Source organism: Hibiscus syriacus, unplaced genomic scaffold (genome assembly GCF_006381635.1).
Source record: "Hibiscus syriacus cultivar Baekdansim isolate YM2019G1 unplaced genomic scaffold, ASM638163v2 tig00116944_pilon, whole genome shotgun sequence".
NCBI classification, from domain to species: Eukaryota; Viridiplantae; Streptophyta; class Magnoliopsida; order Malvales; family Malvaceae; genus Hibiscus; species Hibiscus syriacus.
In genome coordinates, this window is record NW_024063479.1 from 982,960 (window position 1) to 1,035,024 (window position 52,065).

The window sequence follows — 52,065 nt, forward strand, 5'->3', positions numbered from 1 at the left end:
TCAATTTCACGACGAATGATATCCAATTTGAAGCTCAACTTCACAACAAAAGAGCCATCCATAATTTCAACTTCACGACGAAGGATATCATGCCCACAAGCAGCAATACAACTTAAGATTGGATTTCAGCTTCACAACGAAGGATATCCAACCCGACCTGATTTCCTCATCATGTAGGAGCCGTGTTAACTCTAGATAATCAGCCGCCCTCATCACGTAGGAACTGTGTTATCACCCTTAGATGGCCTGACATCCTCATCGCGTAGAAACCGCATCATCACCTGACCTGATTTCCTCATCACGTAGGAACCGTGTCACCCCAGATAACCAACTGTCCTCATCGCTTAGGAACTGTGTTATCACCCTTAGATGGCCTAACGTCCTCATCGCGTAAGAACCGTGTCATCACCCGACCTGATTTCCTCATCACGTAGGAACCGTGTCACCGCAGATAACCAACTGTCCTTATCGCGTAGGAATCGTGTTATCACCTTTAGATGACTTGACTTTCTCATCGCGTAAGAACCGTGTCATCACTAGACTTGATCTCCTCATCAGTAGAAGCAGTGCCAACCCCAGATAACCAGCCGTCCTCATTGCGTAGGAACCGAGTTATCACCCTTCCTAAAGATGGCCAAGAACTCTTCATCACGTATGAACAGTGTCATCCCCTGATCAGATCTCCTCATCACATAGGAGCCGTGTCAACCCTTATACGACCATAACTCTTCATCTTGTATGAGCCGTGTCGTCCCCACAACACAAACATATCAAGTCTCTAAAACAAAAAAAGGGACAAAAACTGGTTGTCTTTTTCGTCTTTGCCCTATTCTTGTTAACACAAGAATGTGTAAAAAGGGGCAGTTGTAAACACCCATTTTTATCCAGTTTTTTTTAAAAATATTATCATTATTATTATTATTATTATTATTTAATATTAATTAAAACCACTACCACCCTAACTCACTAAACATTAAACAAATCCTCCACTATCCACCACTACCCACTATCATAACATTAAAATAACCTATCACTAACCCATTATCTATCACTACCCATTAAATAAATCCTCCCCTACTACACTAATAATCCAACTTATTCCACTATACCCACCATATCTCATCATTATCCACCCAAAATAAACCAATAAAATGACATGAAATAATCAAAGGAGGGGGAGGAGGAGGCATACGTGAGAGAAGAGAATTGAGTGAAAAAATAGAGAAAAAGTATTTAAAGAAAAAAAGTGTTCTTTGATTCTGTCATATTTTCGCCGGCGATCGAGATCTCCTATCAATGATCCGAATGGTGAAAAGTTGTGCAAGGTCAACACGAACAACATACTAAAAATCAAGACAATCTGATGGTGAACGGCGGCAGATCGAAGAAAATAAATCCGAACGGTTTTTGGCCTTTTTACTAAGATCGAGATCTCTGATCAATGATCCGAATAGTCAAAAGTTGCGCAAGGACAACGTAAACAATATACTAAAAAATTAGGACGATTGAACGGTGGACGACGGTGGATCAGAGAAAATTAAGTCAAATGGTTTTTACCATTTTTACGACGAATGGAGCCGATTTATGCAAAACCGACTCTAGATCCAATATGAGGAAGTCAAGACGGATTTCTCGGTGAAATTTAGTAACCATCGGCCACCGGTGGTGGTGGCGGCACGACAGTGCGGCGGCGGTGGCCGGCGACTCATTTATGATGCATGTTATGTATTTTTGGTATAATTTCTATTTAGCCCCTGAAGTTTTATGCGTGTTTTTCAATCCAACACCTAAATCTCTGTGTTTTTCTGATTTTGACACTTTAGTTTATGTTATTTTATTTTAGTCACTTAAGTTTCTATTTTTGCTATTTATTTCCATTAAATTTCTGTTTTAGCTGTTTTAGTCTTTTAAGTTTATGTTCTTACCATTTTTAATCCTTTAAGTTCATGTTTTTGCTAGATCTCTTATTCGAGTAAAATGATTTTTTTCATTAATTAATTTGAATCAAGTTAATCAATATTTAATAAATGGATCATATTTTAACTAGATATTTGATTCAGGATTTCCACCATTACGACAACGTGTAAGCGAAACAATACCAATTTTGGGCGCTGTGGGGGTGCTAATCCTTCCCCACATGTAACCGACTCTCGAACCCGTTTTAATCGAATCTTTGGTAAACACATACCAACTTTTGTCTTAAAAAATGATTTTTCTTAAAATTATTTTTAAAATACGTTTTTAGGTATTCAACCTACATAACCCAAAGGTTGATGGAAACTGTATCCAATTTTATCCAATTTAATTCAAAATTACTCATTTTCCAAAATTAAAAGTCGTAACTGTTTTTAAAACAATATTTAATTATTCCACCTAAAAAATGGTTATAACTTTAGCACCTAAACTTTTAATTTTTTCAAAACTTAACGTTAAGTTTTAACAGGGTACTAAAATGAAATAAAAACTAAATGTTAAGTATGGTTTAAAAAAAATAAAAATTTAAGAGAAAACGAACAAACTTTGTGAGACAAAAGATCAGCACTTAGGTGAGAATTTATACTTGGAGAAATTCTAATGTTTTTAAAATGGGACTAAAATGAACAAAATATAATTTATTCAAAGATCTCTATCAATCTTTCTTTTATCAACGATGTCATTTTAATACTTGAACCTAAAATCTTAAAGAGCCAATATTTATTTTACCATTCAAGTTGGGTCTTTTAACAACTTCAAAATATTCATTTTAGAAAAGCCAAAAAAAAAAAAGGTGAGCGCCGAGCGCGAGCCTTGCGAAAAAGAGCTGTAATTTTTTATTTTTAAATATCAGTTAAGAATATATGTCAGATTTTGAATCGGACTCTACATTAATATATAAAATTTATTACTACTAGGCGGAAGAAATAATTTTTCAAAATTTTATTATTATTCAAATTATAAATTAACATTAAAAACTAATTAAAAAGTTGTTTTTTCATTGTATAATTAGTTTAAGCTCCTATGGAATTCATAAAAAGTCGCGAAATGGCAGCGGAATATTTTAAATTCCTTACTTTTCTATTTTTTAACATTAATTAAGAATATTTCTTAGATTTTGAACCCTACTTAATAATAACTTATAATCTTATTACCACGTGACGAAAATTTATATTTTCAATGAACTACGCTTTTCAAAAATACAAAATATGTTTTTAAATATCAGTTATTTTTTATTTAAAAAAGTTATTATTTTTTATTAATATAGAGTAAGTATAAAATAATATATGTTTAAAGATAATTTTAAATTATTTGACAATGAATACTCGTACATTTATTGTTCATATTTATGATACTCGAACTTAAAATCTCAATAAATTAAAATAAAAATATTAATCAAATAATTGTTTTTTTCATTGGGTTGCTATTATATCATCAAATTAAATATTCTTAGATAATTGATTTAAGTTGCCTGTGGAATTCATAAAAAGTCGCGAAATGGCATGCCTTATATTTCTTTTAGCATTATTTAAGAATATTTCTTAAATTTTGAGCCAGTAACATAAAAATTTATTACCACGTGACAAAAATTTATACTTTCAAAAATTATGCTTTTAAATTACAGTTTAACATAAAGTATAGTATTTAGTTAAGTGCTTGTTTTGTTATTTCATAAATTTAAAAGGGTTGAAATGTTCATTTAATCCTAAAATTATATTTGGTTATCACTTTCGGTATTTAAAGAAATTTATTTATCATTTGATACCTGAAATTATCAATGTATATCATTTTAGTCCATTGATTTTCTCCATCAATAAACAATCAGGTTGGTCCTTGGTTGTACAGTAAAGTGTTATGTGACATAATTATAAATATTTCATATATTCAAGAATCACGTGACAGTGCATATACGGAAGAAGGTATTGTGCTCCATGTGACATCATTAGAGGAATAGTATGGTGTTTACAGTGAAATATAATATAGAATATAATAAAATTACTAAAGATCAATAAGGGCACACCATGCTTTATTAAGTTAATGAATATCTTTAGAACCATTTAAGTGATTTCAATGACTAAAGAGAATGTTGATTTCTCTGGAGGTCATATATTCAAGCAATTGAGTTTTCAATTTTCGTGCATATCGTAAATTCCAAACATATATTGTCTTATATTATCTCAGTTTATTTTAAAAAAAATTATTCATATCTTTAGATATAAGAGTAAGAAATATTTAAAGTATCAAAGTGATTATTGAATAGTATATAAATTTATAGCCACTTGACACAAAATAATATATATTTTTTTAAAATTATGTTTTTAAAGTATAAATGAAATAAAAGTGAATAATTAATGGAATATTTCTTTTTTAAAAAAACTTAAAAGACCAAACCCTTGAGTTGTCTTTTATAAAAAACATTCTATGCTTTTAAAAGAATTTATTTTCAAACAAATAAAAATCTAATAATGTAATTTATATATTTAAAATTAGTACGAAGTAAAACTAAGGGAAAAGCATTCAAGCCTTAAAGTTCGATAAAATAATCAGGTAAATAAAATGAAAAGAAACACATATAAAGGAAAAAATGACCATTTTTTAGAATTAGAGATCAGATGAAGCAATATACATAAAATGAAACACCCACATACCAACTAAACACCAAGTAGCAGCAGCACTGCAGCAGGCAGCAGCTATTAACAAAAACCCGAATGTGAAAATGAAGACGAAATCAAAGGACGAAGCCGAAATCATTTTAAGTAATCAACGCTTTCCTCCTCCGATACATTCTTTCAATAATCATGTGCCTGGATAATATTACAACTACTGCAGAATGTATCACTCCCTTCGATTACAAGAAATAAGGGACTCCGGTCCTCGGTCCTCTCATCTGATTATTCTCTTCTGTTTCAGTGAAGTACTTCACTTTTCTCTCCTGAAACAGATGCAAACAACAGTAAGCATCATGTATTTTTACTGGTTACACCAGTTCTAAGCCGGTTCAACATCTCTATCGATTAAATATACAGGACCAAATAGCCTACCAGATTCCGGTTAAACTAATCCGATCAGCCAGTTAGATATGATACTAAAGAAGACTACACATCCACAAATATATATAAGTAAAGAGAAAGCGAAAAAGCGAGAAAAAGAAATAGATTCTTACCATACTCTCATCGAAACTCAATATAGAAGCTACATTCCCACAACGGTAACAATAATTTGGTGCAGACCACACCTGCAAGATTCAATAATCAAGAAACTCCATTATCTTCTTAATACCATTAAGCTAAAAAGATCTAAGCTGAAAGTTTGGTATCTCACAGTTACTAGGCCTTTATCTTCAAACATATACTTGAGACCTTCTTGCACAAGTTGGTGAGCTCGACAAACAAGTTCGATATTATTTATGTGGTTGAACTGCAACAAATTAAGAGGTTAAAATTATAATTTCAGCATGAGTGTAGACTGAGATGAGATCGGTTACCTCCGATGTGACTCTGGACCCAAATAGCCATCCTGCTCCACGTGGACTGACTGCCCATGTTTCAATATCTTCAGGATCACTCCACATGAGATCACAGAATGGGCCTTCGTGAGGAATTTCAGAGTTCCGCTCAATTACCCTCATCTATAATAAAAGCAGAGAAAAGAAAAATGCATCAATCACCATATAATAAAATAAAGAGAAAGTATAGCATGGAGCTTAACTTGGTTGGTTCAAGTAATTATCCTTAAGAACTGACATCTAGCAGATATGGAGTTCTGAGTCCGAGCTACTACAACCCTTTCCCTATCCCCAGGCTAAAATTGAATATATAAAGAGAAACTAGTACTTGTTATATAAAATACCACCAAAGTGAAACGGATGGTTATCGACCAAAGAGTCAGTTACTTATTCAGCAGAAAGAAACCAAATAAAATACAATGCATGACCGAACTTAGTGTTTACATAATATGATGGTTGCAAAAACATATAAAAGGTCAAAAGCTAGAAAGCTTGCCTGATCAACATATGATGCCAAAGCTAAAACCCATCCAAACCTAAGAACGATAACCTTCCCATTATTTCTTACCCTTCCGTTGACTATAATTTTGCCTTCCCTAGTTCCCTCAAAGAGAAAATAGGAAATAACGCACCATACATGCCGTGTTTATATTTGATTCCTCAGGAAGTATAAGACCAGTTTATTACAAAATTATTCCTGCCTTGCTACAAGAAAACCATCCTAAACTTCATATACACAACTTGCGATCAAAAGAAACATTTAGGCTACAGGAAAATGCTCTACAAATGCAATCCATGACAAGCACAAGCAAACATAAGTAAATTCTAGTATTACTGCAAATAAAAAACCGGTCAACCAAAAACTAAGAAAATACCTGATCGACTGAACGTATATCAGGAGAAAGGCCACCATGTACACATAGTACCTGCAAAATAGAAAATAGTAGACCTATTAAAGATGTCCAAGTAAGGTCCTTAGCTATAGATGGTTTACAGAGAGAATACTTACTGTCCCATTTATAATTGCAGAAAGTGTAAGATAGTCAAAAACATCAGTGCAATACCGCCATGCATTAGCATTTCCATACTTCCTCTGGCACTCATCATAGAAACCATAAACCTAGTAAAGTTAAGTACACACAGTAAAAATGTCAGTCCATGGATTCACTATGCTAATCTCAAAATCCAACCTTAGGTTTTCATTAATGTGTCCTTAGAAAGGCATCCAAACCCTTTTTACCTAAAAAAGGGATAAAATGAAAAAGAAGAAGATCCCTCAAAGAACCAAAAAAAAAAGAAAAGAAAAGGAAAAGAAAAGAAATATCAGTGCGACACACTTAAAATCACACAAAAGCATTTGCATACATTCTATAAGGTCTTTGCAATCATATTCCTTTGCAGTATAATCCAAAAACATACTTGAGTTAACTGTCTGCTCTCATGATTCCCCCGCAAGAGAGTGATATTAGCTGGATACCTAGGATTCAGAAAACATTAAAAAAATAATGTTATCCCTAATTTCAAATATGGTTTCCTTGTCAAATTCATTGAAAAAAAATAGAAGAACCAATTAATAAATATTGAATTATGTATTCTGAATCTTCTAAACATAAATAAGATATTGTAGACAACATATCCTGCTATCTTGCTGCCAAATCACCATGGTAGTTTCATAAGGAAACTTTTGGTAACAAGTAGGAAAATACTAGTAATTTCAAAGCAAATAGGAATGAGCATGGACAATAATGCTTAGATACACCTCAACCTGGGTTTCCATTAAACGTAAGGGGTCTGAGAATTTAGCCAGTGAATACACAGAGAACCGAGAATAAATCAGAATCAGAGAAATAATGAACCCAATTGCATGATTGAAAACCAGTAGATAACCCCAAGAAAGATTATAGAAATGCTCAAGTGTGTATCCAGGGGGCATACCTTGCCTTAAGCAGCAGAAGAATAGTGAAAACTTCAAGACTATTATAACCTCGATCAACAAAATCTCCCTGTCCAAAGGAATAGGAAGGTTTAACACCCATTAGGCGTACATTCGACGTCACAAAGAATTTCCACAATAATTTCCATCACATGAAATGAGATAAACAATATACCATAAAAATGTAATTTGTATCCGGTACGTAACCTCCTGTCTGAAAAAGTTTAATCAGGTCATGAAACTGGCCATGGATATCACCACAGACGGTTACTGGACTATTGACAGGCTGCACATTCGACTCCTCAATGAGGATTTCTTTTACCTGTAATGTTTTGTATATTAAAGCAGTGTTCGATAAATCACACAAATAATAAAACTTCATAACAAGCAAAAGTTGCAAGTTGATGATATAGCAATGATCAAATTACATTACTACAATGAATAACATACTGACTAACTGTCAACTCATACAAATCTTCAATCAATTAAAATCCCAGATTCCCTGAGGATGCCAGTTATTCAGGTCCTAGAAGCTTTGTTTTCATAAAAGAAAACAATAACAGCAAAAATAGTTAATAATAATAAATTAATAATAACTCAGTTATCCGAAAATTCTTTAAAAGCAATGCGAACAGGTGATACTAAGGAAATTAAACAATTTAAGATTTTAAATTAAAAAATGCATAGATGCCATGAGTTTCAAGAACAAACATGAACTTGGCACTTTCTGGCAATTCTTGGCTCATTTCAAAATCCTCAACTTAATACCAACACATTAAACATCCATTTTTCAAAATTCTAATTTCTCCTAATTTCCGAATCACCAAAAGAAACCGCACAAACTCTAATCTTCCCCCCCGTAAATAAAAACCCTAAAGAGAGAGACAGAGAGAAAGGAATTACGTATTCGCAAAGAAGTTGAAGCTCGTCTTCCGAAAGGTGCTGCCCTTCTTTAACCTTTGCTATCCACTGATCCAAATCCATTGCTTTTTTTCTTCTTTCTCAGGAATTCGAATTCCTTTATCTTTTGTTTGTGTATTATAAATATGAAATTTTCTCGCTCTTTTTGTCTACAGGAATTTGAATTCCTTTAGCCAAAGGAGAAACTGCGAAAATATGAAAGATTTCAATGGCCTCTCTCTCTCTCTCTCTCTCTCTCTCTCTTAACTATCAAACAAACAGATCTGGCGTTATTCGTTTATTGTTTTTATTTTTGTTTTTCATATATATCATGAAAAGGGTTGTGGAAACGACAGCGTATTTCATATGATAATTTTCTTGCTTTTTTGGTCTGGTCTGGTAGCAAATTATAAGGCTGAGATTGGTAGAGATTGGTAGCAAATTATATGGCTATCAAGCACGTAAGGAAGATGATGCCGCAGAAATGAGAATGTTACGATGGGTGTGTGGTAGGACTCTATGGGACATGACACCAAACTCTGCTATTAGGATGTCCTTGGGAGTGGTGCTTGTATCCGAAAAATTGAGGGAGGAAAGACTACGGTGGTTTGGCCATATCCAAAGACGACAACCATCGGATGCGGTTAGGAGGGTAGAGTCGATTACAGTCGACGGTACCAGAAGGAGAGGTCGACCAAGACGGAAATAGGAAGACTGCTTGAGATCTGATTTAAAGGATTTAGCCCTTACTGAGGATATGACCTCTAATAGGAAATTATGGCGACTTAAGACCAAGGTAGCCGAGTAGGGAGAGTCACATCCATTGGGTGTATCATCTTTGTCTTCTTTTAATGCCTTTGTAGTAATTTCATTACTTATACTTTTTATACGTTTCTGTCATTGGAATTAATGAAGGCCTAGAACTAAAGTAGCGGAGTAGTGTTGTCTTAGTTTAGGTTTTAACCCATTTGACTTTATCCATTCTCGAAGCCTGCTATCGTTGAATTCCTAGTATACTGTTCTTCATGTTTCCTCTTTATAATTTTGGACGGGTCTTACTTTTCTGTATATATACAGATATTTTTACGCATGGGTGTATTTACAGGGATTACTTCCCATTACAAACGTGCATATGAAGACTACATATGAAGATTGTCCAACTACGTATTTTATTTATTTATTTAAACATGCATTGTATTTTATCTTTATTTTTAATTTTTTGACTGCCGGAGGTCTTCCACGGAAGCTGCTCTCAACCTGGCGTTGAGGGACAGCCTACTACCCTACCTCCCCTTACCCCATCACATATGAGAATAGGGTTTTGTTGTTGTTGTATTAGTTCGGTCGACTCGATTTTTTAGATTTTTTTGGGTATAGTTTATGATAATAGGTTCAATTGTTAGTATTATTATTATTAAATTTGAATTTATTGATAGAAAATTACTTTATAATTGTTTTGATATTGTTCGTTAAAATTAAAAAAACGAAAATAACAAAAAAAACATTTTAAAGTTTTTGTCTAATTGTGACATGAAAAAATTATTTGCTATTTATAAAAATAAAAAATTCATTATAAATTAAACAAAAATAAAATTCGATTCAAATAAAATAATCATTATGGTTAAACACGTGAATAATAAATAACATTTCAATTTTTATTTTTTAAAATTTACTTACTCAACCATAGATTAGATTAAATTCGAGTCTACTGATTTTTTTTATTCTTTTTAAACTGTACGTTATGATTTAGTTCTGTCTTTAACTCTTTATGTTAATTTTAAGTTTTGATATTTTTTTGGATGATATTTTGACAAAAAAGACTTTGTGTTTATAAAATTTGAATATCATTTCAAAAAGTTTCAATATTTTTTCATAAATATTCTTAAAATAATTCTACAATTAATTAAAAGTCATAAACAGTCCTTACAGTAAATGTTTAAGCTAATTTCTTTTTTTTTGAATAATTTTAAAGCTAATTTCACTATTTAAAATATAAAATACATTTTTATATTATAAAAATAAAAATTAAATAAAAACATTATTTAATTTAAATAATTATAATTTTAAAATTATAAAGTATAACAGTTATTACAATTCAAATTATAAGATAAACATCCATTGATTTGGGATCAAACTTGTCACTCGACCATTAAGAAGGGATCGATTATGAATATAAAAATTAAAAGATAAAAATTTGAGAATAAAAATTCTATTGCCAATGTTACTAAAATTTTGATTTTGAAATTTAATTGTAAATTAATATTTTTATTTAAATTTAATTGTAAAATATCCATATTAATACAAAAATTAACGTGAAAAAAAATCAAGATTAGGATTAAACCTGACTCATTTCAAAGATCTGATTAGAACATTAGTGGGAAGATAACAAATGAAATGTCAGGGGAAAACAGTCCATAAATCAAAGGAAATTTCTTTGCTAAAAGCCAAGAGCCAAAAGCTCTCTCTTTGCTTGTTAAGGAACTTCCTTTAAACATACACACACACACATATTGATGCTAACACTTGGAACTCCATTGAAGATTTGCCAAAACCATGAACCTCTAGCTTAAGCTAAATTTCTAAAATATGCAAGTTTTTCCATGGGTTTATACTAGACAAGTAAGAGGGGATTAGGGTGGGGTCGATTTGTGGCGGAGATCGACCGTGCGAGTGCCATATGCATTATGCGGGCTTTTGATGGAGAACAATGAAACATAAATGAGATACATAGACATATAGAGAGGGACCTGAAATATTGCAATCTGAGTGTTGTTCACAGCATTTTTATAGTTTCTTTTTCTTATCATCGGCTTTAATGAGCTGAACTGGTGCTGCCGGTATCCTAAACCACCATTCTCTAAGCCTTCGTAGCCATCGGTTAGTGCTGTCTTTCCTATACGGTAGTTCCCTCGTAAAAGCTTCTAGGAATACAAACCATATCAAGAATCTCAATGGCACGAAAGCTAACACTACAGCCAAGAAAACCAATGCGAGAACAACCCTGTCGGTGGCCTGGCAGACGGATAACGCAGAGAAAATATAGTTAGAAGCTAGGCAAAATTCCGCAATTAAAAATTAACTAAACGAAACTTCATTCAGTTTATTTCTGGAACCAGTTTACTACATACTGACATTCAACGATTTTCATGCAAAATGAAACTCAAGAAAGAATACCTGGATAATTTAACTTGACTTCAACGTAAGTACGCCTGTTTCATATGCATAAAGGTATCTAACATTCACCCCATACATCAAGTAACATAGCTTCTCATATCTTCTTAGAAAAGTAGTCTAGTCATCTTCCATATGCTTTTTAATAAATTGTTTGTCATGATTTATCAGTGTCTTAACAGTTAAGCGGGGCTGAATACACTCATTCAACCAACTTATGTCCCTCTCGTGTCAACCGATGTAGCTAGATCTTCTAGAGCATATACAAAACTAGTTACAGGACTTTCAAATTTTCAAACTTCATGGAAAAAAAACCGGACCTAGAATGCCATTTTTTCCAATGAGTTCAGAAAAATAGAACAAAATGCCTAACTAAAAAAGTCCCACCCTAGCACTCTTTCTTTGCTACCCTTCAAAAGAATCAAGCCGATAAGAAAGGCCAATAACTGACTCAATTAGCAGCAGCAGATAATGCTAGTAAAACAAGAAATTTGTTAATGTGTAAATGTACAAGATGAAGATATAAGTTAAAACTCAAAAAGGCTATTTAAGTTTTCTTTTTCCTCTTTTCCAGTTCAATGTGGCGGGTGATGGGAAAATTGTGCTAGCTCGCTTTATTAGCACCGTGTTTTTCACTTTATATTTAGCATATTTCATTTTCTTTTATCTGATGCAAGTATAGCTGGGACATGCACCTGTGGTAAGACAGCAAATAAGATAGCCCTGATCTTGAGGAGAATAACATTCCCGGTTTGGATTAGTGCTTCATATTGAGAGATAACTTCTTGTAATGTCAATAGCTGCTCAACTGCATTTCGATTTGGTGGAGCTATTATTCTGAAGGCTTCTAAGGGCTTCCCTCTGTTAAAAACCCGATTCCATAGCATGACCATTGCGAAGAATACAAAAACAAATGCCAATATATATGCAATCCACCCCCTGCACAGCAGAACTAATGGGTTCATTATAACGTTTGGTTTGGTCTATGCAATAACAAGAAGTAGAATATTAAATAAAAACACCAATACCAAACTGAATATACACAAAATGGACATTTATGGTGCATTTTTACAATATGCCTGGCAAGGACATGAAACCGCCCTTGATGTAAAAATGAAATATCAAATGTTGTTGCATGCAGAAAATTCAGGAAATGATCAGCTCAGTGATCCACTAATATAAATAGTTCCTAGATCAGTTCACAATTCATATATCATGCATAATTCCATTGTGCATGTTTCAACTTTCAGAACATACAAAAGGGGATCATGTATTGTTCTTAATGCATCTTGAAGCGAAGTATTTAAAAGACCAGTCAGACAACTTTTACCTTATAATTGCAAAGCTGGTCAACATCAGGAAGACAGTCGACTTAAAAGGTTCTTTCCATGAAAACAGAAGCACAAGACACGTAGCTAATTGAATGCAAGGAAGCATCAGTTCCTACAAATTAAAAAAGAAAAAGAAAAAAGATAGACAACGTTTAACAACCTACTCAAATGTTCAAAATGATTCTGATGATCAGTTGGTGCAGTACAACAAACAGTCCAGTATTCAATTGAACACTCAGGCTGTTTTCTAGGAGCATGACAAAACAAAACTTTCCCTAAATCAACATAGACATCAAAATGAATTAAAAACTTCAGATAACAACTTCATCTGGACTAATGAATTAATAACTTGATCAAATTAGCCAATCATATGACAGTTTTTATGGCCTGAAACCAAATCTAATAGATGGGAGATTGCAATAACTAACCCTCATTACAGCTAAATTTGTTTCAATTCCTTCTACCTTCACTTGGTTCACAGTTGCCTGTGCAGCTTCAGCCCTACCTGTGTCAGATATAGTTTTCTTCACTGCTATCTCTAAGGGATGTGCTTCCCCAACACAGAAATCTCCAACCATTAATGTTTCTCCATCCAGAATAGCATTCTTCTGTGGGATGAATCCAAGTTGACTAAGCGCCAGAAGGGAAAAAGGTGATGAAGTTGGAGGGTGTTTCATAGTGCGTGGGGAATTATCAACATTTAAATGCGCCATACGACTAGCAAGAGTTTCCAAAATCGCATCACCTCCAGGAAGGCTCTCAGCTAGGTTAAAACTAAGTAAGGTTTTATACTGGGATGAGAAGAACTGAAAAGCTTCTCTCAGTGCACGATAGCGAAATATACCTAATATAGCCCTTGCTACTACTTCCGACTGCCGAGTCTCTTTGAAGTTGTGTTTTCTAGCAAACCTGTGTGCATGCAGGATCTCCAGAGATATATCCAACCAAAAGTTCCGACGAGAATTGCCTTTAAATTCAGGAAACTCAAAATAAACAGGCTCTGTGCTGTAAATAGATTTAAAAAAATTCCAAAGAAAATCAGAAATTCTATTTTATTTTAAAGAAGACAATAATGATTAAACTGTATAATTCCAGGTTATTATGCTGACAGAACTTACACGGTTGTTGATTTGTACATAACAGCTTTATCAAAGAGACGAGCACCTAGAGGCCCAGTTAATTCAGGTTTTATGACCTGCTTCAGGTCCGTTGCCAGATCATATCTCACAGCTTTGTCATATACACCAACACCCAAAGCCTCAAAGTACAGAGCAAAGTTTGTTAGAGTGAGGCGTCCTGAATAAATAGGAACTCAACACATAAACGACTGAAAGATAATGCAATTAAAACATCTTAGAGCCTCTCAATTGAAATGTATGAATCAATGGCTTCAGTGAACCCGACAAGATATCTTGATTTAAAAATTATTTCTGTTGCATGACCAATTTCTATGGATTAGTTCTTTACTACACATGGGTTTCATATTAAGGAGACATGTAAAGGTTTAAAATTTTAACATTAACAATTTGCCATTGATACAAGTATCAGTACTAATTGATGCATGCATAGATTAGACATGAAAGACATCAATCGATAAAAGTCGGTACCATTTGATATATTCATATGACGATAATATTTTTCTATGAATACATATATAATATGGCCTACCTTGATATCATACAAGCCCCACCCTGTGAAGGGAAATTATTTAAGTCTTAACAACTTTAAGAACACTGAAAGTTTACATTTAAAGTTTTATTTCCATAGTGATCAATTTCAGAACATTGACATACCTGGCCATGCCGAGATTCCAACATGTTGCAGAACGGGTTGAGTTGGAACACCACCTTCAATATCTATAATAATCTCCACATCAGAGAGTGGAAGATTGGTAAGTGAGGGCCCCAAAGTGTTTTTCGCGGCCTTAATAACCCTATGGATGGGTAAAGATCCATGATAAACAGCTATCTCAACAGTTTAAACTCATATGTCAAAATAGCCAAAACAAAAATCACAATATTAAAAAAATTATAGGTAGACTTTTTCGCTATTTTATCTGATCTGATCACAGATGCCAAGAAGTCAAAGCCCAAAATCCTTAGAATTGATAACAACTCAGACCAATTAGTTAAAAGTTTTATACACCTCGATTCATGAAAGTTTGCTCTACCGATTACTTTAGCTTTCATGATCCATTTATTTAGAAGTTTAAAATATTTAAAACAAATAGTAAAAGATGTAAAGTTCAAGAAAAGTATTAAAAGACAAGTATTTATAAGTCCTAATCCTAGCAATCCCCTTCTTGTTTAATTCAAGTGACTTGGCACAACAGTTAAATCACATAAGCCGTTAGAGTTCATAAAATAGATAGAAAACAACAATGCGTCCATACTTGTCAAGGCTTCGGAGGTATTTGTCGTATATGATAAAGTGAAGTCGAGGGCCTGCAGAGCTTGTCAATGCATCAAAAAGATTGTGAACCGTTATTATATCTGCAACAACAGCACAGGCAGGAGCTATTCGTCCAAAAGCCTCTTGCCCAACAGTTTTCTTGTCATCAACCTAACAGAAAAGTAAAGAATGAATTTCGAATATAATCACACCCTCCCCTGGACTGGGCTCCCCCCCACCCCCAAAAAAAAACTCATTTCATAAGGCAACAAATTTTTAATAAGCCTTTTCTAATATTATTGCTTCCCAGCCACTCCTTCCCTTTTATTCTTATAAATTATGTACCTTTTAAATATCCCAAATTCTATGTTATTCCGACCTGTTTTGAAGTTTCTATTGAACTTAATTCGTTTGTTCCTCTTCACTTAATTATCTTCATCTTTTATAGGTGTTTTTCCTTTCTCTTATGCTTAAATGTTTGCCTTCAATTTTGATCTCCTACATTTTGGTTTCTTTCATATAAATTTTCACCTTTACTTTTTCTTCCTTTGACTTTATTAAATTTCTTTTTCAAATCTATAGCATATCGAAGGAATCGTAACAACATTTAGTATAAAAAATACATAAAAATGGAAAAGTTAGAAAAAAAAATTGAAAATACAAAAATAAAGCTATGTCATAAAATGCAATTTATGAAAAAGTAACATTATTCATCCCTTGACTTTAAAACTCTAGCTCAGTCACTTAAAGCACATCCCAGGTAACTAGAAGGATCAAGCCAAGGATGAATGCCAGTAACACTGTGCAGACAGTACAAGCCTAGAATAGTACAACCTCCTTATGCAAATGAAATGTATGAAACTAGCAAAAATAGAAAAAAGCAAACCTGAACAGCCATACTTATGGGACTTGAATAAAACAATGACCCATCTTCGTCATCCTCGACTTCGTCATTGTTGGGTGAAGTTTCCTACAAGACGAGAATTTCAGAGACCATTGTCAAACCCCCACTCGCAAACCCCGAAAAAAAACTTCATCCACAAAGTTTTTAATCAACAAATCAGTGTGGAAAACAACTCCAATGCATCTCTTACTTTGGTTTCACGTTCACACTCAACACAGGGGGCCTCCCATGCAAGCATCATGTCATATGTTAACCTACGGAAATCCGGGTCACTCAAATAATCTGGATTTCTAGTCACTTTATGCAATGCCTGATATGAGCAAAACTCTAAAAAGTCCCTGGCGTATGTGAAAAGCTGTTTAACACTTTCTGGAAGCTCTATATCGAAACAATGTTGTAACTCTTCAGTAGGAATCTTAAGAATCCTACAACAGTGAGTAGATAAAAGCACATTCAGATAATTTGTTTAAAATGTACTGATTATCATTGAATAACAAAATGCATAGATTCCACATTTGCAGCAACAACATCTTAATTAGTATCTAATCGACTAAGAAACCCAAACTGACATTTTAATCCGAGTACTGATTCCAATATGGGATTCCAACATAAATGAACAATGTGTAGTGAAATATGTATGTATAGAGAAAGAAGGAGAGGGAGAGTACTTGGAACAGCGAAAGACGACGGAATTTGCGAGAGAAGAGAGCTGAGGGATGGGCGTAGGAGCGCTTGCTATGGAATCTTCGTCGTTGGATGATTTCTTGCGCTGAAAAAGGGATTTGAAGGTATCTTGATTGTTTCTCATGAAATTTTCCCAAACTCCCTCCATTTTCCCCCTATTTTATTTCAACGTCAATTTGGACACTGAAATTGGGTATATTTCAAGACATTTAATAATGGTTTGTTAAAAAAATTGATAGTTGAAGAAGAATTTTCTTTTTTGTATTGCCTGTTTCGCTCTTCTTTTTCAGAGCATCTTCACTTTCCCTTCCGCTCGTCGCAGTTTGTTAATTTACCTGAGATAATTTCAGAGATGTGCCCAATTTTTAACCGCCATTCTAAATCTGTCTTTAAGCTTATAATCATTCTATAACAGTCCCTAATATATGGTCCATTCTAAATTGGTCCCAATTCTTTAAAACATTATATATTAGTCATTAAACTACCAATATCATTTCTGGATTTGAACTGTAGGGTTTCGCACGAACCAAGTTAGTTTCATGGTAAAGAAATTGTTGTTATTCCTTGAGAACCCGAGTTTGAGCACCATAGATACCAGCGGTATGAGTGTTCAATGTTGAGAGTCATCTTTGAACAAATATTGTCTTATACTTATCCTATATTAATAAAAAAAACTTAGGGTTTGACTTGTTGTATCCAAGTTGTGACAGTAAGTTTTCATTGGGCAAACTACATATTTAATATTTAAACTATTACTTTTGTTCCATTTTGATACTTAAACTTTAATTTTTTTTAAAATCGTACCTAACGTTTAGTTTATGTTTCAATTTGATATATGTCGTTAAAAACTTAATTGAGATGCTAACGTGTCACCATAAGATAATATCATGTCGTCATTGAAAAAATGTCATGTCAATAGTTTTATTAATTTTTTAACAGCGAGTATTAAATTAAAATCTAAACAAAATGTTAGGCATGATTTTAAAAATAATAAAGCTTAGGTATCTAAACGGAACACAAGTACAAGTAATAGTTTATATACTAAACATGTAATTTATCCTGACATTTTACCCTTCTAAGTTCTACTTGTTATCTCCGCAAAATAAGAAATTGGGAACCAAGACAACAAAGGCAAGCTGGCTTAGGTTTACGTACGATGAAGAGAATAACCTCCGCGATTCCTGCTTTGATTCTACCTTTCTCTGGTAATTCTCTTCCGTTTTCTTTCTCTAAACTGCCTGATAAAGATGTATGTAAATATGGAAGCTTTGAACCTAATGTGATATGCTATAGTACAATTATTGATGGATTTAGTAAAGAGAAACGAATGGATAAGGCTTTGATTATCTTTCAAGATATGTTAGATAAGAGAATGGAGTCAAATGTTGTTACTTTTAGTTCGTTAGTTAATGGGTTTTGCATCGTTGGCCATTGGGATGAAGCAAAACGATTATTAGCTGCCATGGTTAACAAGGGGATTTCTCCTGATGCGTACGTCTTTAATGCTCTTATTGCTCCACTTTGCAAGGATGGGAAGATCCAAGAAACAATATCTCTATTCGATTTAATGACCCAAAAAGGCATAGAGCCTGATGTTGCCACTTATACTATGCTAATTCATGCGTTATGCAAGTTTGGCGACTAGAAACTGGCCACAACATTCTTTGTAAACATGATTGCTTCTGAAACTTCACCTGATGTTGTAACATTTAGTTCCATGATATATGTTTTATGCAAGGAGGGGAAGTTATCAAAGGCGATTGAAATTCTGGAACTGATGATTCGTACAGGCGTGAAACCATTTGTCATCACCTACAATTCTTTAATTCATGGATTTAATCATTCTGGGCGACGGGAAGAAGCAACAAGCTTGCTCAATAGTACGATGAATGAAGGTGTCCATCATGATGTGACTTTCAGTTCTTTAATACAAGCTTTATGCAAGGAAAAGAGGATTGAAGAAGCCATTACAATGTTGGAACTGATGAGTCAGAGAAATGTAAAGCCGGACATTGTCACCTATAGTTGTTGAATACATGATTTGTGCAGTTCAAAGAAATGGACAGAAGCAACAAACTTGCTTGATAGAAAGATGAACGAAGGAATCCATCCTAATGTGGTAACTTTCAATTCTTTAATTGATGCTTTATGCAAGGAAAAGAGAACAGAAGAAGCCATTACCTTATTGGAAGTAATGGGTCAAAGAAATGTAAAACCTGACATTGTCACCTACAGTTGTTTAATACATAAATTGTGTAATTCAAATAAATGGACAGAAGCAACAAGCTTGCTCGGTAGGATGATGAATGAAGGTGTCCATCATGATGTTGCGACTTTCATTTCTTAATCGATGCTTTATGTGAGGAAAAGAGGATTGAAGAAGCCATTATCATGTTGGAAATGATGAGTCAGAGAAATGTAAAACCCTACATTGTCACCTTCAGTTGTTTAACACATGGACGGTGCAAATCAGGCCAATGTGAAGAAGCAACAAGCTTGCTCAGTAAGATGGTCAGTGAACATATTGTTCTTGATATTAAAACTTTTAACATTTTGTTGGATGCTGTTAGCAAACATGCAACAAACGACAAAGCTCGTGAAGAACTGAAGGTAATGGATCAACATGGTGTGAAGCCTAATGGATTTACTTACAGGACAATTATCAGAATGTATTGTGCGCTTGGTTAAATGAACAAGGCAAAGGATGTCTTTGATTCAATGGCAACCCAGGCCCCAGGGTTTTGCACCTGATTTAACTATTTACAAGATGTTGATCAATGGATATGCGAAGAGCAAAAGCAAACAGGAGACTGTGCGGCTTGCCGAAGAAATGCTCCAAAAGGGATTGGCACTTGATGTGGAAACTCATAGCATGCTAATAGGGTTAACAAGGCTATGAAAGTTGTACGTTGCAGATACCGAGTATATTAATTAACATCTCATCATCTTATTATTTGTTCTTTCAGTTTTCTCATTGATACCGAGTATATTAATTAACATCTCATTCTTTTATTTCTTTCAGTTTTGTCACCGATACTGCAGAAATGGAGATGATGCTAGGATATTAGATGAACTTTGTCATTTTTTATTGAACCATCATTTGACATTATTTTGTGAACCAAAAGAAAAAATGAGGCTTTTTTTTTGACGTTGTGGAACTTCACCTTGTGTGTGATTGCTATAACTTTTTTTTCTTTTTGCTGCAGGTTGTCATTTGAATTAGAACTAAAATCGTGGTTGTTATCATTACTTGTGGAGATGGCAGTGTCACTTAGAAAAGAAATTCTCTGATGAATCTACAGAACTTCTTGGAAACTTAATTTTCCATTTGTCTGGTGTGCCATTGGAGGCTCTCTTGAACGTAATATTTCTTTCTAAATATGGTTCTATTGCACATCATCTGAATGTTGTTACGGTTGCATTCACTTCTCTGTGTGGTTTATATGATGGTATTTTGATGAGTGTAAGCAAGTTCCTTGTCGTTAAATTTTTTAATATTTTAAGACCAAAGGTGACGTAGTTGCAATTCAGTGTGTTTAATCTGGAAAGGATAACAAACCTTTTAACATTGTGGAGTGAGCAGTGCGGATTTCTACATCCGTGATAGGGAAGCGGCAACAAATGATGATAATGATGGTGCAGATTGATAGATAATTGTCCTACGAACCCTTATAGTTGTAATTGACTAGGTAAACTCGATAATCAGCTCTAACTAGCCCTTCTAATTGCAATGAGAAGGCAAACCGGAGTGTAAAGATTAATCTCTCAAAGAACTTGAAAGAACTTCATGAAAAGAAGCTTGCACAAGGCAATCAACACTTGTAAAAAAAAACTTTCGTATTATTAATAAAAGAAATTGTCTTTTCAAATTTGAATGAAGCTTTTTTATATAGGGTGATGAGTCCTTGTTATAACATGGCTAATAAAGATAATGTTTCGATTCTATTCTAATTTATAATAAAATAATAATAAACTAAGAATAATATTTTTTACTCAATCTTAATTCATAATAGAATAATAAATCTAATACTAAAAGATAATGCATCATTATATATTAAATTATATTACAACTAATCAATAAAAATATTAAAATTTCGTAATATTTATAAAATCTCGTCTTAATACCGAATAGGAATTTCTACATGCGCTATCTTTAGTAAAATGAACGTATCTTGAGTTTTCGATATCATATTAATGCGATTCAAAAACCGTTGGAAAGTTAAGAGACAACCGGTCATATCTCTAGAAGAAATGTTGACTCAATAAGATCAGGACCCCATTCGAAAAGCAGTTGCAAGTATGCTATTTTGTTATTCTTCTTTTCCAAGTCATGTTCGTGTGGATCAATTGGAAATGCTAGTTTATCTTCCTTTGATATGAGCCTTTTGACGCATGTATCATCCTCCCTCTCTTCAAAAAGATTCAACCTAGAATATAGTAGATGTGCTTTGAATCTTCTGGACTTTATTATTCTAATAAGTTCGAGTAGAACCATTAGTCCAAAAGACTAAGACTTTGTCATAATGAGCTCTGGTGCATGTATCATTCCGCATCTCCTCAAAAAGATTCGTCCACAAATCTTTGGACTCTTGTACGTCGTGATTCTTCACTGATATGGCAAGATGATAAGGGCTTTCAAGTGGTAATCCGTCAGGAGGGTCACCTAACACTTCTCAAAAATTCTATAAAAGAGATGAAAACACACTAGGCAAATCATTGTTAATATTATAAATCGAAACAATTGATTCCCTAAAGCGAACAAGGATGCTAGATTGTTGAAGAAGGTTCTCTCACAACTCTTTTGAGCTCACAGATAGATTTTAAGTCACTCTTTTCTTCTCAAAATTAGGTTCACTCACCACCCGTGGGTCATGAATTTTTTTGGCTTTTATGAATAGTGACCTCTTTTGCTTTTGCATCTTTCTCAACCTTTTTCTTTTTTTGCTTTCCTTACCTCCTCACAAATTCTCATTTGATCTTTCAAGATTTCTTTTGGTGACATTAGGTTTTGTGGAGCTTTTGCTAGTTGAATGTCGTCATTGTTATTTTCTTGTTGTCGTCTTCTGAGCAGATCATCAATTTGAGTTGTTTGTGCAACCATTTATTGTTGTTGAATGGATTTAAGCACATTTATTTGTCGATTAATAGCAGCCATGAGGTATTGAAACGCCTCAGTAATTTCGTCATCTTTCACCATCTTGAAAATGATGAATCTTTGTGAACTAGCTCCGTTGGGGTACATTGACGATTTTGTATGCAAGAACAAGCAAGATTGTCTGATTTTTTTTTCCAGAAATCAGCCCAAATCTATTACCAATTGATAGGGAAACGACAACAAATGATGATGATGGATAGATAGTTCCTCCTAGTCGCAATTGACTAGGAAAACTCGATAATCAGCTTTAACCAGCCCTCCTAATCGCAATGAGAAGACAAACCGGAGTGTGAAGATCTCTCTCACAAAAAACTTGAAACAACTTAATGAAAAGAAGTTTCGAAGGCACAAGACAATCAGCACTTGCAAAAACAAACTCTCGTTGTATTATTAATCAAAGAAATCTGTCTTTTCAAAGTTGAATGAAGCCTCCTTTATATTAGGAGTCTTTGTTGTAACATGACTAATAAATATAATGTTTAGATTTTATCCTAATTTCTAATAAAATAATAATAAACTAAGAATAATGTTTTTACTCAATCTTAATTTCTAATAAAATAATAAATGTAATACTAAATTATAATACATCATCTTATATTAAATTATATTATAAATAATCAATAGAAATATTAAAAATTTGTAATATTTTCTGCGGTCATGTTTTCTGCTAGCAGTGTGTCAAAACAACTGACTGGTGCTGATAATACCTGCGCTGCACCTGAATGTAAAGAACTAGTTAGTGATGATATAGTTTTCTTTGAAGCTTCTCCTAGGAGCTGTATCGCATGTGATCTTAATGGCAGTTCCAAGCAGGCTAAGTCCTTCGAAAAGTCGATGATTTTACAGGAGCATAGTTTATCAAAAACGAAGGCCATCATCATAGAGCTTTACAATCTGAGTTAACTTGCACATTATTTGATCAATAAATAGTATGATCTTATTTTTTTTTATCTTTGAACTTCAATAACGTACACACTCTATAAATTCAATTCATGATCTTATGAAAGTATGATCTTATTTTTTATTTTTGAGGTTGTTCAATGGGTTCTTAATTTAATAAAATATATCATTAATTAAACAATTAAATTAAATTATTTCGTAATTAAATATTTAATATTATATTTAAATTGAATTAATCAAATATACATGTAATTAATTTAGTTGATTTTCAAAATTAATAATTTAATCAAATTAACGGTTAAATTCGAATAAATTTCAGATTTTCGTATTATCTTTTGAAAGTAAGAAACTGGGAACGATGAAGGCAGACTTAGGTTTACATACAATGAAGAGAATATCCTCCGCAATTCCTGCTTTGATTCTACCATTCACTGGTAATTCTCTTCCGTTTTCTTTTTCTAAGCTGCCCATTTCGTGTTTCCTTTCCTGTTATTCATCTGCTTCTGATGAAAATGTGAATATGGGTATGTCTGAACCCACCCATCTGGAGACATTGGTCATAGGTAAGTGTAAATCAAGATCCCTTGAGCTTGATGAAGCTCTGGGATTTTTCAATTCCATGATTTCAGTGAGACCATAGCCCTCAATTGTGGCTTTCAGCCATCTTCTTGGAGCACTCACCAAGATGACACATTATGCACTCGTCGTTTCCATGTGTAAACAGATGATGGGCTGTATTGAATTCCGGGGTGATGTCTTTCTAATGACCATTTGGATCCGTTGTTTGTGCAATTTGAAGAGAGTAGACTTAGGTTTCTCTGTGTTTGCTATTATTATAAAACTTGGTCTTCAGCCTAACCCTTATACCACGAATGCTTTGCTTCTTGGACTGATTGATGAGGGTAAGATTAACGAGGCAATGGGGTTGTTTTGGAAAATATTGAAGAACGGTTATCCATATGATCAATACACTTATGGTGTTATTATCAGGAAGCTTTGCAATTCAGGGAATATTCATTTTGCAGTTGTTTTGCTGATAAAGATGAATGTAAATGGAAGCTTTGAACCTGATGTGATATGCTATAATACAATTATTGATGGATTTTGTAAAGAGAAACGAATGGATAAGGCTTTGATTATCTTTCAAGATATGTTAGATAAGAGAATTGAGCCAAATGTTGTTACTTTTAGTTCGTTAGTTAACGGGTTTTGCAGCGCTGGCCTATGGGACGAAGCAAAGCGATTATTAGCTGCCATGGTTAACATGGGGATTTCTCCTAATGTGTATACCTTAAATGCTTTTATTGCTCCTCTTTGCAAGGATGGGAAGATCCAGGAAGCAATATCTCTATTCGATTTAATGATCCTAAAACGGATAGAGCCTGATGTTGCCACTTATAATATGCTAATTCATGCGTTATGCAAGTTTGGCGAGTGGAAACTGGCCACAAATTTCTTCGAAAACATGATTGCTTCTAAAATTTCACCTGATGTTGTAACTTTTAATTCCATGATAGATATTTTATGCAAGGAGGGTAAGTTATCAAAGGCAATTGAAATTCTGGAACTAATGATTTGTACAGGCGCGAAACCTGAAGTCTTCACCTATAATTCTTTAATTCATGTATTTTGTCATTCTGGGAGATGGGAAGAAGCAACAAGCTTGCTCGATAGGATGATGAATGAAGTTGTCCATCTTAATGTTGCGACTTTCAGTTCTTTAATACGAGCTTTATGCAGGGAAAAGAGAACCGAAAAAGCAATTTCCATGTTGGAACTAATGTGTCAAAGAAATGTAAAACCAGACATTGTGACCTACAATTCTTTGATTCATGGATTTAGTCATTTAGGAAAATGGGAAGAAGCGACAAGCTTGCTCCATACAATGATGAATGAAGGATTCCATCCTGATGTAGCAACTTTCAGTTCTTTAATCAGTGCTTTATGCAGGGAAAAGAGAACCGAAGAAGCCAATACCATGTTGGAACTAATGTGTCAAAGAAATGTAAAACCAAACGTTGTCACCTACAATTCTTTGATTCATGGATTTTGTCATTCAGGGAAATGGGAAGAAGCGACAAGCTTGCTCAATAGAATGATGAATGAAGGAGTTCATCCTAATGTAGTAACCTTCAATTCTTTAATCGATGCTTTATGCAAGGAAAAGAGGATTGAAGAAGCCATTATTATGTTGGAACTGATGGGTCAGAGAAATTTAAAACCTAACATTGTCACCTACTGTTGTTTAATACATGGATTGTGCAAATCAGGCCAATATGAAGAAGCAACAAGCTTGCTCAGCAAGATGGTCACTGAACATATTGTTCCTGATATTGGAACTTTTAACATTTTGTTGGATGCGATTATCAAACAAGGAACAAATGATAAAGCTCGTGAAGTACTGAAGGTAATGGATCAACATGGTGTGCTGCCTAATGGATTTATTTACGGGACATTGATTAGAATGTATTGTGCAGTTGGTGAAATGAATAAGGCAAAGGATGTCTTTGATACAATGGTAACCCAGGGTTTTGAACCTGATTTAGCGGCTTACAAGGTGTTGATTAATGGGTATGCGAAAAGCAAAAGAAAAGAAGTGATTGTGAAGCTTGCTGAAGAAATGCTCCAAAAGGGATTGACACTTGACGTGGAAACTCATAGCATGCTAAGAGAGTTGAGAAGGCTATGAAAGTTGTATGTTACAGATGGTAAGTATATTAATTATCTCATTCTTTTTGTATCTATTCTTTCAGTTCTTTCATAGATACCGCTTAAATGGAGATGATGTCAAGATATTAGCTGCACTTCGTAATTATTTCTTGAACCATCAATTGACATTTTTTTGTGAACCGAAAGAAAAAAAATGAGACTTTTTGTGAACTTTGTGGAACTTAACCTTGTGGTTTATTGCTGTTATTTTCTTCTGTATGCTGCAGGTTGTAAGTTGAACGAGAACTCACTCTCATAATTGTATCATGAGTTGGACAGGATGCAACTCCTCTTTGTTTACATTGCATGAAAGGTATTGCGTTGATAGTATGTATAAAATGTCACTGTCTTTTGCTCCAAAATAGGCATACTTACTGCCTCTTCTCCCTAGTCAGCTAAAAGGTTTTGTTCTATTTAGACTTGAGGTGGACCTGGAATCTTGTAGTTGGGCAAAATGTATTGCTCAATCTTTGCCAATTTCAATGGTCACCTGTTATGATTGGTAGATAAAAACTGGCAGGTAGCTTCTAAAATACTTATTTTAGCTTCATTTTTGCAATCCATGTATGAAGTTCGACATCTTTCAAAGGTTCGTTCAATGAAAGTTTGCACAAACTTCACAAGTTCATTTGCAAACTTTGGCATTGCTTGAGCCCAACCAAGCACCACCTTTTGCTAAGATAGCCTGAATCCCCTGCTAGACACGTAGAACTTTCTCAATGGATGAATTATTTGAAACACTGGGACTCGATATGGCTTGTTGTACACTTTTTCAGGATTCAACAAACATGGTTGGCAGAAGGTGGTCTTTCACAAAGGTTAGCAATCCATCATTTGCCTCGTTACGAAATCGCTTTAACGTTACCAAGGCAGCCATGGATTCAACCTACAAAGCTCATTGGCTTTAGTAAGCATTGTGGTTCAATCTTCCCACAAGCATCAATTAGTTTGAATGCAGCAGGAAGACCAAGAGTTTCGCAAGTAGCTTGTTTATCAAGAAGCATCAATGACCCTTCTTTCAATCGATCTCACAAAGCATGACATCCCATAAATTTCCCAAAGAGAGTAACAACCTCATTGGACTGCTCAAGCTCGATATCCTCTTTTAATACAAGGGGGAAAAACAACTTTTTTTTAATAAATATAAAACACCACTCCTGGATTCGAGCTTTAGGGTTTGTTGTTTGTATGCATTAACTTGACATTTTGACCCTTCTACGTAATATCGCCGCGAAAGTAAGAAAATGCGAACCAAGATAATGAAGGGGGGCTTAGGTTTACATACGATGAAGAGAATAACCTCCTCAATTCCTCCTTTGAGTCTATCTTTCTCTGGTAATTCTCTTCCTTTTTCCTTTTCAAAACTGCCCATTACGTGTTTCCTTTCAAGTTATTCCACTGCTTATGATGGCGATGGCAATGTCAATATGGGTATGTCTAAACCCACTCATCTCGAGACATTGATCATAGATAACTGCAAATCGAGATACCTTGAGCTTAATGAAGCTCTGGTTTTTTTCAATTCCATGATTTCAATGAGACCCTTGCCCTCAATTGTGGCTTTCAACCGTCTGCTTGGAGAACTCAGCAAGATGAAGCACTACGCACTCGTTGCTTCTATGTGTAAACAGATGATGAGCTGTAGTGAATTGCAACCTGATATCGTTGCAATGATCATTTGGCTCCTTTGTTTGTGCAATTTGAAGAAAGCGGACTTGGGCTCCTCTGTGTTGGCTATGACTATAAAACTCGGTCTTCAACCTGACGCTTATACCTTGAGTGCTCTGCTTTTTGGACTGATTGATGAGGGTAAGATTAAAGAGGCAGTGGGATTGTTTTGGAAAATATTGAAGAACGATTATCCGTGTAATCAATACACTTATGGAATTATCAGGGGACTTTGCAACTCGGGGAATATTCGTTTTGCAGTTGTTTTTGCTGGTAAAGATGATTGCAAATGGAAACTTTGAACCTGATGTGATATGCTATAATACAATTATTGGTGGATTTTGTAAGGAGAAACGAATGGATAAGGCTTTGATTATCTTTCAAGATATGTTAGATAAGAGAATTGAGCCAGATGTTACTTTTAGTTAATCAATGGGTTTTGCATCGTTGGCAGATAGGATGAAGCAAAACGTTTATTAGTTGTCATGGTTAACAAGGGGATTTCTCCTAATGTGTGTATCTTAAATGCTCTTATTGCTCCTCTTTCCAAGGATGGGGAGATCCAAGAAGCAATATCTCTATTCGATTTAATGACCCAAAAAGGCACAGAGCCTGATGTTGCCACTTATAATTTGCTAATTCATGCCTTATGCAAGTTTGGCGAGTGGAGATTGCCCATAAAATTCTTTGAAAGCATGATTGCCTCTGAAATTTCACCCGACGTTGTAACTTTTAATTCCATGATAGATGTTTTATGCAAGGAAGGGAAGTTATGAAAGGTGATTGAAATTCTGGAACTAATGACTCGTACAAGGGTGAAACCATGTTTCATCACCTATAATTCTATAAACCATGGATTTTCTTGTTCTGGGGAATGGGAAGAAGCAACAAGCTTGCTGGATAGGATGATGAATGATGGAGTCCATCCTGATGTATTAACATTCAATTATTTAATCAATGCTTTATGCAAGAAAAGTAGGATTGAAGAAGCCATTTCCATGTTGGAGCTAATTAGTCAGAGAAATGTAAAACCTGACGTTGTCACCTACAATTGTTTAATTCATGCATTGTGCAGTTCAAATAAATGGACAGAAGCAACAAACTTTCTCGATAGGATGATGAATGAAGGTGTCGATCCTGATGTAGTGACTTTCAATTCTTTAATCAATGCTTTATGCAAGGAAAAGAGAACAGAAGAAGCCATTTCCATGTTGAAACTAATGAGTCAGAGAAATGTAAAACCTGACGTTGTAACCCACAACTGTTTAATACATGCATTGTGCAGTTCAAACAAATGGACAGAAGCGACAAGCTTGCTCAATAGAACGATGAATGAAGGAGTCATTCCTGATGTAGTAACTTTCAATTCTTTAATTGACGCTTTATGCAAGAAAAAGAGGATTGAAGAAGCCATTACCATGTTTGAACTGATGGCTAGAAAAAATGTAAAACCTAACATTGTTACCTACACTTCTTTAATACATGGATTGTGCAAATCAGGCCAATGCGAAGAAGCAACAAGCTTGCTCAGTAAGATGGTCACTGAACATATTGTTCCTCATATTGAAAATTTTAACATTTTGTTGGATGCTGTTAGCAAACATGGAACAAACGACAAAGCTCGTGAAGTACTGAAGGTAATGGATCAACATGGTGTGAAGCCTAATGGATTTACATACAGGACAATGATCAGAATGTATTGTGGACTCGGTGAAATGAACAAGGCAAAGGATGTCTTTGATTCAATGGCAACCCAGGGTTTTGCACCTGATTTAATGGCGTACAAGATGTTGATCAATGGGTATACAAAGAGCAAAAGAAAAGAGGAGACTGTGAGGCTTGCTGAAGAAATGCTAAGAGGGTTGACAAGGCTATGAAAGTTGTATGTTACAGATGGTAAGTATATTAATTAACAACTCATTCCTTTTGTTATTTGTTCTTTCAGTTTTCCTTTTCATGGATACCTCTGAAATGGAGATGATGCCAGGATAACAACTGGATTTTGTCTTTATTTCTTGAACCATCATTTGACATTATGCCGTGAACAGAAAGAAAAAAAATGAAGCTTTTTGTGAACTTTGTGGAACTTTAACCTTGTGGGTGATTGCTGTAATTTTCTTCTTTATGCTGCAGTTTGTAAGTTGGGCAAAATGTATTGCTCAATTTTTGCTGATTCCGATGGTCACCTGTTATTATTGGTAGATAAAAACTGGCAGGTAGCTTGTATAATACCTCTTTTAGCTTCTTTTGTGTAATCCTTATAGGCAAAGTTTGATTCTTGAGCTTCTTTCCTCAAAATCATTTTTCTATACAAAATCATAATGATTGTTAAGCGTAAAAATCAAGTATGTCATTTAGATTCTTCTGTCAAAATGTTCATTAAAGAATTCAAGTCCTGAATCACCAAGTTCTATTGGAAGCAGTGAAACTCCTTGTACTTCTGAACAGACATTTACAGAAGTAACCATTCAGGCAGTTGTGAACCTAAGAGAATTTAGAGAATTATGACCGAAGAAGAATAGAGATTGAGAGATTTGAGAGAAGAGGAGATTTCAGAAAAGTGAAGTCATTCGATATTCAGATGATTTGGTAAATTCAGTACCAGGTTTTATTTGGTTACATTGTACTATTTGCTAGCTAGATTTTTATAGCTGGTTGTCCTTGATAACTAATTGTAACAGTCTTCTAATGCTGGTGGCATCTGTGATGGGCTTGCTCCTTTGCCGGGTTCACTGCAATAACTCTCGGGTCTACCTTCTTTTATCCATTTATCCCTAGCATGCTTCTCACGTGTCTTAAGTCCACCATTACACTCGTCGACCACCAATTCTACAATTGAAATCCCTAACTGCAACTCTTCCCTCTCAGAAATCCCTAACCCCTCTTTCAACTCGCTCAATTCCTTCGCCTAGAGTCTTGGTTCTTCACCACCGTGCATGACAAGGCAGTAGAACTGTAAAGCACACAACAGCTTATTCAAACTCGTTAGCTGACGGACCGATAAAAGCATTTGTTTTTGTCGCAATGGACCGGTATGTTGGATTTGGTTGAGCACTCCCTACGTTAACATGGTGTAAACTATAGGAAACTTGATGAAACAATGACTTTAGTTGTACAAGACCTGAATGTCAAAGATTTCAATACTAACCCAGAGGTTTGCTTCTACCCGTTGAATGTCTAAGCTTTCCATAGACATGCATGCATATATGCATTTATTCTATGCAAACTTGAATAATCACTTTGTCTTGTCGTGAATCGATGATGTGGAACATGATTCATTCTGTTTCTGTTCCCATCCATTGTGTCTCTTGCAGGTTACCGAGAAGATCAAGGTGAAAATTTCGCATTGTTGGCAGATTGGTGAAGAGATTTGTTGTCTAATATTAATCTTTACGTCTTGTAATTTGGAAGCGTATTTTGACAATTTTGCAATTTGGTCAATAGTTTTGTTATTCCTTCACTTTTTTTTGGTTTTAAGTTTATTTATTTTTATCAAATTTAAACCATATGCTCTAAAACTATGGCATAACTCAATTTAATCTCTCAATTTTTCATGATTTCATTATTTTTTTCAATTCATCTATCATTTTAAACATGTTTTAATCAATTTTGAATCACATGTTCCTCTACCGCAATAGAATACTTATATAACTTAAATTACTATTTTTTACTACATTCTTTTCTTAAATTAGTCCTTTAACTTTACATTTTACTTAATTTAGTCTTCTGACTTTAATTGTTTGCAATTTTTTTCTCGTCAACTCTTTTAACTTTTTTTATACTTCCATCAATACTTAACCCTAAAAATGCATTCTTTAAAATATTATATTATAAATATATTTTATAATGTGAACAAGACTATGAATAAATAAATATATATATATATATATATATATATATATATTATAATTAAAATTAGAACCAATTCATACTATAGATAATTATAATTAAATTTCTACATAAACTAAAAAAAATAAAACTCAACTTGAAAAAAATTCAAATTAAATTTGAATTATAAAATACAATCTGTCAACGGCGGAATTGGGCAAATAATCCAGGCGGGTGAATTATTTGGCCCAATAGGGCAACATGAAATTTATTTTGGGATCTACGACAAATGCTACAGTGCCCATGGAAATCGTCATGCCAGCGTGACGAGTTCCATGAGATATATTTTTTTAATGGGCTATGTCACGTGAGTCCCACAACCCGAATTAATTTAATATATCCCAAAGGACTCGTCACACGGGCATGACGAGTCCTAATAAAAAATATTTTTTTTTGAAAATTTTAAAATCATTGTAAAAAATATTATTTTATTACTGATAGAACTCGTCACGTCGATGTGACAAGTTTCAACGGGTATAATTTTGAATTTGTTGACCGTTGTTGAACGAACAATTTTTTTTTAAAATACAATGGAACTCATCACGCCGGTTTGACGAGTTCCAACGGCTACAAATTTAACATACATAATACACTCCTTTAATCTCTTACACACACAAAACACTCCTTTCATCTTTAATCTCTTACACAACAAACTTTTTTCTTCTAACCAAATACATTTCAAACAATGAGCAACAAATTCTTTACGGTTGTCCATTATAATGGCGAAATTCTACAAACTGATGTTGGTGTTGTGTTTAAGTCACACATGCCCATCAATATGATGTTCCCTATAGATGTATCTCATCGCCAAATGAAGTAAAAAAATTGAGAGAAAACTTGGGGCTTATGTTTCATGTTTAAGTTATCAGCACCTGATCTCCTCAAATCCAATGACATATGGAAAATTCCAGTTTGATGATGACGACGATGTTGCTGTTATGGTTGGACTTCATCAATCATAAAATAATAATATGGTTGAAATGTACGTCAAAACCACGAATACAACTGATATTCTAACCTCATCAGTACCAGCTCGAAGAACAGAAGAAGCATGCCCCTCTGAACCACATGCAAGTGATGATGATGATAACCTTGTTGGACGATTCGATGAAAGTCTTGCTGAATTTAGCAAAGATGATAAAGATATTGTTCAGTTGGTAGATGATGAAGACACACTATTAGTTGATGAGTTTGATGTTTTTGAGGCTGCTTCAGGGGGACAAGGTGTGGATGTTGAGGCTGATGCATGGGAAATAACTCTTTCAAAATGTCAAGGATTGCAGAATACTCCAAATGTTTGGGCAAAAACATACCCTCAACCTGAAATGCCTCGCCATGATTTACCTCGGATAATCATGCAGTTACAATGTATGACATTAACTACGATGCTATGTGGAATCCTGAAATATATGATATGCTAGAGTTATGTGTTGCCCACTGGGGTTCTTCAAACGAGCTATCATATGAGTTGGTTATTATGTCTCAGTTTGAAATAAAAAAAGTGGCACAACTAGCAATCAAGGAGTACTGCATAAAAGCTCATTTTCAATTCTATGTGGCGGAGTCGGATCAAAAGACTTATTTCGTACGATGTATATACTATGATGTTGGTTGTTAATGGAGGATACGAGTATCATACCTACAACGGAAGATGTTGTGGGAAGTCACAAGGTTCAATACACAAGACGTATGTACAATAACCTCCTTGACACAAGACCACATACATTTAGATTCGAATGTCATATGCTCTTATGTGAAGCTTTTGGTGGAAAAAAAATCCAAGAGTGCCCATTTCTGTGTTAGTGGCATCCATTCGGAATACATTTGGTTATATTCCAACCTATTACAAGGCATGGATGGCTAAACATAAAGCAATGACTTTGTTGTATGGTGATTGGGATCAGTCATATAATGAGCTACCACGTCTGCTGCAAGCAATATAATTTTTCATCCATGGAACCATTCTTAGGTACTATACTTATCCTGCAGTCACACTTGAGGGAGACGTTATCCTCGGGAAAAGAAATTTTGGTGGCTACTTATCCTGCATTTAAGTCAGCTATTGAAGGGTTTAGATTTTGTAAACAAATTAATGAAGTTGATGGCATTTTTCTGTATGGGCTCTACAGACACGTCTTGATGATAGTCGTTGCACAAGATTGAGACAGAAATATTTTCCCTATTGCCTTCGCCATTGTTAAAAATGAATCAGAGGGAACTTGGAATTTCTTTCTCTCCAACTTGCGTTCCCATATTATCACTCAATATGGGGTTTGCATGATCTCATATTGGTCGTCTGGGTTGTTAAGCATAATTTCTAGACCCGAAAATAGATGGACACCTCCGCACGCATATCCTGCCTATTATATCGTCAAATCGCATTGAATGCAATGAAGAGGTTTAAGTAAAAAAGATCAAAAAAGATATTATCAACACATGTAAGTATTATATCATTTCCCATTAATTATTTCTGCTTCATTTATGTTTTTTTATTTCTCAATAACATTTAATTTACTACTTTTTAGGGTATGCTTTACTCCAACCAAACTTACGTGCATGACTTGAAAATTTGAGAAGATACAGAGATAATGTGTATGAATTCGCAACTGAAATCCCTAGGGAGAGATGGTCACAAGCATATGATGTTCAGGGTCGACGTTACGACCATATGACTACCAACCTTGCTGAATGTATCAACTCAGTGCTGAAAGTGACTTGACATCTCCCGATAGCAAGTATTGTTAGGTAGACTTACTTTAGGTTGGGTAAAGTATGGGCAGACAAAAGTTCACAAATTGATGCCATGATCAACGATGGGAGAAATTGGGCTCAAGATTTAGAGAAAACAATGCAAAAAAAAAAAAAATCAAACACATGTGACATCGATGTTTGTCCATAATTTTGCCAGGCTTGATTTTGATTTCGTTGTCCAAGCACTAGTTCGACCACATGAGGGAGGTAATTCTACAACATACACTGGTAATCTGAATAGAAGATGGTGTGAATATGGTCGATTTCAAGCTTTCAGGTTCCCATGCGCTCACCTATAGCTGCATGTATGCACATCAATGTTGACCTATACTTATATGTTGATGATTGTTATAGCTTACACACTATGCACAACATTTACAATTGTGAGTTCAAGCACCTCCCAAATGAAGCATACTGACTTACATGTACAATTTCTGAGGAATTGTAACACCCCCAACCCGTGCCAGACCCAGATACGAGTTTACATTGAAAACTGAATAACATATATTGAATACAATCATATAGTTTTACAAAACTGATCAGAGCGTATTCTACTAAATCTTTATTTACATGCAACCTAAACTCAATATTATAAAATACATATAATTCAATTCTTTTCTGATTTGATTCATGGAAAGGAGAAGCTGACATGTCTTACGTGTCTTCGATCCTTTTTCATTTTCTCAGAACCTACTTGTGAAACACTCACACGCTAAGTCATTAACTTAGTGAGGCATAATAAAACGTATACTGGAAACTTAATTACTTAATAATACAAAACATTTCATATCATCATGTCATACCACTAATATAATATTACATATAACAAAATACATACATACACATATATTATCCTTATCATCATCAATAATCTTATCATTTCCATTAATCTCATTTATCATATAATCTTATACTTAAAATTTATACAAAGCATATAATACATTTCATCGATAAACACACATAACATCACAAACACTTTATTTTTAGTATGTCATTTAATAGCCCATGTACACTTCTGAGAACTAAAGATATGTGAGTACATAGAGGTTGTGCACATATACTGTCACCGCAGCTCATATAAATTCCCACTATGGGCACATAGAATTTGTCCCGAAAGACCATATATATGTCCTGAAGGACCACATAGATATCCCAAAAGACCACATATATGTCCCGAAGGTCCACTCCTTAAGGATCACATATATATTCCAGATGACCAAATATGTATCCCGAAGAACCGCATATATGTTCCAAAGGATTACATATATATCCCGAATGACCATATAGAACCCTCGACTCTTGGCATGCCAACTATACCCCTAGTTCTCTTATCACGTAACATGGGCATTATCATTTATGATAGTTCATATCGCTTATTTCACATAAACATATTTACATGCACATGTAATCACGTAGCTTATTTTTTGCGTAGCTCATGTCACATATTCATATCACATAGGAATGTAAATTTATAGCTTCTTATCACGTAACATGTAAAATATACAAGGCATAATCACACTGTACAAATCATTATCATTATTCTACTCATGCAATCATATATTAAAATGTCGGAAATCGACTTGTAGCAAGTCTAATTTCCATCAAATCATATTTCATACTAGTATGCACTCACCTGGGTCTCACTAGCCAATTCAAATACTTATGACTCTTGTACATTATTATAGCTTTGAATCTTCTTGGCTTGACTTTGATCGATATCTACACGAATGTACGACTTATATGAATATCGGAGTTCAAATTGCTTATAATCAATCAATATAACTTAAGCTGAAAAAAACACTTAACTTAACATTTCATACTCAATAGTATCGGTACTCCCAATACAATATTGATACTACTCTTCTATGGTATCGATACCCATCCTCGGTACCGATACCATTTTGACATTATGTATTTGTAACTTGATAATGGTATTAATATTAGATACTTGGTATCGATATCCTCTTCAACCAATACCGATACCACTCTTCTATGGTATCGATACTTCCTAAAGATCTCATCCCATTTTATCATATTATATCGATGATGTTCCTTTAATATCGATATTCCAAGCTCAATTTCTACTCATTTTGCTTTGAAGTATCGGTACTTGATGAACAATACCGATACCCCATGCCCAGAACACCCTTCTTTAACCCGAGAATTTACCAAAGATTAATTAAACCTCTCATTTTTAACTCCTTTCATACCATTAACTTCAACTATACTTACTCATACCATCTTATATCCATATAACACATCATCATCTTCACTATCTCATTATAATTCTTGAAACCAAGAATCTTACTAAATTTTCAACATGTTTTTAATTCACTTCTATTACTTCTAACTTCTTAATTAGACCCTTGAAAAGTCAAATATAACTTCTAAATTCATTTATTCATTCTTCTCCAACAATTCACTCCAAAATTGATTTTACTTAATCTTTTATAACTTATCCCTCTTTGAGTTTTAAGCAACCTTAATATTTCCTTAAGTTTTCTTAATGCTCCAAGTATCAAAACCAACTTTAAAAATGAAGGAAATAACTAACTTGAGACCAACTTACCTTTTACCAAGCACTCACAGTGGAAGAAGAAGCTAACTTCCAGAGTTTTCTGATTTTTCCTTCTTCCAATCTACACGTATAAATATATAACACCACTGTAAGTTTTTAATTATTTTCTTTCCAAATAACCATTATACCATTCTATCTTTCCATCTTTACTAATCAATCTCACTCACATAATTTCTAATTAAATCCCTAAACTTTTCATTATTTTTCAAAATAAGACCTCAAAGTTTCAAAACTTACATTTTAGTCACTAATCCAGTTTTTGAGATGTTACAAATCTCATCCTTTAAGAAAATTCGTGTTGAAAACATTTTGAAATTTCGATATAACAAATTAAGTTAAATGAATTTTAAGATTTTCCAAAAGGTTTTCTAAGTATATTCGATATAATTATTCGAATATCAAAATATTACTCCAAATCTTTCAAATGTCATTTTTTATCCTTACTCAAGCGTAAAATTAAGTTTTAATCTTAAAATAATTTCAAAACAATTTTACAAAGTATTTTGAACCGTTTCAAAGCCAAAAATTCCAGATTGTCCAGAGGAAACCGATTTCCCCCAAGGGGGTACCGATTCCCCCTTGAATGTTTTGGCTCTGAGAAAAATAGAATGCTCAGAGGGAACCGATTCCCCCCAAGGGGGTACCGATTCCCCCTGATCAACGGTTAAAATATTTAAATTTTACACTTAGTGAATCGATTCCCTATGAGGGGGTACCGATTCCCCCCATGCTCCAAGCTATTTTATTAATTGATTTCACACTAAAACGGCTCAATTGACTCCACTAATTATCCCCAACATTCAGAATCAATTGAAGGAGTATTTAAACAAGCTTAAAAGCCATTGATCAATAACAAGAAACAACAATTATCAAGAATTGAGAGAGAATCAACGAGAAAACATCAAACTCATTGTTTGAGCACTTCAAGCCTATTTTTCATTCAATATTCATTGTTCTTTCAAGAACACCATTTGTGCTCTATTGTATTTATCCTTGAGTGTTCTTTCTTTGTTCTAGAATTGTGCAAACAATCTACCTTGTGAGGTTTTCTTTGTAAGTTTGCAAATTTGTGTATTTCTCTTTGAAAAAGAGTGTGCTCAAGAATTTGGGGTATAATTCTTGAGGGAGTTGTAAGGTTACTCTTTGTCCTCAAAAGAAAGAAAAAAATTAGTGAATTTGTTGGAAAATCCTTAGTGTGGATAGCTAAGGTAGTGGACGTAGACTTTGGTTGAGAAAGTCGAACCACTCTAAATCGTTGTGCAAATATTTTCAATTTTCTGCAAAAGCTTCCACCAAAATTTTTATTTCCAATTCACCCCCTCTTGGCCAATTCCATCGATCGATTAAATTAATAATTGGTATCAGAGCTTGACTCATTTAAAGGTTTAACCGCCTCTTGAGTAGATCCGGGAAGAGTTAAATTGATAAAGATGGTGTCCACTTCCGGTTCATTCTCCATGGAAGAATCTAGACCAAGTGACGTGCCTCCACACTTCAATGGAACAAATTATCGTCGTTGGAAGAAGCTTATGATGATATTTATCCAAGCATTTGATATGGAAGCTTGGATGATGATCGAGAAAGGATATTCTTCTCCTACAAAGAAGGCAAAGAAATGGAGTGATCAAGAACGAAAGAAAGCTCAACAAAATACAAAGGCTATGCACATGTTGTGTTTTGCAATTGATCCTAATGTATATAAAGGAGTTTATTCTTGTTCAAATTCCAAGGAGATGTGAGATAAGCTTGAGGAGATCTATAGAGACAAGGAAGAAGAAGAACCAATAAAGGTGTTGTCTCTATTATCTCTCACAGAGCCAAAGGTATCTTCTAACTCAAATAGATTAAATTCAAAATCTTTTAATGAGTTACAAGATGCTTATGATGAATAATTTTCAGAGTTTGAGACCATGAACTCCAAATATAATAAATTGATTTCTAAATTTATAGTTAAAAATGATATTCTTTTTAAAGCCAAACTAGATTTATAAAATCAAAATGAAATTTTGATAAAGGAGTTAGAGCTTTCAAAAATAAAATCTGAAAACTTTGAAAAAGAAATTTTCAAATTAAACAAACTTCTTCTAGAAAGGAAAATGGATTTTGAAAATCAAAATGAAATCTTGAAGAAGGATTTAGAGCTTTCAAAAATGAAATTTGAAAGTATTGAAAAAGAAATTTTCGATTTGAAAGTTAAGCTTGAATCTTTAACAAAAGAAAAAGAGATCATTTTAAATAATTCATCTAGTTCAATAATGACAATATGTTCACATTGTCATTATCATGGTCATAAGGAACATATTTTTCCTTTAAAGAAAAGAAAACGATTTCAAATTAGACAAGTATGGGTTCGTATTGAAACTAATGTTCAAGGATCCAAAGCAATTTGGATACCAAAATCTACTTAAATGTCTCTTGTAGGTGTGTGGGAGCAATGGTGATGAAGATGATGATATTCAAGATGCTCTAGCCACACATGAAAAAGGAATGGGTAACCTCTAAACTTCACGTTTTTATTTTATTTGGTTGCTCATTTAGTTTATGCATGCATGAGGTTTTAAATGTTGAATAATTCTAAATGATTATGTTTAATCTCATGTATAAAAATATTGTATGATGAATATAATAATTTTTGGTAATGTTTTATAAACTCTAGTTCATCATATTAATTTTTTGGTCAAAATTGTTTTTAAAAAGTAATTGATATCTCTTTAACAATTGATATCGATTTTTCAAGAACTTTGGTTTTGCAAAATTTTGACCTTAAATTTTTCTTAATGATTATGTATAGATTTTTTTTAAAATTTTATAAAGTTTTAATGCATGACATTTTAAAAAAACTTTATGCATGTGCTTTTAATCTCGATATTCAACATTGCATAATGTTTTGTATGTGAATGGATTAAAGCATAATCCGATTAGATGAATTTGAAAAAAGATACAATGTCTTATTTTAAATTAAGCGTTTGCAAAATTGATTGACATTGCATCTATTTTGATTATGCTTGTTGGTCATAGAATAGGAAACATATGCATGGTGCATTTAGATTCTATCAATATGACTAATTTATGCCTAGTTGCTAAGGATGAGCATGATAGTTTATTATGGCATAGGAGACTAGGACATGCTAGTATGAGTGTTTTGCAATGATTGATTCAATGAGATTTAATAAGAGGGTTGCCAAAGCTAAAATTTGATAATGATAAAATCTGTGATGCTTGTGCTAAAGGAAAACAAAAGCGAGTTTCTTTTAAATCCATTAATGATGTATCAACTAGTAGAGTATTGCAATTGATCCATTTAGATCTTTTTGGGCCATCTAAAACTACTAGCTTGGGTGGAAAACAATATTCATTTGTCTTGGTAGATTACTATTCTAGATATACTTGGGTTCTATTCTTAAGTACTAAAGATAAAGCATTAGAAAAATTCATCACGTTTTCAAAAGTAATCCAAAACGAAAAAGGTTACTCTATAACTTGTGTTAGGAGTGATCATGGAACTGAATTTGAAAATCTTGGATTTACTGAATTTTGTAATTCTAATGGTATTAGTCATAATTTTTCAGTACCTAGAACCCCTCAACAAAATGGAGTTGTTGAAAGGAAAAATCGAACTTTAGAAGAAATGGCTAGAACCATGCTTTGTGAAAACAATTTGCCAAAATATTTTTGGGCGGAAGCCACAAATACTGCTTGTTATGTTATTAATCGAGTAATGATTAGGCCTATTTTGAAGAAAACTCCATATGAACTTTTTAAAATTAAAAAGCCTAATATTAACTATTTTCATCCTTTTGGATGTAAATGTTTTGTTTTAAACAACGGTAAAGACAATCTTGGCAAATTTGATGCTAAAAGTGATGAAGGAATTTTTCTGGGTTATTCCTTAAGTTCTAAAGCTTATCGAGTATTTAATAAAAGAACTATAGTTGTAGAAGAGTCTATACATGTTGTTTTCGATGATAATCTCATTCCTAGGAAGGATTCTTGTTTGAATGATGATGTAGATATTATAAATGCAAATGACGTTAGACATGACTTTGGAGAACCATCATCAAAGGAAGAAACGAAAGATGAGGAAACTCATGATCCCCTCGAGAATCCAACCATTGAAGAAAGGGAATATCTTACCCAAGAGAGTACAACTATGTCAAGGATGGTGAAATCATAGGTGATCCATCCAAAGGAGTAACAACTCGATCTTCTCTTAGAAATATCTGTAATTATATTGCATTTATCTCATGAATAGAGCCTAAGAATATTAAAGAAGAATTAAATGATAAACATTGGATTATGGCTATGCAAGAAGAGTTAAATCAATTTAAGAGAAGTAAAGTATGGACATTAGTTGAAAGGCCTAGTAATAAATCTACTATAGGTACTAGATGGGTATTTAGGAATAAGCTTGATGAGAATGGTGATATAGTGAGAAACAAGGCTAGACTTGTTGCTCAAGGGTATACTCAAGAAGAGGACATAGACTATGATGAAACATACGCTCCCGTAGCTAGGATGGAAGCAATTAGAATGTTATTAGCATTTGCATGTTTTCATGAATTTAAATTATATCAAATGGATGTTAAAAGTGCATTTTTAAATGGTTTTATAAAAGAAGAAGTGTATGTGGAACAACCTCCAGGTTTTGAAGATTCAAAATTTTCGGATCATGTTCTTAAATTGACAAAAGCACTTTATGGTTAAAAAAAGCTCCAAGAGATTGGTATGAAAGATTGTCAAACTTTTTAATTGAAAAAGGTTTTTCAAAAGGGAAGGTTGACACTAAATTGTTTTTAAAGAATAAAGGTAAAGATTTATTAGTAGTTCAAATTTATGTTGATGATATAATATTTGGTTCTACTAATGATGTTCTTTGCCAAGAATTTTCTAAGCTAATGCAAAGTGAATTCGAGATGAGCATGATGGGGGAGCTCTCATTCTGCTTGGGACTCCAAATCAAGCAAAGAAAAGATGGCATCTTCATCAATCAAGCTAAGTACGTCAAAGATATGCTCAAGAAGTTTGGACTGGAAAATGGGAAATCTCATAACACTCCAATGAGCTCATCAACAAAGCTTGACATAGATGAAGGAGGTAAATGTGTGGATGTTAAATTATATAGGTCAATGATTGGCTCTTTGCTTTATTTAATCGCAAGTAGACTGGATATTATGTTTAGTGTTTGCTTATGTGCCAGATTTCAATCATGTCCTAAGGAATCACATTTACTAGCTGTTAAGAAAATCTTTAGATACCTTAAGGACACTCCTAGTTTAAGACTTTGGTATCCTAGAGACTCTAGCTTTAGCTTGCATGCCTTCTCTGATGCGGATTCTGGAGGATGCAAATTAGATAGGAAAAGCACCTCCGGTACTTGCCAATTCCTTGGAAATATGCTGATTTCTTGGTTTTCAAAGAAACAAAATTGTGTTGCATTATCTACCACTGAAGCATAATATATTTCAGCTGGTAGTTGTTGTGCACAAGTTTTATGTATGAAACAACAACTTTTTGATTATGGAATTGAAGTAGGTACCATTCCTATCAAGTGTGACAGTACTAGTGCTATTTCTCTCACTAAAAATCCCATCCAACACTCTAGAACTAAGCACATTGAAATAAGACATCACTTCATTAGAGACCATGTCGCTAAAGAAGATGTAGTTCTAGAATTTGTTGATACTTTGCATCAATTACCAGATATCTTTACAAAGCCTTTAGACAAGGAAAAATTTTGAACACTTAGGAAAGAATTAGGTTTAATTGACTTATCTTCACTTAGTGTTTAAATTAATTTTAGCACTTTTAAGAATAAATGAAAAATGCTTATAATAATAATAATTTTTTGATTGCATTCATTGTTATTAGTTAGGGGGAGTTTATGATTCTTAGAGAAAATTAATTTTATGTTCAATTGTAGTTTAAAGATAAAATTGTTTGATTGAACATGATTAATTTTCAATATATGAGTTGCCAATACCACTAGAACAAATTAATTTAGCATTTTGAGTGTTTAAATCAGATTTTTAGTATTTTGGTACAGAGGGAATCGATACCCCTTGAAGGGGAACCGATTTCCCCTTTGAATGGGAACCGATTTCCCCTTACGGGTTCTGGTTATTAAACGCCCAGAATAACCTTTTAGATCGAAACCCTCTCTTTTTTCTTAAACATCGTTCATTATCTCTTTCTCTCTAAATCTCCATTTTTTCCAAAATCATCAAATACAAGTCGGAATTAGATCGTTCTTCAACTTCTAATCCTTGCAAACAACATCACATTCTCATAAAATCCAAATTTTCAAGGTAATATTTCAAAATCCTCTATTTCATTGATTTTTGAACTTAGGACTAGTTTTGATTAGTTCTAAGATGAACATTACATCGGGCATTGGTTATATGATATTTTACAACCAATTTCGTCAAAAACACTCAATTTTTTAAAACTATCTTTAAATTTCGAAAAAAAAATCAAAAATTGCTGTTTTAATTGATGTTTTTGATTCAATTATGTTGTTTTCATAAAAACTATACATATTATGATTTTCAAACATTATTTTCCAAATAGTTTTTCAAAACATTGCCCTTTAGGATTCGGTTTAGAGAACCTTGAAATATTGAGGACTCATTTGAGTTTTGGGTTTGATTATATTGCATACATGTGTTTAAATTTGTAGGTTACATATTCTATTCCGATTCTTAAACCATGTCAAATCCTAAACGACCTATGACATTGTCTAGTCGCTCAAGTCAAGACCGACCTCATATTCCTCCACCCAAATAACCCAAATATGACCATTCTGAACTCTTGTTTTAATGTACCTGGTCGTAGACAAGATCTATATCATAGGTATCATACTTGTTTTGAGTCATACAATATCCGGGAAGAACGTATCCCTTCGATCCAAGCTATAGAAGATATATACTTCCAATATCTTCCTACTCTTAAATCCTAGAAGTTTGATAAACTCTTTAAACTCAAACCTTTGGTTTATCATCAATTAGTCAGCATTTTTCTATTCCAATGTGGTATGTGTCCAAAACGAGTGCCGATCTGAAACTATAGGAATTCGATCCTATATTTTAGCACAATTCATTTTTATTGACTCAGACACAATCGCTACCCATTTTGGACTAGATAACTCAGGTTTAATGAAAAAGAGACTGTGGATTCACCCTATAAGTCTAAGGATTGTGAGAGTACCCCAAGAACTCATCGTGATAGATTCCTTCATTATATGATCTCTTGGTGGTTTAGACCATCCGGAGGTAGGTACTCATCCCTTAGGAATATAGATATATGGTGGATATAATGTATCCAACATAAAAAAAGGATTAATCTGCCACAAATAATCTTTAGTGAGTTTCCATAAATATTGTTCCTTCCAAGAATATAGAAACCTTGGTTTATGGTTGTCTCCTTAGTAATTTGTTTATCAAACTCGGTCTTAGGGTCTCTTCTGATATTCCTATCCCTCTCCAAAACCAAATCAATCTTACTTCCTTGAAGAAAGTAGGATGGAAAAAGGATAAGGAAACGGGTCAATGGGTTTATCGCCCCGAACTCATAACTTTGAATTGTGACACATTTTGATGTTCATGGATTGTTTTATTTTGGATGTTTGAATTTGTTGGATAATTGGATATTTGAACTTACATGCTTATATATTTGGTTTGGGTTTAACTTTCATTTTGAGCTTAATGTTTATTTTTGCATCATTTACATATTAGTTGCATTATGACCAATTTTTGCCTTTTCACATTGTTTATGAATATTGAATTATATAACTAATGGCTAACTTTTCTCTTGATATCTGATCTTAGCAGCTTAAGCTATAGTTATAATCAATTGGCTAATTGTTTTTCAAAAACTTGTTTAAAATTTTTTAAAGGTCTTTTTGATTTAACAAAAAGGGGGAGAAATGTTAAAGTGTTTTAAAGGGGAGAAGTGTTAGAGTAAGGGGGAGTAATTTCAAAAATTAATTTCAAAATCTTAAAATTACTAAAATGTTTTGTTATATCAAAAAGTGGGATATTGTTGAAAACATTTTGATATTTCGATATAACAAATTAAGTTAAATGAATTTTAAGATTTTCCAAAAAGATTTTCTAAGTATATTCGATATAATTATTCAAATATCAAAATTTTACTCCAAATCTTTCAAATGTCATTTTTAATCCTTACTCAAGTGTAAAATTAAGTTTTAATCATAAAATAATTTCAAAATAATTTTACAAAGTATTTCGAACCGTTTCAAAGCCAAAAATTCCAGATTGTCCAGAGGGAACCGATTCCCCCCCAAGGGGGTACCGATTCCCCCCCCCAAGGGGGTACCGATTCCCCCTGAATGGTTTGGCTCCGAGAAAAACAGAATGCTCGAAGGGAACCGATTCCCCCCCAAGGGGGTACCGATTCCCCCCCCAAGGGGGTACCGATTCCCCCTGAATGGTTTGGCTCCGAGAAAAACAGAATGCTCGAAGGGAACCGATTCCCCCCAAGGGGGTACCGATTCCCCCTGATCAACGGTCGAAATATTTGAATTTTACCATATGGAATCAATTCCCTATGAGGGGGCACCGATTCCCCCCACGCTCCAAGCTATTTTATTAATTGATTTCACACTAAAACGGCTCCATTGACTCCACTAATCATCCCCAACGTTAAGAATCAATTGAAGGAGTATTTAAACAAGCTTAGAAGCCATTGATCAACAACAAGAAACAATAATTATAAAGAATTGAGAGAGAATCAAAGAGAAAGCATCAAACTCATTGTTTGATCACTTCAAGCCTATTTTTCATTCAATATTCATTGTGCTTTCAAGAACACCATTTGTGCTCTATTGTATTTATCCTTGAGTGTTCTTTCTTTGTTCTAGAATTGTGAAAACAATCTGCCTTGTGAGGTTTTCCTTGTAAGTTTGCAAATTTGTGTATTTCTCTTTGAAAAAGAGTGTGCTCAAGAATTTGGGGTATAATTCTTGAGGGAGTTGTAAGGTTACTCTTTGTCCTCAAAAGAAAGAACAAATTAGTGAATTTGTTGGAAAATCCTTAGTGTGGATAGCTAAGGTAGTGGACGTAGACTTTTGTTGAGAAAGTCGAACCACTCTAAATCGTTGTGCAAATATTTTCAATTTTCTGCAAAAGCTTCCGCCAAAATTTTTATTGCCAATTCACCCCTCTTGGCCAATTCCATCGATCGATTAACTCAACAATTCGTCCTTGAATTTTCACTGCACATATAAATGAAAATATTGTCTTAAACTTGCCTTTCACTCCTCCAATTTTTCACCTACCTTCTTCCTTTATATATCCATATCATGTCACTTATCATATAGACAATAGCCTGAATTCTTATCACTCAAGATAATAAGTCAATTGATTCATTCATCAATCTCTAATTATTTTACAATATAAACCAAATCTTTACTCATTCTTTAATCCTTATATGTATTACGATACACATAATCTTTTCATATAACTTTACGTATTTATCCAAGAAATATTCACCTTTTAAATCATAAAGAGTGCTAACTTACTCTAATTCCTCATACAAACCCAAATTTATTCTCTAAAGAAATTCTGATACATACTTCTTTCTCATTCCACTAAGAATTTAAAATTTTTCCTACCTCAATATCAAACTTATAATCTACACCTCCATATAACCCTTGTCATATTTGATCCTTTAAACTCCATCTTTTACTTTCCCCTATCCATTTATTCCTTCAAAATCAAGATCTCCTTGTAACATAGGTCGTATCTTTTTCTTCTTGTTCATATATTCTTTCCATATAACTTATACTTATCTCTGATTGCCAATCTTTATCACATATCCCTAACTTTGATAATCAACACTACTTGCACAAAGCCTTATTCTTGTAAAATCCTTATTCAAATTACAATACACATATCCTTTTTATCATCTTAAACTTTTCTACTACATCCTTAGCTTCCTTCATATATACGAATCCTTATCTCCTTCACTACACCACATTTACATGATCAAAATAGACAACCATATCTAAATCTACGCCATACTTGGTTAGCTTATCCTGACATCATTTTCTAATCCTTTAACTCTAATACACTAACCATTACATAACCTTGCTAATCAGCACAAACTATTTTAATCTAGGGCGCAAACCCTTATTAAGCCAATCATATACATCATTTTCAGTCAAAATTTTCTCAGCGGTATTTTACTCAACTTATCAAACCCTCACTCTTACTCATACACGGTGCATTTCCTTTGGTTCAAATTCAAAAATTCTAACTTCATTTGTCTTATAAACTGATCATCGATGTACTCATTTATGTACTCTTCTAAAACAATACCCTCATTACCCGATCTTTTAACATTCTCATGATGACATTTATCCACTATACTCTAGCTTAATCGAGTAGCAAAGAAAATACTCCACTTCATAACACTATAGATCATTTAACATTATTCTAACACACTTTCAACCTTCGGAAATCATTCCCTTGATTTTAAAAAGGTATTCCCTGAGGTGTCCGCTCTTTATCCTGCCTGGCTAGGGCAGTTGAATTACTACCACCATCAGGTCTATCACTTATCCTTTTACCTCTAAACTCTCATAATCATATTTGTAATAATATATAACAATCCTATTCTATTAACAAGACAACACTCCTTATACTATCATATCAAAAAAATTCACTTTGTGTTGGCATGTACACATTTTAAAATTCATTTGACTTCGGTTTAAGCCTAGAATCGGTTAAACCTTAGCTCAGACACCATTAAATGTAACACCCCCAACTCATACCCGACCTGGATACGAGTCCGAAGTGTCACATTGACTTTTCAAACAGTTTTCTTTTACAAAATACCTGACAATTGAAGTTTACATTGAAAACTGAATAACTTATATTAAATACAATTATATAGTTTTACAAAACTGATCAGAGCATATTCTACTAAATCTTTATTTACATGCCAACTAAAATCAAAATTATAAAATACATATAATTCAATTATTTTCTGATTTGATTTTTGGATAGGAGAATCTGACATGTCTTGCCTGTCTTCGATCCCTTTTCATTTTCTCGGAACCTACTTGTGAAACACTCATACGCTAAGTCATTGACTTAGTGAGTCATAATAAAATGTATACAGGAAACTTAATTACTTAACAATACAAAACATTTCATATCATCATGTCATACCACTCATATAATATTACATATAACAAAATACAAAATTACACATATATTATCCTTATCATCATCAATAATCTTATCATTTCCATTCATCTCATTTATCATATAATCTTATACTTATCATTTATACAAAGCATATAATACATTGCATCGATAAACACACATAACATCATATACACTTTATTTGTACTATGTCATTTAATAGCCCATGTACACTTCTGAGAACTAAAGATATGTGAGTACATAGAGGTTGTGCGCATATGCTGTCACCATAGCTCGTATAAATTCCCACTACGGGAATATAGAATTTGCCCCGAATGAACACATATATGTCTCGAAAGACAACATAGATATCTCGAATGACCACATATATGTCCCGAAGGACCACTCCTTAAGGATCACATATATATTCCAAAGGACCAAATATGCGTCCCGAAGAACTGTATATATGTTCCAAAGGATTACATATATATCCCGAAGGACCACATAGAACCCTTGACTCTTGGCACGCCAACTATACCCCTAGCTCTCTTATCACGTAACATGGGCATTATCATTTATGATAGTTCATATCACTTATTTCACATAAACATATTCACATGCACATGTAATCACGTAGCTTATTTTAGCGTAGCTCATGTCACATATTCACATATTCATATCACATAAGCATGTAAATTCATAGTTTCTTATCACGTAACATGTAATACATACAAGGCATAATAACACAGTACAAATCATAATCATTATTCTACTCATGCAATCATATATCATATATTAAAATGTCAGAAACCGACTTGACGCAAGTCTAATTTTCATCAAATCATTTTCATACTAGTATGCACTCACATAGTCTCACTAGCCAATTCGAATACTTATGACTCTTGTACATTCTTATAGCTTCGAATCTTCTTGGCTTGACTTCGATAGATATCTACACGAATATATGACTTATATGAATATCAGAGTTCAAATTACTTATAACCAATCAATATAACTTAAGTTGAAAGAAACACTTAACTTAACATTTCATACTCAATAGTATCGATACTCCCAATATAGTACCGATACTACTCTTCTATGGTATTGATACCCCTCCTTGGTACCGATGCCATTTTGACATTATGTATTTGTAACTTGATAATGGTATCGATACTAGACACTTGGTATCGATACCCTCTTTAACCAGTACCGATATCACTCTTCTATGGTATCGATACTTATAAAAGATTTCATCCCATTTTATCATATGGTATCAATACTGTTTCTTCAGTATCGACACCCCAAGCTCAATTTCTACTCATTTTGCTTTGAAGTATCGGTACTGGATGAACAATACTGATACCCCATGCCTAAAACACCCTTCTTTAACCCGAGAATTTACCAAAACTTACTTAAACCTCTCATTTTAACTCATTTCATACCATTAACTTCAACTATACTTATACTATCTTATATCCATATAACACATCATCATCTTCACTATCTCATTATAATTCTCGAAACCAAGAATCTTACTAAACTTTCAATATGTTCTTAATTCTTTTTTGTTACTGTTGAGTTAATCGATTGACGGAATCGGCCAAGAGGGGGGTGAATTGGCAATTAAAATTTTTGTGGAAGCTTTTGCAGAAAATTGAAAGTAATTGCACAGCGATTTACAGTGGTTCGACTTTCTCAAATAAAGTCTACGTCCACTACCTTAGCTATCCACACTAAGGATTTTCTAACAAATTCACTAATTTGTTCTTTCTTTTGAGGCCAAAGAGATAACCTTACAATTCCCTCAAGAGTATACCCCAACTCTTGAGAACACTCTTTTTCCCAAAGAGAAGATTACAAATTTGCAAACTTACAAGAAAACCTCACAAGGTAAGATGTTTGCACAATTCTAGAACAAGAAAAGAACACTCAAAGAAAATTACAAATGAGAACAATAAGTGTTCTTTGAAAGCAAAATGAATATTGAATGAAAATTGGCTTGAATTGCACAAACTTTGTGTTTGATACTTTCTCTCTTGTTTCTCTATGATTTCTTGCTGATCAAGGGCTTCAGAACTTGTTTAAATACACATTGAATCACTTCTAAACGTTGGGGATAATTAATGAAGATAATATAGCCGTTTTAGTGTGAAAACAATTAATAAAACAGCTTGGAGCGTGGGGGGAATCGGTTCCTCCTTATAGGGAATCAGTTCCCTAAGTGTAAAATTCAAATATTTCGACCGTTGAACAGGGGGAATCGGTACCCCCTATGGGGGAATCGGTTCCCTCCGAGCATTCTGGAAATCTCGGAGTCAAACCATTCAGGGGGGAATCGGTACCCCCTATGGGAGGGAATCAGTTCCCTCTGAGCAATCTGGAAATTTTGGGTTTGAAATGGTTCGAAATACTTTGAAATATTATTTTGAAATTTTTTTAAGATTAAAACTTAATTTTACACTTAAGTAAGGATTAAAAATGATTTTTGAAATATTTGAAGTAATGTTTTTATATTCGAATAAATTTATCGAACATACTTTAGAAATCATTTTGGAAAATCTTAAAATTCATTTAACTTAATTTGTTATATCGAAATATCAAAATGTTTTCAACAATCTCCCCCTTTTTGATATAACAAAACATTTAGTAATTTAAGATTTTGAAATCAAGTTTTGAAATTACTCCCCTTACTTTAACACTTCTCCCATTTCATTTTAAAAACACACTTAAAACACACTTCTCCCCCTTTTTGTTAAATCAAAAAATATTCAAATAAACGTGAAAAATATTAAGCCATTTGATTAGGTATATGTATGCATAAGCTGCTAAGATCACAATTAAGAGAAACGTTAGCCATTAGTTCCGTAATCAATATTCATAAATAATGTGATATGGCATAATTGGTCATATTGATAATAATGATGTAAATGATGCAATAACGAATAAAACACACCAAACATATAAGTTCACACCATCCATAAATCCAAAATCCAACAATCCACAAAATCAAACAATTCAAAATGTTGAAACAATATTCATTTTGTTCAAAGTTTTAAAGCTAAACACAAAATCAAGCATCCGGATCGGTAGGAGGAAAACGGGCTCGCATAGCAGCCATTTCATGAGTTAGTTCATTAATACGAGCATTGGTTGCTTCATTGTTTGCATGCATCTCCTGAAGAATCTCTAATTGTTGTTTGCACGATTTTAATGATTCCAACAGGTTTAGAAGATGATATTTGAAGCGAATTCTGATTAATATCGATGATTTGAGGCAAGAAAGGAGATTTGAGTGTTTGAGGAGGGTGTGAAACGGTTTGAAGAAAATATAAGGGTTTTGGGAATTTTGGGGTGTTCTGCCCGATTTTAACAGAACCCCAGGGAGGTATCTATTCCCCTGTGGGGGGAATCGGTTCCCCTTCAAAGGGGGAATCGGTTCCCTCATGGGGGGATCGATTCCCTCTGCACAAAAATGCTAAAATCTGACTTTTAAGCACATAAAATGCTAAATTAATCTTCTCTAGTGGTATATGCAACTCATATATTGAAAAATAATTATGTTCAAACAATTAAATTAATCTTTAAACATTATTTGAACATAAAATTAATTTTCATTAAGAATCATAAACTCCCCCTAACTAATAGCAAGAATGCAATCAAAAATTATTATTATAAGCATTTTTTCAGTATTTATTAAAAGTGCTAAATTATTTTAAACACTAAGTAAAGATAGGTTAGTTAAACCTAATTCTCTTCTAAGTGTCCAAAACCTTTCCTTGTCTAAGGGTTTTGTAAAGATATCCGCTAATTGATGCAAAGTATCAATATATTCTAAAACTATATCTTCCTTAGTGACATGGTCTCTAATGAAGTGATGTCTTATTTCAATGGCTTAGTTCTAGAGTGTTGGATGGATTTTTAGTGAGACAAATAGCACTAGTATTGTCACACTTGATAGGAATGGTACCTACTTCAATTACATAATCAAAAAGTTATTGTTTCATCCATAAAACTGTGCACAACAACTACGGCTGAAATGTATTCCGCTTCAGTGGTAGATAATGCAACACAATTTTGTTTCTTTGAAAACCAAGAAATTAGCATATTTCCAAGGAATTGGCAAGTACCGGAGGCTTTTCCTATCTAATTTGCATCCTCCATAATCCGCATCAGAAAAGGCATGCAAGCTAAAGCTAGAGTCTCTAGGATACCAAAGTCCTAAACTAGGAGTGTCCTTAAGGTATCTAAAGATTCTCTTAACAGCTAGTAAATGTGATTCTTTAGGACATGATTGAAACCTAGCACAAGCAAACATAATATCCGGTCTACTTGCGGTTAGATAAAGCAATGAGCCTTTAACATCCACACATTACCTCCTTCATCTAAGTCAAGCTTTGTTGAAGAGCTCATTGGAGTGTTATGAGGTTTCCCATTTCCAGTCCAAACTTCTTGAGC

General features: G+C 33.6%; 5 protein-coding genes and 1 long non-coding RNA gene across 9 annotated transcripts; 4 read left to right on the forward strand and 2 right to left on the reverse strand.

Annotated features, from left to right (window-relative positions):
• Positions 1–4,547: 4,547 nt before the first annotated feature.
• On the reverse strand, positions 4,548–26,938 carry LOC120188413 (phytochrome-associated serine/threonine-protein phosphatase-like). Of its 2 annotated transcripts, XM_039191854.1 has the most exons (11): positions 26,933–26,938; positions 8,316–8,398; positions 7,588–7,734; positions 7,415–7,482; positions 6,899–6,956; positions 6,489–6,599; positions 6,355–6,405; positions 5,459–5,602; positions 5,296–5,391; positions 5,138–5,209; positions 4,548–4,906 (listed from the first exon to the last, which is right to left on the reverse strand). In XM_039191854.1, exons 2-11 carry the CDS (start codon positions 8,394–8,396, stop codon positions 4,823–4,825), a joined length of 912 nt encoding a protein of 303 aa, XP_039047785.1. In that variant the 5' UTR covers positions 8,397–8,398; positions 26,933–26,938; the 3' UTR covers positions 4,548–4,822. The 2 variants fall into 2 exon arrangements, with proteins under 2 accessions (XP_039047785.1, XP_039047784.1); XM_039191853.1 differs by lacking the exon at positions 26,933–26,938 and having other exon boundaries at positions 8,316–8,559.
• Positions 10,823–17,117, reverse strand: LOC120188409. Of its 2 annotated transcripts, XM_039191850.1 has the most exons (11): positions 16,778–17,117; positions 16,300–16,534; positions 16,092–16,175; positions 15,207–15,376; positions 14,608–14,747; positions 13,933–14,110; positions 13,659–13,819; positions 13,243–13,319; positions 12,814–12,926; positions 12,179–12,422; positions 10,823–11,324 (listed from the first exon to the last, which is right to left on the reverse strand). In XM_039191850.1, exons 1-11 carry the CDS (start codon positions 16,939–16,941, stop codon positions 11,097–11,099), a joined length of 1,794 nt encoding a protein of 597 aa, XP_039047781.1. In that variant the 5' UTR covers positions 16,942–17,117; the 3' UTR covers positions 10,823–11,096. The 2 variants fall into 2 exon arrangements, with proteins under 2 accessions (XP_039047781.1, XP_039047780.1); XM_039191849.1 differs by having other exon boundaries at positions 13,243–13,819; positions 16,778–17,116.
• LOC120188414 (pentatricopeptide repeat-containing protein At5g16640, mitochondrial-like) lies at positions 17,928–19,523 on the forward strand. Of its 2 annotated transcripts, XM_039191856.1 has the most exons (3): positions 17,928–18,319; positions 18,527–18,626; positions 19,044–19,523. In XM_039191856.1, exons 1-3 carry the CDS (start codon positions 17,950–17,952, stop codon positions 19,138–19,140), a joined length of 567 nt encoding a protein of 188 aa, XP_039047787.1. In that variant the 5' UTR covers positions 17,928–17,949; the 3' UTR covers positions 19,141–19,523. The 2 variants fall into 2 exon arrangements, with proteins under 2 accessions (XP_039047787.1, XP_039047786.1); XM_039191855.1 differs by having other exon boundaries at positions 18,527–19,523.
• Positions 23,192–25,412, forward strand: LOC120188458 (protein Rf1, mitochondrial-like). Its single transcript, XM_039191892.1, has 2 exons — positions 23,192–25,342; positions 25,395–25,412. Exons 1-2 carry the CDS (start codon positions 23,534–23,536, stop codon positions 25,410–25,412), a joined length of 1,827 nt encoding a protein of 608 aa, XP_039047823.1. The 5' UTR covers positions 23,192–23,533.
• Positions 25,413–26,034, forward strand: LOC120188415. The gene is made up of 2 exons (XR_005522413.1): positions 25,413–25,556; positions 25,785–26,034. It is a non-coding gene; the product is annotated as an uncharacterized LOC120188415 (long non-coding RNA).
• A 1,087-nt stretch (positions 26,939–28,025) lies between the features above and the next one.
• LOC120188459 (pentatricopeptide repeat-containing protein At1g09900-like) lies at positions 28,026–29,102 on the forward strand. Its single transcript, XM_039191893.1, has one exon. It carries the CDS (start codon positions 28,026–28,028, stop codon positions 29,100–29,102), a length of 1,077 nt encoding a protein of 358 aa, XP_039047824.1.
• Positions 29,103–52,065: the final 22,963 nt, after the last annotated feature.

What these genes read in the sequence shown, in the direction of transcription:
- LOC120188413 (XM_039191854.1), bottom strand. Translation starts at nt 8,396, where the DNA reads ATGGATTTGGATCAGTGGATAGCAAAGGTTAAAGAAGGGCAGCACCTT. An exon ending in ATACAAATTACATTTTTATG is followed by an intron (nt 7,483 to 7,587) that starts GTATATTGTTTA and finishes TCCTTTGGACAG; the next exon opens with GGAGATTTTGTTGATCGAGG. An exon ending in CTGCAATTATAAATGGGACA is followed by an intron (nt 6,406 to 6,488) that starts GTAAGTATTCTC and finishes TCTATTTTGCAG; the next exon opens with GTACTATGTGTACATGGTGG.
- LOC120188409 (XM_039191849.1), bottom strand. Translation starts at nt 16,941, where the DNA reads ATGGAGGGAGTTTGGGAAAATTTCATGAGAAACAATCAAGATACCTTC. An exon ending in CCATAAGTATGGCTGTTCAG is followed by an intron (nt 15,377 to 16,091) that starts GTTTGCTTTTTT and finishes CTTTTCTGTTAG; the next exon opens with GTTGATGACAAGAAAACTGT. An exon ending in TACCTCCGAAGCCTTGACAA is followed by an intron (nt 14,748 to 15,206) that starts GTATGGACGCAT and finishes ACCCATCCATAG; the next exon opens with GGTTATTAAGGCCGCGAAAA.
- LOC120188414 (XM_039191855.1), top strand. Translation starts at nt 17,950, where the DNA reads ATGAAGAGAATAACCTCCGCGATTCCTGCTTTGATTCTACCTTTCTCT. An exon ending in TCTTATTGCTCCACTTTGCA is followed by an intron (nt 18,320 to 18,526) that starts AGGATGGGAAGA and finishes TATATGTTTTAT; the next exon opens with GCAAGGAGGGGAAGTTATCA.
- LOC120188458 (XM_039191892.1), top strand. Translation starts at nt 23,534, where the DNA reads ATGACACATTATGCACTCGTCGTTTCCATGTGTAAACAGATGATGGGC.
- LOC120188459 (XM_039191893.1), top strand. Translation starts at nt 28,026, where the DNA reads ATGACTCGTACAAGGGTGAAACCATGTTTCATCACCTATAATTCTATA.